Source organism: Dasypus novemcinctus, chromosome 17 (genome assembly GCF_030445035.2).
Source record: "Dasypus novemcinctus isolate mDasNov1 chromosome 17, mDasNov1.1.hap2, whole genome shotgun sequence".
Taxonomy (NCBI): domain Eukaryota; kingdom Metazoa; phylum Chordata; class Mammalia; order Cingulata; family Dasypodidae; genus Dasypus; species Dasypus novemcinctus.
In genome coordinates, this window is record NC_080689.1 from 299,639 (window position 1) to 367,908 (window position 68,270).

The following is a 68,270-nucleotide window of genomic DNA, read 5'->3' on the forward strand; positions in this document are numbered from 1 at the left end:
CAGGCGCCTCATCTCTCCCTGCCATCGCGCCAGCACTTTCCTTGGCCCACTGGGGCCCGAGGGGAAGCCTCCTGCTGTGGGCAGAGTGTCCCCCACACAGCCCCTAGGGGCACCGTCCAGCCTGGAGGCGCCATGCCCTGGCCCGCGCCCAGGAGGCCTCACGCATCTGTCCACCCGTGTGAGCTGGGTCTGCGTGGAACCTCATTTCCTTCCAAAGCGAAAGGAGAAAGGGGAAGAGAGCAGGGAGGGCTGAGGCTGGTGCTTGTGAAGACTGAAGGGTTCCACTGTAAAAGCTCACGGCACAGGTGCCCTGCCCGCCAGCCCGTGGCCAACCTTCGCCGCCGGGCGCCAGCTGTGGCCCAGCCCTGGTGACCCCAGTTCCTGCTCTGTCAAATGCTTGGCTTGGGCTGGGGCGGCTTCGGCGCCCACAGGGGCTCTGCAGCCAGGGGACAGCACGAGGGGCCGCCTCGCTGGCTCAGGCGTGGAGCCCCCCCCACCTTCCCAGGTACTTTTCCACCAGGCAACACCGTGCTTCCGTGTCTGGAGTTGCATCTGTTTGGGGCCTCTGAGCGCCAGACGCAGCTGCGAGGTCGTGGCGCCTTGGTTCGCGGCTCTACCACCGGCCGCATCCGCTGGGCACCTGGCCGGAGAGGTGAGGCCATGAGCCGCGCGGACAAACCGCTCAGAGGGCTGCAGCACGAGGTGGGAAACGCAGACCCAAAAGAGACGCAAATCGAAGGGTCCTTCTCTGGCGCCCCTGTGTGCCCAGCCCTGATGGGGCCCTCTTGCTGGAGGAGGCTGCCCCCTCCCCTCCACCTCATCAAGGCGCCCATCCAGGGTGGCCCCAGAACTGCTCTTTGTTCCCTGGTAGGGAAGGGGAGGGTGCACCGAGCCTCAAAGCTGGGTGCTGCCCCCCCACGCCCTCCTTTCCATCACACGCCAGCCACCGCGGGGGCCAGCGGCTCCCCACCCTCTGGGCGCAGGAGAGCAGCACTCGGGGAGGGGCTGGAGGGCGCCGCTTGGCTGTGGATCCTAGGACAGACCTGGGATGGTGGCGCAGGCTTGGGGACAGGTCTCACCTCCGTGTCCCCTCCCCCACACACTGCCTCAGAGCGCGGGTGGGGGAGGGGCCTCGGGGGCTGGAAAACAATAAGGGGAGGAAAAGAGAGTGGGGTGGGGAGCAGGTGCCTCCCCAGCCGCCAGCCCAGGCACTGGGGGGGCACCCGGCCCGGCCATCTGAGCATGTCGCCCGCGGGGGAGGGGAGGGCGGGAGGTGAATAAATAATAGGAAATAAAACTTCATGAAGCAGAAAATAAAAGGCAGATTATACAGATGTGGCAATTTGAAGGATCATTGCCTCTGTCCTCTCTTTAACTGCTGCATCTGGAGTTCCTGAGCAGCTTATCCTCGCCCTCCCCCCACCAGGACCCCGCCCGGCGGCCCCCCAGGGCCAAGGCGCGCGTGGGTGGCACCTCGAGGCCTGCCGCCGGGTGCCAGGGCCGGTCCGAGAGTGCCCGGGGCGAGGCTGCGTACGGGGTGCAGCGGGCGGGGTGGGAAATGGTTCCGGGATGGGAGGTGCATGCCAGGCACGGAACGGTGCCGAGTAAAAGGGGGTTCGGGTGAGGCTTGGCTGGCTGGTGAGGCCTGCATCCCCGGGTCTCCCTGCCCGCAGCCTCCCGCTCCTCCTTATCAAAATTCAGTTGTTAGGCCTCAGCTTGACACCGTGCCAGGGGTTACCTGCCCTTAAGGAATGTCCAACCTAAGACACATACACTGCCATTTTGTTTATTTTATTTTAAATAGTAATGTATTCCCTAGCTTGTTCCAGAGAGGATTTGAGACCACTCACAGGAAACACAGGCCATAAATTAGTAAAGTATAAATTAAAAATAAAGCCTGGACTGCAGAAAGGAGGCAAGGGTGCAGGCAGGACGCGGGCAGAAGGGCTTGGGCTGGTGGAAGCGGAGCTCGCCATCGGCTCAGGCGTCCCCCTGGCTCTCGCTGGCAGGCTTGACCAGAGTCTTGGCAGGACAGGCCGCTGGCAGCGGGGACCTGGTCGGGTGGTGGAGGAGGGTGCAGGCGATGATGCCGTGTCTCCTCTGTCCACACGTCTCCTCCCTGCCCGTGCCAAGGGGCCGGAAAACCAGTGGCATCTGCCCCGATGCCCAAGACGAGGCCAAAGCCCCCCGAGCTCACACCCCTTTTCTTGTGCCGGTGTTTGTCGTCCAAAGCAGTGTGCAAACATTCACAGAACAGGAGGGGTGAGTCGGGGTGATGACTCGAGGCTCTGTCTTAGGGACGATAAGTTCTGTCTCTACAGGAAGATTTGCTGAGGGGCCAAGTCCCGGTGACAGCTGGTACTTCAGGTCTGAAATCTGGAACAGTCAGGCAGAAGATCTAGACCTGGAGACTGTTCCCAGAAACTTCCTGAAGGCCCTGCACTCGGCAAGATAAGATCCCTGGAAAGGCTGAGTTTAGGGCCGGAAGGCCGAGTAGAGGAAGCAGAAAACACAGAAAAACAAAGTAGAAGAACCAGGAGAACGTGGGTGCCGGTGGCACAGAGAAGGTAAAGTTCCGAGACTTGGGTTCTTTCAAGCCCAGCTATCAGGCCCTACACAACAGGCCTGGGTCTCGTGCAGGCTGCATTCTACCGGGAGCAGACAAACAAAAACAGAAAGACAAAAATGGAAGTAAAATTCAGGAAGTTACAGGTTTTGAAGGTAGAAAGTACGGTGGGGGAGGCCTCTTGGAGAAGGTCCCTGCTCCTGGCAGGGGCTTCCCACCGTCCGTCGCCCTCCACGTCCTAACAGCAGACTTCGCAGCACCGGGTCCCACCCCTGGCCTCTGGGCGTTGACTCCACTCCCACTCCAAAGGGGTCCCTGACCACCATGAGCCCTGGCGTTCGGGGGGCACATGCCAAGGCCCCTGGAGAGCTCTGGGGCGTCTTAGCACTGGCAGGCGAGGGAGAGACGGTGCTGGCAGTGTGGAGTCCTCGATGGAGCCGCACTGGCCTGGACATGGCTTGTCCCGTTACTGGAGCTAACTTCCTTTACCGCTAAAGCACTTTTGAGCTAAGATTTGCTCCTTGCAACTTCCAGGCAGAAGGCCAGCCTCAGGGCAGAGCCTGCTGTTTGAGGGCAAATGGACGCTGGGACCAGGGGGTGCAGGGGCCTTGTGAGGTCAGACAGGCCCCGTGCCCCACCAGGCATTGTTCCGAGATGTGTGTGTGCAAAAGTTCACTTGTCCTCCCAAGGGACCTGTGAGGCAGTGGTGTCATTACTCACATTTTACAAACCAAGCACAAGAGGTTGCGCAACCAGCCCAGGTCATGCGGCGGGGGCTCCAGAGCTCCTCCAGGCAAGCTGACTGCAGGGACTGGCTGCTGGGCCAGGTCACCTGGGCTTGGAGGATACAGACAGGTCATTTGGCCAGAGCCAAAGGGCACTGGGAGGTGAGGGAGGATGAAGGCTGAGAACAGACTCCGAATTTGGTGACTTGGGGTCATCCGTGGCTCTCGGGGACATCAGTACAGGGGTGTGAGGAATAGGCAAGATGCTGAATGCCAGGTGAGGGGACCGGTCAAAGACCACACACATGGGCTCATCACAGGAAGGGCGGAGGGAGGTCTCAGCAACAGGTAGCAGCACAGGCAAATGCAGGTTTTTCCCCCCAGGTCAGTGATAACTGAAGATGTGTGTGAAGCAAGATGATGGAGGGGGGGTGGCTGGGGAGTAGGGTCTAAGATGTTGAATGAGGGCATGATGTAGAAGGGGCAAGCAGAGTGCACCTTCCTCTGGAGAATGGAGGGGCAGGTAGTGCACATCTGTCCTCTGGAGAAGGGAGGGGCAGGCAGGGCAGAGCGTACCTGTCCTCTGGAGAAAGGGCAAGCAGCACGCACCTGTCCCCTGGAGAAGAGAGGGGCAGGCAGGGCAGAGTGCACCTGTCCTCTGGAGAAGGGGCAAGCAGCACACACCTGTCCCCTGGAGAAGAGAGGGGCAGAGCGCACCTGTCCTCTGGAGAAAGGGCAAGCAGCACACACCTGTCCCCTGGAGAAGGGAGGGGCAGGCAGGGCAGAGCGCACCTGTCCTCTGGAGGAGGGAGGGGCAGGCAGAGCGCACCTGTCCCCTGGAGAAGGGGCACACCCTAAATGAGGACCATGAGATCAAGATGAGGTGACGTCAGGTCACAGCAGCCCAAGCCCAGGGGCTGCGTAACCGGGGATGGAGAGGAGCTGAGGACAACCTGAGCTCACCAAGAACATTTGCCTGCCCTCCTCTTGCAGAGGTGGAGCGACCCCAGTGCATAGTGCCAGGTGGAGGCAAGGCCAGAGGGAGCTCCGAGGATTGGGGCTGGGGGCTCCCTCGGCTTTCCCTGGGGGCCACTGGGGCAGTGCTTGGGGAGGTGCAGGCTACCCCCACATGGCTCCTTCCTCTCATCTGTAGGGTGCCAGAGTCCCAGCACTTGGCCTGGGCAGGCTCCCCCAGACTGTGGGACTCCGGCCTGGGCCCCTGGGTCGGGATGTTCTGAGGCTGGGGGGGCTGGCTGGGGTGTGGACACAGAGGCACGCGCTGCCTTCCGGGCAGAGACGAGGAAGGGGCACGGCCGCCCCCCAGTGCCCACACGTCGCACTGCAGCCTTCACCGCCTCCACCCACCCAGACCCCCAGGGGTAGCAACGTGCGTCCAGCCTCGAGCGCAGCACACTCCACCTTTTATTCTGGCTTCAGAACGCGGGTACACGCTCGGTGACGTGGCCCACCCCGGCCATTTGGCTCGTAAGCATCAGTGTCCATCTGATGCCCAGTTTCTCCTCCACGGGAGGAGACGACGGGGCCCACACAGCTCTTAGCTCCCACCACCCACCTGAACCGCCAACACTCCCTCGTGCGTCTGCCTGCCCGTCTTCAGCACAATAAAGGGCGTCTCTATGCTGCGAGCAGGACTGCCCTGCCTAGAGGTCAGTGGCGGGCTGCAGTCATTCTCCAGCTCCCCATTACTGGCTCTTAAAAAGCACTCAACGCATCCGTGACACGAGTGAGTGAGCGCATGAAAGAACGATGGACGAGCAAGGGTTGAGGCCGCTCCACGTCTACCTGCGCTCTCCTGGGTCCTGCATCATGCGGCCTGCACGGCGCAGAGCGGCTCTGCACAGCACAGCCCCAGTGGAGTTCCTGGTCTCAGGGCTCCTCACCCGCTGGAGGGCCCCCTCGGTGGGCTGCTCACCCCTGCAGACCACCCCCCAGCAGATCCAGCTGGGAGGCAGCCAGGGGGCAGGGCAGCACAGCCCATAGGGTGGGCTGGGGGGGGCAGGCCCCCAAGGTGCTGGCGCTTTCAGTAATGAGGTGTGGGGAGGAGAGTATGGTGGCCTGGCTCAGGGGTCCTCATCCCATCAGAGGCTGCCTCCCCACTCTCCACTGAGCCTCGGCCCAGGTGGACCCCTACTCCCTCCCCCCAGGGCTCTGGCCTCTGCCACTCTGGGGGTCCCACTACCCCTGTGGGCACCTAATTCCCAAAGCACGACCACCCTGCCGGCCACCAACCCCCGGCCTGGCTTCCCAGAGGCCTCTGCTGCTCTCAGCTCTCTCCTGGGGCTCGGGCAAGGGCCAGGAAGAGAGGCGGCAGGTGAGACCCGTGGGGTGGAGCCAAGCGCTCCCGGGCCAGGGGCTGGAGCAGCTGAGGGGCTGCCAGGAGCGAAGAGGGCACGGGGGTCTCGAGCCCCTCACGGAATCGGAGACGGGTTTATCTTGCCTACCCAGAGCTGCAGCACCGCGTCACAGCTGATTGCGGCTGCGCCTGGGGATGATCTTCCGGTAGGTTCTGCGCTCTGAGATGTTGCGCTTCACCTTGGCGGTGGTGGGGGCCTCGTCCTGGTGCAGGGAGGGGCTCGAGTGGGACTTCTTCAGGCTGGGCCGGGGCTCCCGGGCACCGCCAGCCTCCTGCCCCAGCTGCTCCTCCCACAGGTCCAGGTCGTCCGAGGGGCAGTGCAGACGCGCCACCAGCAGCTGCGTGTAGGTCTCGTAGCGGGTCTTCTGCAACACAGCAGTCGTCAGCCCTGGCGACCGGGCCATCTGCAGAGGAGCCGCAGGTCCCTGCAAGTGACCGCAGCGCCGCGGCCTCACCGCCCAGACTCCAGGAGACTGTGGGGCCCTGCGGGCACACAGCTCCCAGCCACGCAAGACAGCGCCGCGTCTTAACAGCCGGCATCCGCAGAGAGGAGCGAGCCTCCCGACGGGGCTGTTAGCAGATGCACTTCTCGCCCACGTCCCACTGGGCCTTCCGCCAGCCCCATGGGGTGGCCTGGGGCGGGGGGCGGCACTGTCAGTTCACCAAGAAGGAAAGGGGTAGGGAGGGACGGGCCATCTCAGGGCGCAGCGGCCTGTGCTGGCCCGGCAAGGGGTGCAATCCTGTCAGCAGAGCTGGCGTCCCCCGTCCGGCACGGCGGCCTCTGGATGTCTCGGGCCCCTTTGTCTTCACCTACCCCTCCCCGTGGCCTCCACCCACGGACAGGAACTGAACCCGGGACCCCGGAGCAGCCCCTTAAGCAAAAAGGGCAGAATGCAGAGAGCACACCGAGAGAAGATCAAAGCAGAATTCGGGGATGCTGGGCGGGATAACGCCTGGCACCCCCCCTAGAGCTGGGCTCTGTTCCTTAGTAAAGACCCAAACTGAGGCGCGGGCAGAACCGGAGCTGCAGCTTGCAGAGGCCAGCGCCTGAGAGCACGGCCCCCGCTGGCTCCTTTCCCTGTGCCGGTTTCCTCATCTGCTATTAGATACCCAAATAAGATGACCACCAGTGTGCCCCGCCCACGAGCCCGTCCTCACTACTCTCATTTAGAATGTGGTGGCTGGTAGAAATAATTCAGATTACCGGAGGTTTTTTTTTCTACTTAGAATCAGTAAAAGGTGAAACACTCTTAGAAGAAGGTTAATGCTAAAAATAGCCTCCGCTCTGAGTGCGCCCAGGCCCCAGGTCAAGGTGCGGGGGGCGGCGCACGCAGGGGCTGCGGCGCACAGGCCGGGCCCTCACCTCGTGCTCCAGGTGCTCCTTCCGCAGGCGGTGCTCCTCCAGCTCGCGGCTGCGGCCCCGGCCCTGGGGCAGGTTCCTCTGCAGGTCGAGCAGGTCGTCGGAGGCGGCGTCCAGGGAGTTCTCGTGGGCTCGCTGCTGCTCCTCCTGCCACGGGCGGGGTCAGCCGGGCGAGGGGCTGCGGGGCGGGGCTGGGGGCCGCGGGGCGGGGCGGGGAGCTGCGCTGGGGCGGGGCTGGGGGCTGCGCTGGGGCGGGGGGCTGCGCTGGGGCGGGGGGCTGCGGGCCCGGGGCGCGGCCGGGACGGGGCTGCGGGGCGGGGCCGCGGGGCGGGGCGGGGGGCTGCGCTGGGGCGGGGGGCTGCGGGCCCGGGGCGGGGCCGGGACGGGGCTGCGGGGCGGGGCCGCGGGGCGGGGCGGGGGGCTGCGCTGGGGCGGGGAGCTGCGCTGGGGCGGGGGGCTGCGGGCCCGGGGCGGGGCTGCGGGGCGGGGCCGCGGGGCGGGGCTGGGGGCTGCGCTGGGGCGGGGCCTGCGCTGGGGCGGGGGTCTGGCGGCCTGGCTGGGGTGCTGGCGGTCCGGGGGCGGGGCTGCAGGCGGGGGCTGGGGGGTCGCTGCCCCGCCCCGCCCCCTCGGGCCCGGGGACACCCCGCCCACTCCGGGCCCCACGCGCGGTACCAGGGAGCTCTGGGCCGGGCCCACGGGCAGAATGGGCCGCACGAATCTGCGCTGGGAGCCCACGGCGGCCGGGAAGGGCGGCGCCGAGTGCGTGGCCGCCGCCAGGTTGATGCGCGCGATCCAGGAGGTCATCTCGCGGGCCGTGCTGCGGCCGGGGAGGTCGTGGGTCCGGGGCCGCAGCGGGACTCGGAAGCCCCCGACCTCCCCGCCCGCGACGCGCAGCCACCCAGGCCCCGGGGACCCAGGCCGGCCTGGACGCCTGAGCCGGAGCCCGGCCGCCACTGCGGCCCTTACACCAAGCGCCAAAGCAGCCAAGTGGCTTCCGCGTCCCTGCCCCGAGCTGCGAGGCGGAGTGCCCGCCTCCCCGACCCGCCACCCGCAGGCCCCGGGGTCCTCGGTAAAGCCGGGGCGGAGGGACTTACGGCGCCTGGAACAGGTAGAGGCGCCAGTCGGCCGTTCGCAGCTGGAAGACGTGTGGCTTCTTGGTGTAGTGGGCGGCGGGGGTCGCCAGCGAGTGGTGCACCCCCACGGGCTCGTCCAGCATCTGCCCCACCAGGCGCTCCCCGTCGGGACAGGGGTCCTCTCCCTGCCACGGCGCGCAGGGACCAGGCATGAGGGCCGGGACATCCCGGCCCTGCCCTCACCCTCCGCCCCCCCCCCCCCGTCCCCGTCCCCCTCCCCCTCCCCCCACCGTCCCCTCCCCCTCTCCTTCCCCTCCACTCCCCTCCCCTCCCCCCCCTCCCCCCCACCTTCAGGAAGTAGAGCACCATCCCCCGCAGGACCGTGTGGAACATCTTCCAGCCGCGCTTGCCCCAGGGGGCTGCTCCAGGGCAGAACACAGAGGGTGGGCTGCACACCACACAAGTGCACAACGCGGCCCCCAGCCCCACCTCCAGCCCCTCACCAGGATGCACCCCACACGCAAGCCGGAGACACACAACACGAAACACGTCACACACGTCGGCAGGCAGCGGTGCAAACGGGAAGCTCCACACAGAGCGTCACCCAGACCCGCCCCCGCGCCGGTCCACTCAGGTGCCTCTGGACCTGCTGGACACAGGGCAGGGCCCCTGGCGTCTCTCTGGAGGGGAGGTGCCCTCCCTGGGACCCGGGCCAGAGCAGCAGCCCCTCACTCTCTCCTTCCCAGCTGCTCTGCTCCCGTTCCCAAGCCTGCCCTCCAGCCCGTGGGAAGAAGGAAGCCTGGTTCCGGTGGTGGTGGCTTCGGGAACTGTCTGCTCCTTCCCTGACCGCCAGGCCCACTCCATCTATTCTAGCTGATTCCAGAGGAATCTGCCCGGACCGCTGCTCTGGCGTGGAAGGCGCGGAGCCTTCAGCTCTCTGGGGAACGAGACCCAGACTGACAACCTGGCGACCCCCGCAACGCGTCTCCTGCCGTTCTCTTTACACGGCACGTGTTCTGTGCAAACCGGACTTACTCTTTTCTGTGAAGTTGGTCCTCTGCCCAGCTCCAAATGTCCAGAGCCTCTTGCCCTCCACGGCCAGCCCAGATGCCACCATTTCCCAGAAGCTTTCCCAGCCCGCCCTCAACAGAAGCCCCCTCCCGCCCCCAAGCCCACACTGCCCCAGCCAGCTCTGTGCTGTCATCCAGGCACTGACACGCTGGCCTAATCTCTGCCAGGCACAGGTTCTCTGAGGACGGGCCTATCTTGTCTTTGCCCCCCTCCCCTGGTGCCCTGCACACCAGCCCACGGTCAACACACAGATGTGTTGTGGCACAGCACAGCGACCTGAGCCCTGGACAACAGCCGCCCATGTCTCGAGCAGAGCTGCTCCTGGGTAGGCGCCCTGTCCACTGGCAGACCCCCCCCCCCTGCCAACGGCAGACAGCACACACTCACTCTTCTTGCCATCTGCATCGTGATGCATCTTCCGAGCAAGGGGGCCCTGCTTGTAGGTGGGCACGGTGGGGTCTTGGGCCAGCTGGAGGAAGGGGTTGCTCATCTTACTAGCAGGGGAGGATGGCTTGGCCTTCTCGGGTCTGGCTGTATCTCCTTCATCCCTGGACATCCGAGAATCATGCTGGGAGGCTGAACAAAGACCTCCAGGAGGTGCCCATTACCCCAGGTACTTGCTGGGGTCATACCCCAAGAGCCCCCAAAGGAGTCCTCTCTCAAAGGCAACCCATGAGTTCCCTGGCCCACTGCCATGCCCACCCCCACCCCCTCAGGCTCCTCTAGCTATTACCTGGGCTCCTGCTCCCCAGGAGGAGACTTGACCAGTGCCCTGCCCTTGGCTCCACCCCACTCAGGTCAGAGCACTGGCTAGGGCTCTCAGGTGGGTAGGCAGAGGGAAGACAGGCCCAGAGACAGACCTCTTACCTGGAGGTCAAGAGGGGTTAGGAGGGACAGGGCTGGGGAGAGCACTCACACTGCCCATTCAAGCTTCTCACTTCGGATAGACCAGTAGAGGGCCTGGAAGAGAAGCATGTGAGTGGGCAGGTAAGCCTCAGTTCCCATCTCTCTGTGTGGAGGGTATACCTCTAAGCATGTGTTCAGCCTGCCTTCTTGATTCCTAACACAGATGCCTTTCTCCCTTGAGGCAGGAAAGCAGTTCATCCATCTATCCATTGATCTATCCACCCATCCATCCACCCACCCATTCACACATTCATCTACCCATCCATCCATCTGATCCACCCATCTGCCCATCCATCTACTCATCCATCCATCCATTCACTCACCTGTGTGTCCATCCAATAACCTATCCACTCATCCACTCACCCACACATTTACCTCTCAATCCATCCATCCATTAATCTGCCCATCTACTCATCCATCTATCCACCCATCCAATCCATCCAATCTACCCATTTGATCCACTCATCCACAATTTTTCCATCCATCCATCCATTTACGCATCTACCATCCATCCATCAACTCATCCATCCACCCGCCTTTCTGTTCACCCAATCACCTATCCACCACCCACACATTCATCTATCTATCCATCCACTCATTTGCCCATCCACCCATTTGTCCATCCACCCATCTGATTCATCCATCCATCCATCCATCCATCCATCCATCCATTCATCCATTCACCCTCCCATGCATTCATCCATCCTCCCACCCACCTGATCATTGACTTATCTTCCCATCCACCCATCCATCCATTCATCCAACTATCCGATCCACCCATCCATCCACCCATCTGATCCACCTATCCCATCCATCCATCCATCCGATCCAACTATCCCATCCATCCATTCATCCATCCATCAGATCCATCCACCCATCCACCCTTCTGCCCATCCATCTACCCATCCATTCATCCATCCATCCGTCAATCCACCCTCCATGCAACAAATTATTTGTGGAGCACTTGCACCGTGCTGGGCACTGTGCTGGGTCCTGTAGACATAAAGATGATCAAAGCAACCCTGACCCATGCCTGAGCCTAGTGAGTCCTGAACTAGTTCTCTTGAAAGGACAATGAACCACCCACATACCATCCTGCCCCGAGAGCTGAGGAGATAGTCCTGACTGGTCTGACCCAAGCAGTAAGTGTATGATGAACGGAGGGATGGAGGATGAGCTGTAACTTTGCTAAAGCTGCAACTGCTTTAGTTTCATGTTCCTTGCTCATTTTTGTGGGCCTGCCAGTGCCTAGCACGGTGCCCAGCAAACAGAAGGTGTTCAGTAAATGTTCCCTAAACAGACAAAAGAGCAAACCATCCAATTGCTTATGAAAAGCATGCTTTGTCCCAGGCACTGTGCTAAGCACTTGACAGACTACTTTGTCTTGACAACTCTGTAGTGTGGTTATCACCCCATGAGGAATGCCAGGTAGCCAAGGGGTCAGTTGCCCCGGGACTAGAATTCCAACCTGGGAACATCCAACACAGCCGACCTGAAGCCTCGCCCTTTACTCACTCAGAAATCCACAAGCCAGTGCTTCTCACACTTCAGAAGTCTAAGAATCAGCACTCTGAATCAGCTGGACCACCAGCCTGTGAATTTGCATCGCTAACAGACACTAAAGCAGGGGTTCTTAATCAGGGGTCCACAGACACTTCAGGGGTCCCTAAGCTTGAAAACTCAAAAAAACGTTATTCTTGTGGGGGGGTGTTGCTGCCAGTGTGATATAAAACTACCTGCCACTACCTTCTGAGAAGGGGCCTGTGGATTCACCTGACTGTCACAGGGGTCCGTGGAATGACAAAGGTTAAGAACCCTGCCCTGAAGTGATGCTGCCGCTGGGACCCTGCTTAGCTGCCGGTCCCCCCAGCCTGTTCCCTGAGCTCAGCACTCCCCTTAGAACAAGAAACCCAGCTCCAGGCCGGCCCCCACGAGCAGCCCTCCAGCACCTTCAGCAGCTCCTTGGGGAAGTCCCCTCCATCGTGCAGGCCGTTCAGGTTGGTGATGAATTCCTGGCAGCTCATGCTCTTCCCGATGTTCTGTGGCCGTGGAGATGGGGGGGGGCAGCGGTCACACCCCCAACCACAAAGCCCCAACCAGGGACCCAACGCCACGTCCCGGGGCCGTCTGGCCCCCGTCTCAGGCCTTTGATCTTCACTGCCCCTTGCCCCCAACTCACCTCTTGCAGTGGCCCTGGAAGTTTCCCAGCCCCCTCCCGCCCCCGCTCAGGCCCCCCCATGCTCCCCACACTTACCTGTCCGTGCAGGTCCGTGTTAAGGAGCATGATCGCACAGGTCAAGGTGTGTACAGAATCTGCCCCAGAGAGGACAGTGTGGCACCGGCCAGCTCCAGGGCTGACTCCCAGAATGCCCCCGCCCCCTGCACCCCCACCCCTCCCTTAGCGCTGGCCCCTCCCTACCTACTGAGGAGAAGGCCCCAGGATTGCAGTGGTGGAAGCGCCTGGAGAACTGGTGGAGCACCCGCTCCCGCTCCTGGCTCTCCCCACTGAGCACCAGGGCCTGGAGGAAGCTCCTGGGAAGGGCGATGACGGTCAGCCCAGCTCAGCCGGGCCCCACCCCAGCCCTGGCCCCAGCCTCCCCAGAGGGGGTCCAGAGGAGCTACCGGAGGGCGCGGTCCAGGCTCTGGCCGCCAAACTGGAAGAAGGACAAGTACTCTTGAGCCACAGCCCGGCTGGTGTCGTTGCTGCAGAGGGAAGAGGGTGAGGCAGCCACAGTGGCCAAGGACCATGGCAGGGCAGGGTGGGGCGGGGCCAGGGGGACCCGGGGGACGTGTGGGCCCGGGGGTGGCGGGAGGCAGGGCGCAGTGGCTGTGAGGGGGCCCAGGCTGTGGAGAAGGGGGCCCGGGGCAGGGCAGGAAGAGGCAGGGCGGCAAGCGGGGCGGGCTGAGGCGCAACAGGGGCTGCAGGGGCAGCTGGACGGCCAGCGGAGCTTACTTCTTCTGCAGGTAGGCGGCCACTTCGGACTTCCGGAAGCCGTCCAGGTGGAAGAGGCGCGAGGCCAAGTCCCAGGCCATTTGGTTGGTCCCGACGCCGCTGGCCGGCCCGGCCCCCGCTGCTGGGCTCTGGCCTGCCCCTGGGCCCTGTGCTTGGGGCATGGTGTTCTCGGGGAGCCTGAAAGAGCCCCGGTGTCCTCAGACCCCACAGGCCCCAGTGCCACCTGGGGACAGCAGGGAGGGACCAGGGCACCAGAACCCAGGCCGCAGGCGCGGCGCAGGCCGAGCCGGGCCACAGGCCGAGCAACCGGGGAAGGAGCCGTGCCAGCCATGGCCGGGGCCGGGGCCGGGGGACCCCAGCGAGGGACAAGGGGCAGGAGCAGCACAGGTGCCCAGCACCTGCTAGGTGAGCGTGGGCCGCGCAGCTCGCTCCCCCTCAGGCGCTGCGCCTGCGCCCCGAACCTCAGCCGGCCATTGGAGCAGCTCCCTCGCCTGCCTGCCCGACCCCAGCCCTCGCCACCCCTCCAGCCTCCGACCCAGATCTGGAGCCAAGGGAGAGGCGAGCACAGGAGCTGGACGGGCTGAGGGGTGGGCGCGGGCAGGGAGGGGATTTGACCTCTGCCCCTACCTAGCTGCCCTCTTGCCGCAAGGAGGTTGGACGGTGACCCCCGAAGACCCCAGACACAAACGACCTCAGCGCCCTGCAACCTACCAGCAACCCTAAAACGCGTTTACCAAAGTGGCTTTTCTGACCCCACTGTGAAAACCAAGCAGGACAAACGAATCTTAAACGCGCCATTGCGCTTGTGCCGGAAATTGAAACGCCCTGCGTCTGTTGACCAGTCGATTAAACGAAGGTGCTCCAGTAATACTCAGAGAACTCCACCAAAACGAAGCCCTAAGCAGGCCTGTGCTTGCTGCTTGTGGCGACAGCATGCGCTCCCAGTGGACTTACTCTCCCTTGCTTCGGGTGGCGTTTACTGTGAGGCCCCAGTGCAAAGTGCCCTTCTCTAGGCTCTGGGAGACCCCTGAGCTCCTGGGACCCCTCGTTGTCCAGACACTGACCCACGCGCTCTCACACCACCTCAGGCCTTGAGGCAGTGGGTGGGCTTAGCCTGCCCTGGTCCCTTCGGAGACCCTTATGGCTCCCACCGGAGGCCAGGAGCCTGTCTCGACACAGCAGCTCGGGTGTGCGCCCGGCCGGCCCAGCCCTACCGTACGCCAGTTCTGGGGCCCATTCCCCCGGCCCCCACCAAGCCTCCCCTTAGTGCTCCGGCTCCCTCGGGGCCCCAGCAGCACCCAGGCCTGGACCCTGGTGAATTTCCCCCAGACGCCTCCTCCAGCCCAGGGCACTGCAAAAGCCCCTCCCCTGATCCGCTGCCCCTGGACATCTCCTCCTCACTCCCGCTCTCCTGCTCTCCCCTGACACTTCCTTGACTCCCAGCCTTGCTGGACACCTCCTGCTCTCCCTGGACGCCTCCTTGGCTCCCGCTGTTTCTGGATGCCTCCTCGGCTCCTGCTATTTCTGGACACCTCCTCGGCTCCTGCTCTCCCTGGACACCTCCTTGGCTCCCACTGCCCCTGGACGCCTCCCGCTCTCCTGCTCTCCCCCAACACTTCCTTGACTCCCAGCCTTGCTGGACACCTCCTGCTCTCCCTGGACACCTCCTGCTCTCCCTGGACACCTCCTGCTCTCCCTGGACGCCTCCTGCTCCTGCTCTCCTGCTCCCCTGGACGCCTCCTGCTCTCCTGCTCTCCCTGGACGCCTCCTCCGCTCCTGGGCTCCGCCTCTCGGCGGGCTGCTCTCCTCTTCTGTACTCCTAAGACCTGGTTTTCACTCTGGAGTAAACCTCAGCATCTCGTGCTCCAGCAGACCCGGGGATGCTTACAGAGGTGCGCGGCCTGACACTCACCCTTCTGTGGACGCCGAGCGAGCGTCCAGCTGCACGGCCACAGCCTCCTCGCTCCTGACCGGGCTCTCGCTCCTTTCACTCTGCGCACCGTCCCCTGCCTCCTCTTCCTCCGAGGCGCTCGGCTCTGCTCCGTCTGCCTCCAAGACTAAAGGGTGTGGGGCTTCGAGCATCTGCCCGGGTTCGGGGTGCTGAGGCCGTGGGCTCCCCTCCTGCGGAGACACTGGGCTGGGGCTGGGGCCTCTGCTCTCGGACTCTGGCGACGAAGCTGGGCTCCCCCAGGGGCCTGGGGCCAAGATGCCGGTGGCCGCCTCCTGGGGACGTCCTGAGGAAGAACACGAGGCCAGGGTCAAGGCCCTGGCTGACCAGGGAGCAGCCTGGCCGCCTCCAAAGCCCCCCCCCCCCCGGTCCTCCTCTGGGTTTGGCAGCACGCCCTGTCCCTCCTCAAGGCAGGGGCCTCCCACGTGTGTGGCAGCGGGCGGGGGGACCCCAGGACTTCATCCCCAAGGCAGCCAGGGGTCAGGACTGTTGCCAATAACTGTTGACCAGGCACCAAAGAGGCTACGCCTCCTGGACGTGTGGTCCTTTACCTTGCGGTAAATGTTTTTATGCCCATCCTGCTGACGAACGCCCCAAGGCAGAAGCAGGTACCCCCACTCTGGCTCCAATACGGTACGGCTCCACCCTCAATCCCGGCACCTCCCAGGGCCAGAGCCGATATCCCCTCCCCCAGACCGGGTCTCACCTCTGTCCTGAGAGCCGAGGGGACCCTGGGGCAGGGCAGGCTCCTGCTCTGTCTGCCCACCCTCAGGGCTGGGCAGGGCCTGGTGAGGGGGCCACGGGCAGTCCCAGGAACCCTGGAGACACCAAAGGTGAGTGGGTGAGCAGAGGGGTGAGGGGGCTGTGGGTTGGAGGGGCACAAGGGGGCAGGTGCACGAGGGGGCAGGTGTACGAGGGGACACGCACATGAGGGGGCAGGTGCATGTGGGGTGAGGCACATGAGGGGGCAGGTGCAGAAGGGAGCAGGTGTACAAGGGCACAGGTGCACGAGGAGGCAGGTGTACAAGGGGACACGCACATGAGGGGGCAGGTGCAGAAGGGAGCAGGTGTACGAGGGGGCAGGTGCACAAGGGGCAGGCACACAAAGGGGTAGGTGCACAAGGGGAAAGGCACATGAGGGAGCTGATGTGCAAGGGAGGCAGGTGCAGAAGGGAGCAGGTGTACAAGGGCACAGGTGTATGAGGGGGCAGGTGTACAAGGGGGCAGGCACACAAGGGAGCAGTTGCACAAGAGAGCAGGTGTATGAGGGAGGCAGGTGCACAAGGGGGCAGGTGTTCGAGGGGGCAGGTGCACGAGGGGGCAGGTGCACAAGGGGAGAGGCACGTGAGGGAGCTGATGTACAAGGGAGGCAGGTGCACAAGGGGGCAGGTGTACGAGGGGACAGGTGCATGAGGGAGGCAGGTGCACAAGGGGGCAGGCGCACGAGGGGGCAGGTGCACGCGGGGAGAGACACATGAGGGGGCAGGTGTATGAGGGGGCAGTTGTACGAGGGGGACAGGTGCATGAGGGGGCAGGTGTATGCGAGGGCAGGTGTACAAGGGGACAGGTGCATGTGGGGGCTCTGGGCAGCAAGCGCACGAGGGGACAGGCGCTCAAGGGGGGCAGGTACATAAGGAGCCAGGTGACGAGGGGGCAGGTGTATGAGGGGACAGGTGCATGCGGGGGCTCTAGGAGGCAGGTACATGAGGGGGCAGGTACATGTGGGGGCAGGTGCATGAGGGAGCAGGTGTACAAGGGGACAGGTGCACTTGGGGACTCTGCGTGGCAGGGGCACGAGGGGGCAGGTGCACGCAGGGGCTCTGGGAGGCAGGTACATAGAAGCCCGCCTGCTTTCCCGGCCTCCCATTCAGACAACACAGGTGCCAGGTGGGAACTCAGCTCAGAATAGGGACCCTTCTGGGTGGGAGAAGGCCACATCCTATCAGTTCCAGTGCTGGACCCTGGAAACCACTGTTCTCCCTGCTCCTCTCACAGACACAAGACTGAGGCCCAGAGAGGGAAATGACTTGCCCGAGGCTGCACAGCATGTGCAGATGCGATGGGCCCTGACTCCCAGGTCCGCACGTCGTCCTCACAGGGCACTGCAGGGGGAGCAGGGCCCAGGATGCACCCCAGGGACATCTGGGGGGCGAGAGGGAGAGATGCTTGACCAGGGGAAGCCGCTCCCAGGGCCGTGCTGCACCTGAGAGGCCCCCGCCCGGCTCCCACCTGGCGTCTGCCCACGCGCCCACCTCGAGAGCCTCCCCCACCCGCTCCCTGGCCTCCCTTGAGCGCCAAGGGCCTCGCGCTGCAGGGCCACACTCGGGCCGCCGGGCCCAGCGGGTCAAGGCTCAGGAGCACCCGGCGGGGCGGCTGGTGGCCCTGCTGCTTGTTCCCGGGCTTAGATTAGAAAGCTCGGCCTCGCTCCACCCCCACGGCCTTGTGCTTAGAGAGGCTCCCTGGGAAAGCTGCGCCCGCGTCTCCCAGGACCCGCCCCTGCCTACACGCTGGAGCAGAAGGGAGGCTCCTGAGCGGAAAGTAGCAAACGCGCAGGGACGGGAGCCGCGCTCCTAAGGCGCACCCTCCCAGAGGGTCAGAGGTCACCATCGCAGCCCACCCTGGCCCAGCTGGGACCTCTTGGAGGTGGGGGGGCAGAGACTGAGCTGGCGAGAGGGAAACGCGGGCGCGGAGGCCCCAGTCCAGCGCCCAGTGGAGCCGGAGCCTCACGGGTCCTCGGGTCCTGCCGCCACCCCTGGGCCCCCGGCCGGCTTACCTCGTGCTGCACCTGCGCAGGAGGGGCTGCAGGAGCCTCCCCGCTAGAGCCCACCTTGGCCCAGGAAAGTGGGTGTGGTCTGTAGGTGAGCTCAGGGGGCGGGGGGCTGTTGTGCCCCCCCGCAGCAGGTGTGCAGCCCCCCAAAGCCAGCTCACAGCCCAGCTCCTGTGGAACCCTGGCTCCTGGGGACGGGGGTGCCCAGGCCCGGGGGCTCTTGGGCCCAGCCCCTGCCCCTGCCCAGGTGTCCTGGAGGCCCCAGGAAAAGCGCTCCCCCGAGGCGCTGGTCTCCGAGCGAGGGCTGTCCAGGAAGAGGGGGTTATCGAAAAACAGGCCCTCCTCCTCTGCACCCCACTCTGGCGAGGAGCCCGGCGTCCCCTCCCCCGGCCACGCCGGGCTCTGCCCTGCGGGTCCGCTGCTGTCCTCCCCAGGGTCCTCCTCCACGGGCGGGCGCAGGCCCGAGGCGGGGGGTCCGGCCAGGCTGGGGGAGAAAGCAGGCAGGTCCGCGGGGGCTGGGGGGACACAGGCCCTCAGCGCAGCCCTGAGGCCCTCCGTCTTCTCCAGCTCTTCCTCCAGGTCGAGGACGCACATCTGTGCCTGCAGGATCCCAGCCCAGAAGACGGCCTGCGCGGAAGGGGTGGGGGTCTGCGGGGCACTGCCCCCAGGCGGCCCGGGCGGCCCGGGGGACGAGCAGCTCTCCAGACGCGGGGGCTTTGCACAGCAGCCCCCGGGTGCATCCTGCCTGGCGGAGTCAGGAGGGCCGAAGGCTTCGGGGGAGGCAGGGCGGTGCGCGCCCCCCGGGGGGCTGGACTGCAGGTGGTCTCCCCAACAGGTGCTGAGGAAGTCCACGGACTTGGGGTGATCAGAGAATCCGTCATCACCCATCGTTCCCGGGCGTCTGCCTTCACGAGCGCGTTGTGGGGATGAGGGTGGGCGCTGGCGGGGGGGGTGGCTGGGGACCCATGCCTGCCCTGGAAAAGACCCAGAGGAAATGCAGTTAGGGGGCCATGGGGCGCGGCCGGCAGCCCCTCGCACACGCCTAGACGGTCTGGGGGTGCCCAGCAGAGGCCCCCCATTCCTCAGCCACGCCTCTGCACGCCCTGAGGCTCCTGACTTTGGGGGTGCACACGGCCATCTTGGGGGCTCTGCTCTTGCCAAGACTCGACAGCTGGGCAGCTGGACCGGGGCAGAAGCAGGAAAACACTCTCCAGGAGGTCAGGCTGGCGGCAGGGGGGCGGCAGGGGCACGTCTGCCCCCGTGGCTGGGGCTGCGTCACGGCCCTCAGAGCTGCCCGTGCGGTGACCACAGGGCATGTTGGCCGCAGCCTGCGCGGCTCTCTAGGTTCAAGGCCGGGTGACTCCGTTTCTATCCAATGGGCCTGGTGAAACTCAGCGCACGGGGCTCAGGCCACAGTAAGTCCAGCACCCCACACGGCCCCTCACGGCCCCTTGCAGTCCCTTACAGCCCCTCGGCACGCTTTCAGCGTGTGTCCCACCCGACTTCACTTGCTCCCTCCCCACTGTGTGTTCGCAGCCCTGTCAGCCCCCCACTCGGCTCCAGACCCCAGCAATGCTGCCCGTCCCGCCCCCCGCCCAGCGAACTGTCCCTCGCCACCGCGCAGCACCGGCTCCAGCCTTCTCGAAGGACCCGAATGCCTGAGCAGCCCACGGCTGGCTAGAGAGCAGGGCCCACCGCAGTCACTGTTCTCCCTGCCCCCCGAGGCCCGTTCCCGGGTAGCCCAGACCCCTCTCCTGGTACGGCTCTGGCTCTGAAACGCACAAGGGGGCCGCACGGTGGGCTGCAGGTGTGGGCCGGCCTATTGCCCAGCCAGAGGCCGGTGAGGCAGCGACTGCCCCTCAGGGCGCAGGGCAGCGGGCGGGGGGCCTTGCCTGGCCACAGCTGCGCCGCCCCTCAGGCTGACGAGCCCGCCGCAGAGGGGCTGGGTCTGCTGAGAGGGCACGGGGCCATCCAGCCCTCGGCCGCGTTGACCCTGGCGCTCAGGGCCAGGTCAGCCTCCACCTGTCGTTTAGAAAGCGCCCAGGAAGCCGGGATGCCAGTCTTCGTGCCTCAACGTCCTCCAACCCAGAACCGCCTGCTGGCGCGGCCCTGCCCTCCTACATCCAACACAGCACGGATCTGCGGAGACACTGCCTCGTGCCGCTGAGCTCCTAGCCCCCCGGGAAGTCTGCGACAGCCTTCCGGCACCTTCCGGCGCCGAGCTGGCGTCGGCCTCCCTGGTGGCCTGTGGCCTGCTGACAGCTGGGCCACTTCCCCTTGCAGCTGATGGTCTGGGTCAAGCTGGTGGAGGATCTGGCTTCCCCCCTCCTACTGCTCTCCAGCTGCTCTTGTGCGCCTTCGCCATCATCCTCGGCACCTGCTGCACTGCCACGGCGCCTTCTAGGTGGAGGGTCCTGCTGCGCCCCGTGTCCTCACCACCCGGCCCCTGGAGCTGCCCATTTTCTATGCCGTCTTCTCGGGCTAAGAGCCTGGACAGTCTATTCCAAGGACCAGGGGGGGCGGGGAACCCGTCAGGAGGTGGTACGTCCTGCCTCCTCCAGGCCAGCGCCGGGGACAGGAGTCCATCCAACGGCGGGAAACGCATCTGCTTCAGGGGGCCTGCGCGGCCCCCAGCGGCCTCCTGCCGTCCAGCCCCGAGGCCGACACCCACTGCAGGTCTGCGCTGAGGAGCTGGTCCTGGCCTCAGCCCCCACTCCCCCCCACAGCACTGGGCGGGTGCCCCCAGGAGCGTGTCCCCACCTCGCCAGGATGAAGCTGACGCTCCCACTTAACCTCAGAAAACTCGCTCCACTGGAAGAGTTCCCAGAGGCGGCGTGGTGGGAGGGGTCTCGGCACCGGAACAACCCCAGGCCCCGCTTTGCCAGCGCGTACTTAGAAATAAACGTGCATATACAAACAAAAGACAGGCGAGGGCTGGACTTGCCTTCCAGAAGAAACCAGCCCCACAACTCTCCAGACCAGAGGGGAGGCGGCCGCCGTGGGAGTGGGGCACCGAGGGCAGGGCGGGGAGGGAGGGGCCGTGGTCAGCAGCTGGCCTGGCCAGGCGCTCACCAGTTAAACCCAAGCTGACCGCACCCGTCACCTCACTCCCGCGTCTCGGAGCTCTCACTTCAGCAGCAGTTGTCTTGGGCATTTGCCCTGGTGGGTCTGCTTTGCCCGGCGGCCGGAACCGGAACCGAGGTCCGGGGCCTCCTGCTGCCCGCGCCTGGTCCCTGCGCTGCTGCTCAGCGTGCGTGTAAGAGGCGGTTTTCGCCTTGGTTTTTTGCTGCTTCTCCATCCATGGGGGGTGGGAAGACCCAAAGGGTGAAGTCCCCGGGCCAGGAGGGCAGGTGGCGGCGGCTGCTCCACGGAGGAAAGACGGGGCCACCGGCCGAGACACAGCAGGCCTCAAGTACCTAGGGTCTTCTTGGCCTGCTTTTTCCCCAACCCTGATGTCTAGCAAAGTCTCTTTTGAAATTGCCTGCTTGTCTCAAGCATCCCAACCAGACAAGGGAAAGACTCGGGAACTGGAAATAAAGCATCTGCCACAGGCCCCACAGCTGGGCCGTCTCGGCTCCAAAATAAGGGTCCTTCGTTCTCCCAGCACAGCAAAGCCTCGCAAAGGTTAAGGACACGCTGGGAAAGTGGGCTCCAGGAAAATGATCTGGCGTTCCAGAGCACAGAGCTGGGAGGTGGAAGGTGGGTGGGGGCGCAAGCCAGTGCGAACGGGCCCCACCCCGTCCCCAGCAGGGCAGCCTGCCTTTCAGGGAACTCCGTCCTGGGGCTTCCCACAGAGAACAGCCTGGCCAAGGCTTCCCTCCCCGTGGGAGGGCCCACGGCGCCGCGCCCACCCCAGGCTCCCGGGCAGCTTCCTGCTGCTCTTCAGAGGCTGGCGAGAGCCGGCTGGCCCTGGCTGCGCGTCCTAACCTGTTCTTCCCCTGGGCTTTAGGGCAGGGCCCCTGCACGCCCCCCGGCCCTGGAGGCCACCCTGACCCTCCCCGGTCGGCGCCATCATAACTCCGACGCTGGCAAAGCCGGGGGCGGAGCTAAGCGACCGAGGGTTACGGAACTGAGTTACTGAGTCGGCCCGGCCTGCGTAGCTGGCCGAGAAGCAGGATGTCGTTCTCGGCTTCGCTCCGCTGCTTTGCAGGTTAACTCAGGGAAGCCAAACCAAGAGCAGCCCTCGGCCCGCCCGGGAGCCCGCCGTGCCGGGCCGTCCCCTCCCTCTCTGTGCCTCGCCTCCCTTTTACTCTCGAAAATGAGCCTTCCTGTGGAAAAGGCGCGAGCACCTGCCTGGGGCTGGGGGGCGGCAGGAGCTGGGCTGGGGGGTCGGCCCTGAGGGGGTCGCCCTCCCCCTTCTGCACCTATGCAGAAGCCCCTGCCCGAGCCAGGGTGCCGGGAGCCCCCACATCCTGCCCCCCGGAAGACGCCCTCATGTAGCGTGTGGAGAGGCCACAGGCCGGCCGGCCGGAGGAGGGAGAGCACCGGCAGAGACCACGAGGGGCCCGGCCTCTGTCCTCTGCCAGCCTCTCCCGTGTACGGACCCTTCCTCCCCTCTGGCTGGGGGTCCTTGTCCAGGGCCGGGGGCCCAGGAGGCGGGAGGCCAGCGTTTGGGGCCTGGCTAAGGGGTCTCCACAGTCAGCGTTAGCAGGGGGCTCGAGGCAGCCGCCCGGCCCTTGCCCGCCTCACAGCGCGGCTCTCGAGAGCGAAATGGGGGCTGCGATCACACCAGGAAGGGGCCTCGGCTGCTCTGGGGGCCAGAGGATGGGGAGCTGGAGCCCGAGCCAGCACCTGAGCCCGAGCTGCCCCCCAAGGGCCGCACCCAAATCTGCACCCAGATCTGCTCATGGGGGGCTCACCTTGGCCTCAGGCCCCCAAAGGCCCCGGGCCCTTCCCAGCTGCAGGCCTCTGCCGCGCCAGGGTTCGTGGGGTCAGAGCCGGCACTGGGAAGGGGCCCGATGGGGTAGAGTGGAGGGGTGCCGGGAAGCAACGGGAGGGGCGTTTCCCACACAAGGCTCAGGCCCGCGCCCCCAGCGCCCCCAGCCCGCCTCACCTCTGGAGGGCCCGCGGAGGCGGCTCGGTGCTGCAGCAGTCCTTCAGCCGCGAGCGCGCGGGAGCCTCTGACTTCCGCTCCCACCACCACGACACCCCTCCCTTCTGCTCTGCACCTCACACTTCCTGCCCACAAGACAGTCTCTGTCACCTTCCCCCCGCCGCTCCCTGGGGACCCTCCTCCGCACACGGCCGGGCAAGGGCCTGGGAGAGAAGGCCCTGAACCCCACGCTCCCCCCGAACTCAGCAGGCCCTGCTCCCCCAGCCCCCACCTCAGCAGACCCTGCTCCCCCCAGCCCCCCACCTCAGCAGGCCCTGCTCCCCCGTCCCACCTCAGCAGGCCCTGCTCCCCCCCACGTCAACCAGGCCCTGCTCCCCCATCCCACCTTGGCAGGCTCTGCTCCCCCCTCCACCTCAGCAGGCCTTGCTCTCCCCCCACACCTCTGCAGGCCCTGCTACCCCCCACTTCAACCAGGCCTAGCTCCCCTCCCACCTCGGCAGGCTCTGCTCCCCCCAGCCCCCCCACCTCAGCAGGCCCTGCCCCCCGTCCCACCTCGGCAGGCTCTGCTCCCCGCCCCGCCTCAGCAGTCCCTGCTCTCCCCCCACACCTCTGCAGGTCCAGCCACTTCAACCAGGCCTAGCTCCCCTCCCACCTCGGCAGGCTCTGCTCCCCCCAGGCCCCCCACTTTCGCAGGCCCTGCTCCCCCCAGGCACCCAGCGAGGGTGAGGCCGCAGGCAGCGCCTGTCCTGCTTCTGAGTTTCGCGTGGTTGCGTCCAGTCAGCCATCACAGACTCATTCCATGGCGGGGTGGGGGCTGTGAAGTCAGGGGCGAGGTTGGGGGCCCTGCCCCAGCCCACAGCCCACCTGCCCGGGGCACCAGTCCATGTAAATGCACCACGTGCGGGTCTGGCCAAGGTGGCGCCTCCACACGCAGAGGGCCCCGCGGCTCCTGCCCTCATCCAGCTGCTCCCCTCCCCGTGCACACCCGCTGTCCAGACCACACTGCAGGGGTCCAGGAACCCGTCTACACAGGGCCTGCCTCTGCCCTGCCTCAGCGCAGCGCTCGGCCTGGGGGGCCGGGCCCCTGCAGCAGGTGGGGCTGGACCCAGGCGGGGAGCAGGGAAGGTGAGCGGGTGCGTGCCAGCGTCTCCTGGCTGCTGTGCCGAGTGTGAGCAGAAGGGGAAGGCTCAGGAGAGCAGCAAGGGTGGTCCACGGTGCGTGCCGGAGGCTGCGGGGGGGTGGGCAGCAGCGGGCGAGGCCAGATGCAGGGCTCGGGACACGTCCCGAGATCCGTGTGCGAGGGGCTCTGGACCGGAGGGGCTGTGAAGACGAGAGGGCGTGGGCCACTGGTGGGTGGGGGAGACTGGGGGAAAACGGAGACTTTGATTTTTAAAGGTATTAGGCTTGAGGTGCCTGTGAGATACTCCAGGAAACAACTGAAAGCGACCTGGAGCTCAGGGCCGGGACTGGGCTGGAGGAGGGAGACGGGCGAGTGCTGCCGCGTTTGCGTCTGTGTTCCCCCTGCCCGTGGGCCTCTCGGGGCGCCTTCATCCCCTGGGGTCGCTGGTCCACACTTGCTGGATGAATGAGTTGAGGAGAGGCGAGTAAAAGCTTCTCATCTCCATCTTCCTTGAGCACCTCCAGACAAGACAGTGGAAACGGACCCTGCCTCCCCCGTCCCTGCGGCAGCGGTTGGGGTGGGGGGTGGGGTGGAGCTTACCCCCACCTCCAAGAGGAGCCTCCAGGCCAGGGAGCTGCCAGCTCGGGTCCACCCTGAACTTCACCCCCTTCCCCAGACTGCAAAGAGGTCGGGGGGTCCCTGGGTGCAGGCAAGAAGGACCCCTGCTCGGGTGGGGATGGGGACACTGGCTCTGCCCTCGGAGCCCGCAGCAGCAAGCTTGGCCCCGCTGCCACCCACGCTGCCATGTCCCTCCTTGGGGCACACAGCCGCCTGGTCCAATCATGCCCGCGGCACGCGCACTGCGGCCTTGCCAGAGAAGGGCTCCTTCCAGTTTGCAGCACAGGAGGCCACTCCCCTGGGGTGCAGGGAGGAGAGCCCACCTCCCAGGAGATGGGCCCTGGGCACTGAGCCAAACTCAGCCCCTCCCGAGAGGCAAAGGGCAGGGCAGGAAAGAGGCTTCTATTTATAACGACCCCCAGGTACTGACACTCACCAGGCCCCTTGCAAACATTATCTGGGGTGGGTGGGCACTATTATCCCATTCTACAGATGAAAAGACTGAGCGTCAGAGCAGTTATTTGGACCACACAGACAGCAAATGATAAAGTTGGGATTTGAACTCAGGACTGTTAGAGCCCAGGAGCATGTTCCACTACTGCAGCTATGAAAACTGAGGCCCCGGGCAGGCCTTTCCAAGCAACAGTGGCCCTGACAAGGGGGCCTGATCTCAATTCTCCCAACCGAGAGTTTATAATTACTCTTGAGCTGGATGAAGCTCACTTCCCCCTTCCGGGGCACCAGCAGCCAGGCCGTGCGAGCACCCACGGGTCCTCTGCCCTGCCTCGTCGTGCCCCTTCCTCCCTCAGGGGGAGCAGGCCCCTAACTGTCCTCCGCTGGTCAGTGCGTGCGGCCTGGCCGGCCAGCCTGGCCATGGGCTCCCAATGACGGAGCAAAGGCAGAGGCCAAAGCAGCCGCCGCACCCCTGAGGTCGGGAATACGGTACAAGTCCCTGGAGGCAGGGCAAGGAGAAAAGAGAGCAGCGTCCAGCGGCGCCCTCGGCACCGACCGCCAAGGCACACGTGCGCACGCGCAGGGCCGCCCATGGGTCTTGGAGAAGGGCAGGAAGTGATTACAACAGCCAGCGGCCGGGTCTGCCTCTTGAACGTGGTTGTGCAACCCCGCGGAGGGCCCAGTGAGCGCTGGAGCTGAGGTCGGAGGGAAACACCTGCCATGTCCAGGGGAAAAGGCTGGGGGACACCCAGCCCCGGCCTTGCTCTCCAGGCCCCCTTGCGCGCCAGCACTTTCCGGGCATCCAGGGGCTGGGTCTGCACCTCTCAAGGGGGCAGCGAGGAAGGCACCCTCCACCCTCGACCCTTTCGCCCCCAGAAGGTACCAGCACAGGTGCACGCACGAATGGCTAATGGCAAAACGCTCCCAACCTCCCGGTCACAACAGACAGCTGGACGGAGGGACGCCGGGGCGGCCGCAGAGGCACGTGCGCTCCACAGCACTTCGAGAGCCAGTCCTGAGGAGGATTCAAGGATGTGGTAAGATGCTCCAGGCGTCTTAGGAAGAAAACTGGCTATAAAATACCTATGTATTTAGACAATAAAATGCCCAAACACAGTACGATCTGTGTGTGCCAACAGTACTCATAATTTTAATTTCCTTAAGCGTTTTTTGAAATGTACCTAATTTTATAAAGTAATATATGTTATATTTATCACCAGCAAGACCAGCAAAGCGAGTCTGATGGATTAAATCTGATTGAATCTCTCCTCACTCTAAAGACAGGGAGGCCCTTGGCTGACCTCCCTCTACGTCCACGATCGCCGTGGAGGCGGGCGTTCTGGAAGCGTCTATGCACCACTGCCGAAGGATGGCCTAAAGACGTCCTGCACAAATCCACAAACGAGTCCGCGGCTGCCCAGCCCAAGGGGGCCCAGGGCACACACGCGGGGCATTGCTAACCGCGTTAGAAAACGTACAGCTGGCAGAGCACTCCTGAGCGCAGAGGTGTCCGCTAAGGACCACGCTGAAGTAGAGAAGGCCAAACTTTGGTTGTTTCTGTTATTTACCTTTTTTCAGTGTGTGCATTCAAGGAGAAATATTTTTAAAATTTGTAATAGTATAGGTGAAAATTCTTATGTCAAAACTCAAGACAGGGATATGCAAATGAGCAGGAACTTCCTGCAGCAGAATCTGATTTTCCAGCATTTACGAAAGTCTTCCTTAAAACGCTCACTAGCCATGGTGCAAGCATGACCAGGGATCTGGAATCCCACTTCCAAAAAGCGATAAAACAGAGACCAGGCGTGCTCTGTGAAGGAGCAGCAGGAAGAAACACGGGGGCAGGGCTTTCCCTGGGATCCTCCCAAGGGTCACAGGTGCCCTGGGGATGCCCTTGCTTCACCCCCAGCCTGCAGCACGCAGCGCAGGGCTGCAGCGCACAGCACGGGGCCTGCTGGGTCCACCTAGCCTCCATCAGGAAGTGCAGGGCAGGACCTGCAGCGCACAGCGCAGGGCCTGCAACACACAGCGCAAGGCCTGCAGCACACAGAGCAGGGCCTGCAGCGCACAGCGCAGGGCCTGCAGCGCACAGGGCAGGGCCTGCAGCGCACAGGGCAGGGCCTGTAGCGCACAGCGCAGGGCCTGCAGCGCATAGCGCAGGGCCTGCAGCGCACAGGGCAGGGCCTGCAGCACGCAGCGCAGGGCTGCAGCGCACAGCACGGGGCCTGCTGGGTCCACCTAGCCTCCATCAGGAAGTGCAGGGCAGGACCTGCAGCGCACAGCGCAGGGCCTGCAGCGCATAGCGCAAGGCCTGCAGCACACAGAGCAGGGCCTGCAGCGCACAGCGCAGGGCCTGCAGCGCACAGGGCAGGGCCTGCAGCGCACAGGGCAGGGCCTGCAGCGCACAGTGCAGGGCCTGCAGCGCACAGGGCAGGGCCTGCAGCGCACAGCGCAGGGCTGCAGCGCACAGCACGGGGCCTGCTGGGTCCACCTAGCCTCCATCAGGAAGTGCAGGACAGGACCTGCAGCGCACAGCGCAGGGCCTGCAGCGCATAGCGCAAGGCCTGCAGCACACAGAGCAGGGCCTGCAGCGCACAGCGCAGGGCCTGCAGCGCACAGGGCAGGGCCTGCAGCGCACAGGGCAGGGCCTGCAGCGCACAGCGCAGGGCCTGCAGCGCATAGCGCAGGGCCTGCAGTGCACAGGGCAGGGCCTGCAGCGCACAGGGCAGGGCCTGCAGCACACAAGGAAGGGCCTGCAGGGCCCACCTACCCTCCATCAGGAAGCACAGGGCAAGACCTACAGTGGAAAGCACCAGGCCTGCTTACATGGCACAGGGCTGCAGTGCATAGGGCAGGGCCTGCAACACACAGCACAGGGCCTGCAGCACACAGTGCAAGGCCTGCAGCGCACAAGGAAGGGCATGCAATGCACAGCACAGGGCCTGCAACACAGCACAAGGCCTGCAGCAAATAGCACAGGACCTGCAGCACACAAGGAAGGGCCCGCAGTGCACAGCACGGGGCCTGCAGGGCCCACCTACCCTCCATCAGGCAGCACAGGGCTGGCCTCTGAGCTTGTCTGGGGGAAGAGCCAGCTGTTTCCCTCGTCTCGGCCCCAGCACTTCCCTCCGTCCCCCAAGGCTGCATTCTGAGCCCAGGAGGGCAGGGACCCTCCTTGGCCTTTTCAGCGTAACGCCACCCACCGTGCTCCTGCCTGGGTCCTGTGCTGACGGGGCGCTGCCCTGACGGCGCGCTGCCAAGCGCCAAGGTCAGACATGCACCATGCACTGCCCCTCCTGTGCGCCTCCTCCCTGGGGGCTCCCCTGGGCGCGCTCTGGGGGCTTCTCTCGCCTTCCTCTCACCCCACCCGTCCAACGCCCCCTCCAGCCCTGAGCCCCACTGCCGGAGGCAGCTGCTCCCTGATATCCAGAAGGACTTCCGGCTCAGCCGCCAGGAGCGCCCTCTGCGCCCCCTTCCTCCCCCAGGACCCTCCCCCACACCCTTCGCACAATGCAGAGTCAGAAGCAAGGAGCCAAGTGCACGGCAGCTGGGCGGCTGCCTTTAAAACATGGCGCTGGGCTTAAGAGAAAACGACCACGACTTAAGGCACAATACAGTCGTCTAAGTTTAAAATACATGCATACGTATGTCTATTTCTCTAAAGTATGTACAGACCCAAGGATGCTACATGTCAGCATGGCCGGGGGAGGTGGCAGATGTGGCTGGGGCTGTGGCAAAGAGGAAATCATGAGATCCCTTATAATTCAATAGAAACCAAGACCAAAACTGAACTTAAAACATAGGCCAAGGCAGAGCAGATATGGCTCGAGCAATTGGGCGCCTGCCTCCTACATGGGAGGCCCTGGGTTTAGTGTCTCATGGTGCCTAAAGAAGATGAGCAGACGCTGCAACCAGCAGACACCGCAACCACTGCAGCCAGCAGATGCTGCAACCGGCAGATGCTGCAATTGCCACAACCAGCAGACACCGCAGCCACTGCAGCCAGCAGATGCTGCAACCAGCAGATGCTGCAATTGCCACAACCAGCAGACACCGCAACCGCTACAGCCAGCAGATGCTGCAACCAGCAGATGCTGCAATTGCCACAACCAGCAGACACTGCAGCCACTGCAGCCAGCAGATGCTGCAACCGGCAGATGCTGCAATTGCCACAACCAGCAGACACCGCAGCCACTGCAGCCAGCAGATGCTGCAATTGCCGCAATCAGCAGACACTGCAGCCACTGCAGCCAGCAGATGCTACAACCAGCAGATGCTGCAATCGCCACAACCAGCAGGGAGTGTAAGTGGCTTAAGCAGTTGGGCACTTGCCTCCCACATGGGAAGTCCCAGGTTCGGTTTCTGGTGCCTCTTAAACAAGACAGATAGACAGATGAGCCATTGCTGGGAGGGGCAAAAAAATTAAAAAATAAAAATAAAAAACAAAACATAGGCCAAGTATATGACAGTCCACAGGAAAAGACAAATCAACTAAAACGTATATAAGACTCATAAAGTCACTCCCTATAAAGAAATACCCATTAAAGCTGCAAAGTGATGACATTTCTTACCTGCCAAATTGGCAAGTTGATAACGAACCGAGTTAGTGGAGCCCTGAGGAAATAAGCGTGTTCCTAAGTAAAAAGTCATAGTGCATCTTTGGAAAGGAGGCTGGCAACCTCAATAAAAATCTAAAAGACACAAGTTGTGAACCAGCAATTCTAGGCCTGTGAATTTATCCTGCTGAAATAGTCATGAAGTGAGCGACTATACATAGGTACAAGTACCGTTAATGCAGAGTTGCCTGCCATAGCAAAGTAGCAAAGATCAGGACGACCACCTGCAAGTCCAAAGAAGACGGGCTCGCTAAGCACAGCGATGGGCTAAGGACAGAGAAGCACGTACAAAGAAAGGAGGTCTGATGTCCTGAATCAGACTGCTTGGTCAGAACGTTTTCTTTAAAAAATGGTAAAGCTCTGAGTGTTATCTATTGCACTTACATGTGTTAAGAAATAGAGTATGTCTCTTTAGACATATTCACAAGAAGCTGCCTCTTGTGAATTTGGGACCACAGGAAGGGCGGGAGGCAGATTTTCACCTACAAGTGTTACCTTTAAAAACATGTTTTACTGGGGGAGGAGGGAGAAGGAAGGGAGGGTGTTTGTTTGAAAAATGTTTTAAAAGAATTTTTAACATGTGCAAGTGTTACCTTAAAAGAGTCCTTAACCGGGACGTGGAATGCGCTCTCCCCACGTCCCCAGGACAAGCTGCCCTCCGTAACTGCCATGACAAAGCCACCTGCTCCTTTGGCAGGAGTCTGAATGGACTGCGTGGCTGCTACTGTTTTGTAGAGGCCAACTTCTTTGGCCGGTCTCTGTACTCCACAAAGCTGGGCAGCACCCCGCCCCAGTCTGCAGGGGAGCTGGAGCTGACTGCACCCGTTCAGCCTCGGCTCCGGGACCAGACCTCCGGGCTGCGCATCGGGTCTTAGTCAAGCTCCACCTTGAGTGATCTTCTCAACTTTGGGGCCCATCTTTGCGTGGGAGCAGTGGGGGCACCCACGGACCCGCTGTGCCGCTGCGCAGCGGTGCTCAGGGAGGCGGACGCGCTCCTGCATTCTAAGCCAGCACTCAAGGATGCTGGAGCAACAGGGGTGGCGTTTTCTTAGGTGGCGACGGTTTTCCTTCCCCATTGCCAGTTTCTGAGCCTCTCGGGGTCTGCTGTGCATGGCCCCAAGTGTGGGTGGATGCTGCTGTGTGAAGCTCCTGCCAAGAGGCCGGCTCCCGCCCTGGCTAGCAGCACCTGTCCCTCGTGCCGCAGGCCTGCACCTCCTCCCTGTCCGTCCTGCCTCGGGCCTCTACTCGACTTCTTCCCTCAGCAGGGCCCATCCTGACTGCTCCGGTGGGCTCGGCCCATCACCTCCGAACCCCCAGCTGCTTTGTTTTCTTCCCAGCAGGTTTTACCACCTGACGTGACATTAAATTGTGTCGTGACATTAAATTGTGTCGCCTGCTCTCCGTGTCCTCCCACTGGAGAAAAAGCTCCTGAGGGGAGGGACGGCCTTGCCCGCGGCCAGAACTGCACCTTCAAGGGCCTGCCGAGGACGAGCGAGGGGTCGTGGCGACCCTGCTGTGCAGAGCTCCTTGGGGTAAGCCTACAGGAAGACTCTCAGGACGCAGGGCAGTGGCTGTCCCCCTCTGCCGCCCTCACTGACCAGGCCTCCTGCCTCCTCCGTAACAGGGAAGCCCGTTCTGTGGCCCATATCGTCAGGCCTGAAGACGCAACAGGTCCCACTGCACCGAGAAGCCTGCCCCAGCCCTCCGGCCAAGGCCCGGCTTCTCTTGCATGTATCACCCACACACTCAGCACCCTCTTTCCTTTCACAGCACGCATCATGCTCTGAAGGCGTGCTACCGGCCTGCCCATGTGTTTAGCAGCAGCCACATGCCTGTTCCATAGTTAGCACTCAGTAAACTTCAGGAGAGCGTGCCTGGAATAGAAGAACGATCCCGGGCAGTACCGTCTGGCCCAGCCGGAGGGTCTCTCCCCGACCTGTTTCTGGGAAGAGGGGCTCGCAGACATTCAATTAGTTGCTAATTAGGTTCAGTCTGCTCTGCGGCTGGGGAGGGCCGGGCAGGGGCCCTCGCGTCCCTGGCTGCGACTCCAGAAAAATGGCAAGGAAGCTAGGGCTGGAGCTCAGGCAGCCTGGAGGGTTGGGGCTGCTCACCCTGCTCACCTGGCCGGCCCTCACCTTCCCTGGGACCTCCCCCGAGTTTCTGGGTAAGGCAGAGACAGCTAGGGCTGAGCCTTCCGTGCGGTGCCTTCGGCCTTCGGTGGGGTGCCTGCTCCCCAGTTGGGCTTGGAAGCCGCTTCCGCAGACCCGCCCCCAGGCCTGCAGGCCCCCCGCCCAGGCACTCTCCCGGCCGGCCGCCAGGTCTGGGGCGGCTTCCTGAGAGCCTGTGCTCTTCCCGCTCAAGTCCCTCCAGACCCCGCCCTGCAGGTGCTCACCAGCTCAGCCGAGGTCCAGGGCGGTGGCGCCCCCAGCCCAGCACTCCCCGTGTGCCCGTGCCCCACTCCCGCCGGCCCGGGCACCCCATGGCTCAAGCCCAGGCGCGGGGGGCGCTGGGGGCCTGCGGGGGCCAGGCCGGGTCAGGGGCGCACAGGGGCGACTTGGTTCCGTGGGGCCGAGCAGCGTGGGGCGGGCCTGGGAGCGGGGGGCAAAGCCGTCGGACTGGTCTGACCTGACATGACGGCGCTGGGCTGGGCCGGCAGGCCCTGGCGCCTCCTGCGCATCCCGGCCTGCCCTGCCCCGAGCGGCTGGCACTCTCCAGCCCCCTGGTTTGTTCTGCCAGCACATAAACCGGAAACTGGCCCAGGGGTGTGGTAATAATTTGAAGCCCCCGCAAACCCCTTCTTTATTTACTAGTTATTTCCTGGAGACAAGAGAAATCGCATTATCCGGAATTTCAGCTGCTGTATGTTGACTTGCACTGAACTTTGGTACTGGTGGCAAAGAGGCAAACAGTTGTGTTTTGGGATTTCAACATGTTTTAGCAAATCACCTTCTGACACAGGTTAGCATTTGCAAGAGCTTTGTATATTTTGTTTCAACTTCCCTCTTGAGGGCACTATCCAGTTTCTATTTCAGTAACTATGTAAGGTACCATGTGTAAAAAAAATTGTGATTCCACATTTCCAGTATCTCCAGGGATATCTTATCTCGGGTTGATAACCTGAAGCTGCATATCCCTGTGCCGACCGGCCAGCTGCAAACAGCAGCCGCAGCCCCTCACTAGTATTCCCTGAATGCCACATCTGTGCCAGGCCGTTCTCCCTGTCTTAGCACGTTTAACCCTCGCAGCCCCCATGAAAGTAGGAGACTTTCTCTTCCACTTTGCACTTTCCACTGCAATCCAGACGACCCCCCCCCCCCCTTAAGGAGTAAAGGCTACATCTTAAGATTTAGGATATATTCTAGGATTAGGGGGGAAAAAAAAAGAAATCCATCCCAAGATAAAACCAAGCCTCCACCAAGCCAAGGTAATCTTCCAATTATTTACCTTCCTGCTAGAACAAAACCTGACATTCTTCCAAGGAAGAAACAGAATTCAGAGCATCTACAATGTATCATTCACAATGTCCACCATACAACAAAAATTATTAGATGTGAAAAGAAACAAAAAAATGTGAGCCATAATTGAGAGAAAAAATCAGTCAATTGAAGCAGACCCACCGACAACACGGAAGTTAGAATCAAGGGAAAGGGGTTTCATCACTATATTCCATTTTACTATTAATGGAAACTGGCAACATACTGGCCTTCATTTTCAGGGAGGTTTTGGACCACAGAGGGGTTCGATGGTAGCGGGGGAGGAATACTGGTATGGGGTGTTGTTGGTGGGGGGCACATGGTTGGGAGGGAGTTCTCCAGGGCATATGTGCAGGGTGCATAAAAATGTGTGGATATTTTCACAGCAGTTAGAGTTGGGAATGACAGCTAGGGGAGTGCTGAGTTCCTGGCCAGGGGAGCTGTGTCTCATTCCCTAGTGGAAGAGCAACAATCCCCCAAGTGCAACGGCAAAGACCAATAAGGAAGGATGGCCCAACAATGAGCCCTTGATGCTAATGACTATGCTTGTGAACCTGTGCACCTGAAATAAGAACTAGGCCTAGAGCTGCAGGGTGCCTAAGAGTTACCTCCTAGGAACCTCCATGTTGCTCAAATGTGGCCAGTCTCGAAGCCAAACTCAGCATGTAGATGCATTGCCTTCCCCCCAGTGTTAGACATGACTCCTGGGGATGAGCCTCCCTGGCACCGAGGGATTACTACCAAGTTCCAGCTGATGATGTGGCTGGAGAACAACCTTGAATAATAGGGTCAACTCAGACCAGCAGAATATCTCAGCCTACATGTAATATCAGGAGTTAAAAATGCTTTTTGACCTTGAATAAAAGGGGGAAATGGAAAGGACAAATGAGTTTATATGGCCATGAATCTCCAAAAAAGAGCCAGTAGGTCATCAGAGGGGTTGCTCTTATGCACCCCTCAGCAGAGTCCCAGAGACAGCTAAAGTAGATACTACCCAAGGTATTGGTTCTTCTGAGGGCTACAGAGACCCACAGGTTCTATGGTCATGGCAGATGGACTTCAGTGCCATGTCAGTTGGCCCTACTTTGGAGTTTGTGTTCCTGAGTGTGATGGAGTTGGACTCAGATGTGATCTTTGTTCACAAGCCTCTCCTGTGGTTGGTGCTGGGGTTTAGTGTATACTCAGGGGACCTAAATCTCTGAATAGTCCATGTGATAGGCAGGCCCTAAGCCTCAAAAGACTTGCAACTCCTACTCTCTGGTTTATTGGACTTACCCCAGCCAGCTAACAGGGAGGTGAAGAAGGTCAACCACCACACCAGGGAGCCAAGAGTGCCTACAACTACAAACAGGAGAATTGTATCCATCATCCAAGTGGAATCTAAGCAGCCTCTCGATACAAAGGTGGAGTGGACATAACCATCCCAGGGTCCACAGAATGGAGGAATAGACTACGGATTAGAGTGGACTTACTGATACTCTATTCTAGAACAGTTGTGATTAGTAATGGAAGTAAAGGTAGCATTGAGATGGAGAAAGTGTCCATGGTAGCTGCTGAGGGTGGGAGTGGGAAGAAGAGATGTGATGTGGGGGCATTTTCAGGACTTGGCGTTATCCTGGGTGGTACTTCAGGGATAGTTCCTGGACATTGCATGTCCTCCCATGGCCCACTGGGTGGACTGGGGGAGAGTGTAAACTATAATGTGGACCATTGACCATGTGGTGCAGCGGTGCTCAGAGATGTATTCACCAAGTGCAATGAATGTCCCATGATGTTGGAGGAGGTTGTTGTTATCAGAGGAGTGGGGTGAGGGAGGTGGGGTGAGGGGAGTGGGGTAGTATATGGGGACCTCATATTTTTTTAATGTAACATTAAAAAATAAAGACAAAGAAATTTTAAAAATAATATTAAAAAAAAAAAGGTAAAGGCGTTTAACCACAAACACTATGATAAAGAAGTTAAAGAACCCACAGCAAAGAGATGGATTTAATAGGTTAAGGGATTATAAATTTCAGTAGAAATATGATCATTTTTAAAAAATAAAGAACCAAATGGAATATAAGTAAACCGTGCCCCAGGAGAGAGGCGTCTCTATCTTAATTACCCTGGAATGAAGCGACACCCCAATCTTTCCCTTACAGTTGGGAAGATGGGCAGGTTTGCCAACAGCCCCTACATAAGATCAGGGCCTTTCAATATTGGGGTACAAGCCACAGAGGGCCTCATCACCACACTCGAGGGGACCCAGGGCTCAGGGAGCCTACCACACTGCTGCTCTGCTCGTAACTCTTCTATGAAACTGTGGCAGGCTCTTTAGCGTGCAAGCAGGAGGAGGTCTCAGTCCCTTTCACAGAGAAGAAGAGAAAAATCTTAAAAGCAACCAGAGACAAAAAATACGCATTGCATCCTGGAATGCTGTCTAACTTCACATTGGAAACAGTGTAGGCCAGAAGACAGCAGGGCACCAAGTGCTGAAGGAAAAAATGAAAATCAACCAACTTGTAGTTCTTTATCCCATATAATTATTTTAAATAAAAACGCAAAGTATAGGCATTTTCAAATAAATAAAGTCACAGGGTATTTGTCACCAGCACCCCATACTGCAAGAAAAGTAAAGAAATCCATCAAGATGAAGGGATGATACAAGATAAAAATTAGAACCTATACAAAGGAGTGCCAGCACAAGGAACAATAATATATATGGGTAAGTAGAAAAGAGTTTTAATTTTTTGAATTACATTTTTAAAAAGTCAATTGAGCCCACCCGCCTGCACCTGGCGGTGACCCCGACAGCCCCACAGCAGCAGCAGTGCCAGCGGCATGGCTGCTGCGCAGCCCGTGTGTGGAGCGGCGCTGGGACCGAGCCGGGCTCGTGCGGGCCACAGCATGTGCACATGGGGAGCGGCTGCTGAGTGGGCAGACAGCGAAAACCACTGGCCCCATTGGAGCACCACCCAGGCAGCCCCGGAGATGGGAGAACAGCCCATCGTCCCCACCCAAGCCCACGTCTTCCAGATCGACCCGAGCACCAAGAACAGGGTGCCTGCCGGCAAGCACGTGGCCACCGTTTCCTGCTTCTATGATGTCACGAGGCACAGCTCCTGCATCTTCAGTGTGGGCAGAGCCGAGGTGATCAGCAGCAGCACAATCACACCAAATACGACCTTCACCAGGACGCCGCAGAAGCTGGGGCAGTGGGCCGACAGCAGGGCCGACGTGGTGTTCGGTTTGGGGTTCTCCTCCCAGCAGCAGCTGATGAAATTTGCAGAGAAATTCCAGGAAGTGAAAGAAGTTGCCAGAATAGTGAGAGACAAGTCCCAGGACAAAACCGAGACCTCAAGTAACCATTCCCAAGCGCTCAGCGCCGACGAGGCCTCCCACGCGGGCCTGACGACGCGCACCTAAAGTCTGAGAACGACAAGCTCTAGCTCACCTTGAGACAGAGTGCTGCCAGCGTGAAGAAACGGGAGACGGAGCTGGAGACCCTCCGGGAGAGCAGCGCCCACTTGACCACGCGCTGCAGGAGCCGGCGGCCGGCGGCCAGCACGGAGCAGCGGAAGAGACCGTTCTCCATCTGCAGAGACGCACACAACTGGCGCCGGAACAAGACTGACCAACTGGAAGAGCAGTGCAGCGAGACAGACCGCGAGAAGGAGAACAACAGCCCGCTGAGGAAGAGGGTTGGGGAACTGGAGTTGGAACTCCGGGAAACGGAGACGGAGTTGAAAGATCTCCGAAAGCAAAGCAAGCTCATACCTCAGCTCTTGTCGGAGTGTGACTACGTCTCTGAAAAGTTAGAGGCGGCGGAGAGAGAGTATCGAAACTTGGAAGACCAAGTGCAGTCCCTGAAGGTGGACACTGAGAAGAGCAAGGGCCGACGGCGCCCCTGAAGGTGGAGCTCAAGAGCTGCCTGGAAGTGCTCGACGGCAAGACGGACGACCTCCACAACGGACGACCTCCACGACGTCCGCTGCGGCCTGACCACCTGGGCGCCAACAACAGGGCGGCGCGGCCGAGGCCTGGGGCGTCCACTGATTGTGTTGCTCCTGTAAATGCAGGCGCAGTCTGTCGTGTTTCCAAACCAGTTGTGCTGTCCACACAGTCCTCCTCGGAATAGAAATCTCCGGCTCCTCTGGCCTTGTGAGGTTGTGGACAACTGGAAGATTCTGACTCAGGAATCCAGAACAAGGTCTACCTTAAACGCTTATGCAGTCAGAGCGGGGACATTTATATCTTTCTTAAGAGCCATTACAACCGTACAAACAGGGTATTTTCTAATCCAAACATGAACACCCTTTACACCAGGCCATTTTGCTCTTTTTATTGAGTAGCGTTCAGAGTATTTGAGTGTCCACCAGGCACCCGTCGTGGGAGCTGGAAGGTCACAACTCGTTCTCGGTGAGTATTGAGATGCTATGGAACAGCTGCTTTTAGAGACTTGTGCAGAGAAAGAAGACTGGTTTCTGGTGGGTGCATTTTCTGGCATGGGGATTGCTTGTATCCACGACACCCCAGTTTGTATGGTTGCAACAATGTTCCTTTTCTTGGTTTTAATTTCTGAACAGGTGACTGTGCTATGGGAACAGCACACAGTGAGGGCACCTAGCACAGTGTCTGGCACAGAGTAGGTGCTTAATAAATATTTGTTCAATTACAAAAAAAAGTCAATTGACTATGTTAGGCAAGATAATGACATATTGGGGGGTTATAACATGTCAAAGCAAAGCATATGGCAAGAAGAGCACAAAGCACAAGAGGAAATGCAACTTCACATTATATGTGAAGTTTTATAATAATAATTCAGAGTAAAATCCAGTAACAGTTATAAAAACAATTACTAAAAAATAACTAACTCAAAAGAGGTCAGGGAAGTAAAAAAAAAATTTAAAGAACAGAATTACATATATAAAACAAGTAGCATGGTAGTAAACTTATCAATAATCACATTAAATATTCCAATTAAGAGTCAAAGTTTGCCAAACTGGCTAAGAAAACAAGACCCATCTATATTATATTTATTAAAGACACACTTTAAAGATCAAGGTACAGACATTGAAAATAAAATAATGAAAAACAAAATACTATGTAATATTAATTTGAGACAAAGTAGATTTTAATATAAGGAGTCTCAGAAATCAAAAGGATCATTTAATAATGATAAAAGACTAAGTTTATCAAGAAGAGATAATAATCCTAAATATATATGAACCAAACAACAGAACTCCCAAATCCATCAAGCAAAAATTGAGACAACCAAAGTGAGAAACAGAAAATCCACAATCATAGTTGAGCCCTTTAACACACAACAAGGATAGAGATGATCTGAAAACACACTCACTGAACTTGACCAAACTGACATTATAGAATACCAACCCAAACAGCAGAGTACTCATTCTTTTTAAGTGCACATGGACCATTCACAAGACTGACCATACACTGGACTATAAAACAATCTCTAAATTTCAGTAGATTGAGATCATACAGATGATGTTTTCAAGTCACAATGGGTTTAAATAAAAAATCAACAATATTCTATCTAGAAAACACCTAAATATTTGGAAATAAAGCAGCATACTTCTAAATAGCCCACAGGATGAAGAAATCACAGGGAAAATTAGAAAATAGTTCAAATTGAAATGTGTAAAGATGGACAAACAGATCAGTGCAAAAGAATTAGAATAAACACATGGTCAAGTTGCATCATTTCTGGAAGTGGTACTGGGAGCAACTAGAAATGATTTTTATAAATCAACCTTGGGACTTATATCTTGACTATATAAATAACTCCTAAAACTCAATAATAAAAAAGATAAACTACCCTATTAATAAATGGACAAAGACTTGAATGGACATTTCTCCAAAGAAAATACACAGATAGCCAAAAAGCACATGAAAATAAGCTCAACATCATTAACTACTAGGGAAATGCAAATCAAAGACACAATGAGATGCCATCTCACACCCACTGGAATGACTGCTATTGAAAAAAGAAAAAACAATAGAAATAACAAGTGTTGGAGAGGATATAGGTAAATAGGAACACTCATTCACTGTTGGTGGGAATGTGAAATGGTGCAGCCAATGTGGAAGACAGCTTGGTGGTTCCTCAGAAAGTTAAGTACAGAATTACTGTATGACCCAGCAGTCCCGCTTCTCGGTATAGACCCCAAAGAACTGAGAGCAGGGACTCTAGCAGATACTTGCACACCAATGTTTATAGTGGCATTATTCACAATTGCCAAAAGATGAAAGCAAGTCAAGTGTCACGATCAACAGATAAATGGGTAAACAAAATGTGGCATATACATACAAGGGAATATTTTTCAGACATAAAAGGGAACAAAGCTCTAATATATATGACACATGGATGAATCTTGAAGACATCATGTTGAGTGAGATAAACCAGACAATAAAGCCAAATAGCATATGATCTCCCTTATCGAAATTATTGGAATGTGCAAGTACAGAGTGAGAAACTAGAGTACGGTTTCCAGGGGCTGAGGAAGGGGTTGGAGTGGAAGTTCATGCCTGAGTTGGTAAGAGCTTCTTCGTGGGGTGATGGGACAGTTTTGGTAGTGGATGTTGGTGGTGGTAGCACAACCTGGTGAATGGAATTAACAGCACTGAAATATCTATTTGAATGCGGTTAAAATGGGAAATGTACAACCCAATGAACTTTCATGTAAATCTGGACAGTAGTTAATAGTATAATTTTTCTGTAAACCTACAACTTCTCTTAAAAAAAAAAAAAAGCTCAGGACTACGTGTTAGCAGGCTTGGGTGTGTCATCCAGTTGGAAAAATTAAATAAAATCAACAACAACCACGAAAGACCCTGGAAGTGGACATCTGGTGACCTGCAATGATTTTACGTGTCAAACCAGCAAATGTCAGGCAGGGCTGCTCTAGGACACTCCGCAAATGTGTGTGAAGACCAGTCCTATGTAGCTTGCCGTCTGAACTTCACTTCCCTGGGATTCACCCCTACAATTCAAAACTTTGTAAATTCTTTTGGGGTTTGCATTATCCCTTTAAATAATAATACTTGGGGAGGTTTTAGGGCCAGTGACACTTTGCTCAGCTCACTTTCCGCCCGAGGCCTGGGTGAGCGGGACAGCAGGGCTCTGGGGCCCAGGATGGAGAACTCCGAAGTCCTGCCCCATCACACTTGCTTTCCAGTTTTTCCTTGCTGGTAAAACCAAGTCTAGGCTGCACTACCACACCACACCCCACCTGGGAAATGCCTCGCTTCCCGTGCAAGGCTGGCAGAGCTCCGCGCAGGTGGGAGGGGCCTCTCGGGGACAGGAGGGCCTCAGCAGGAGGCAGGTGCTCTTCAAGGCAGGTGCAGGACCCACAGTTCTCAGGCCTCCCCCTCGGACAGTTGGCACCTGCAGGGTGGGGGGAGAGGCCCCCAGGGCTCGAGGAGGTGAACCACCCGAGTCAGGGCACTACAGCTTGATGGGGGCAGAAAGCCGCTTTCCCCCAGGGGGTCTTCACCAGCTGGGACCCAGAACTGGGCCCCGAGGCGGGTTGCCTTCCCACCCAGCAGAGCCGGGCTGGAGGGTCATTTCCAGCCCAACGCTGACCCCTGGTGGATGTTTCTTGAACCACCGCTTTGGCCCACAGAGCTGAGGGCCAGAGGCCAGCGCAGGCCTGTCCCTCCACTTGAGCCATGCTGGGTTTGAGGGTGCACAGTTTGAGGGCTGGCGTGACCGCGAGCAAGCTGCGCTGTGCCCCGTGGTCGGGAGGTTTGTCACCGAAGAGAAAACACGAAATTGTTTGCAATGACGTTATCCCAACTTAATACCTACCACTCAGCACAATTTATGCCAAGAAAAGTAAAACTGGAAATGTTTCTTAATCGGCCTTATGACCAAGAAAGTAGAAAACTACTGTCAACCAAATTAAAAAATCAGAAATGGAGGCTCGAGAGTAACTTGTCCTTGAGCGTCCTCGAAGTGGGAGCGACAGGGCAAGTCCAGAGCTCAAGCTGCTGGTCCCGGGACTAGCCATGCCTGGCCGGCCCCGCAGCTCCCTCCCCGGGAGCGGGGCGCAAAGCCTGCACCACCTCCTGCGACATGACTGCGCCCTCTTGCGCTCCCAGCACTTCCCCTCAGGCGGCGCCTTCCGAGGAAGGGCAGGCCGGAGCTGGCGGCAGCCGCGCCCCCCAGCGCAGGACGGACACCTGGAGAGGCGCGGGGACTCTCGTCTGATGCCTTTCACTCTGTTTACTTCGTGTCCAGCAATGACCCTCTTCGTCGGATGAATTCAACAGGAAGTCCTGCTTGGGGACGAGCCCAGCCGGCACCGCCTCTTCCTGGGTGCCACCTGCAGGACCCTCTGGAAAGCGGAGCTGGAAGACCCCAAGCCCTGACTCCTGACGAAAGCAGCCCCAGCGTCCTCCCAGCATGTGCGCCCCAGCCCTCACCGCCCTGCCCTGGGGAGAGGGCTCCAGGTACCCCGCCCACCCACATTCAAACCAGCAGCCGCATCCCCCGGGAACCCCCCACCTTCCCGTGCTCACAGACCCCCACCCCCACCCCAGCTGCCCACGCCGGTGACCCTACTCCAAGTCCAGACCCCGCAGGCGGCAGCATGTGGCCAGGCTCGACCACCGAGGCGTGCGGCACACACGCGTCCCGGCCCCGCTCTTCAGCCATTTTATGTTTCACGTTGGGAGACGGAGCAGAGCACAGCCGCCCCCCAAGCTCAGCGTCCTGGGCCCAAAGGCCCCGGCTGAACCACTGTGTCCCACAGTGCCTGCCCACGCGCCGGCCGCAGCGCAGACCACCGCCTGCCCGGACACTGCAGAGCAACGCTGCCCCAGCCACGCCGGAGGCCCCTGACCTGCTGTGCCTGCCGGCCGCCTCCTGGACAGCCTCCTGCGGGTGGGCACGTGGGCCGTCTCAGGTGGTGCGGCAGCTGCTGCGCGCAGTCTGGGCAGGGAACGACTGCGGCCCGGGAGGGAGAGGGCCGGCTCCCCAGCCCCAGCCTGGCACCCGGACACAGCCGGCGGAGTGGGCGGGCTTTCTCGGTTTTATTGTAAAAAGCTTCGGTGCGGGAGCAGGACAGCGTCCCCTGAGCGCGCAGCACCGCCTTAGCTGGGCCAACGGGCTGGCCCTGCTCCAGGAGCTGGCGGTGGGGAGGGCAGACCCAGGCCCGTCGCAGGATCACGAGTGCTGAGAGGGTGGGGGGCCCCTCGGCCTTCTGGGGAGGCCGGGCCTCGGGGGCCACAGCTGCGCTGGCCTGGGGGGCCTCTCGCCGGACAGGAGGCAGCCGCCACAGCCTGGAGAGGTGGCGCCCGGGCCCAGACTTGCAGGGACACTTCAGAAAGGAAACTTAGGGAACCATGTAGCGGGTTTACATACTAGGACTTTACAAAAATAAGAGTTTAGAGAGGAAACGGCCAGCTACTTTCACCATCACTTCACAAACACAAGAACAGTTCAATCCTCCACCCAGAAAGGACATGATCTCCAAATAAAGGACTCTCATTCACATTGCTTTGATGTAATTTTTTTAAAAAGCACCAGTAAATTTTTAATCTCCACTTGCCACAGGCCCTTGAAGATTTCCTCCTGGACCAGCGTCCACTGCGTGAGCTGTTTGGTGGAGGGGACAGGGCAGAGGGTGGGGGGCGGGTGCGGGCGGCTAGGGGTGCAGCTGGCCGCGGGGTGGGCGGCCGCGGGGTCAGACCCCACTGTGGTTCGGGAGCACCCTGGGAGGCAGCAGTGGCCGAGGAGCTGGAGACAGTCCGGTTTCCAGGCCCGCGGAGGCTGCTCCTCGCGCCACGGCGGCCAGAGCTGGGGCAGCAGGGCTAGGGGTCCTGCTGGAAGTAGAACCTGGTGATGGTGACGGGCTCCGCGGGCCTGTTGGTGAGGCTGACGGGCTGGTCTGCTTCCGAGGCCGTGCACAGGAACCAGCCGGGGCAGGCGGCCGACTCGAAGCGGGTGGTGGAGCCGCTGCTGGAGCGGATGAAGGCAAAGCGCTTGGCCTGCTCCTTGCTCTTGGCCACGTCGGTGATGTTGACGGCCTGCAGGCGAGAGGGGGCAGGTGAGGGCAGTGGAGGGCGCCGCCCCCCTCCCGCGGCTCGGCTTCCGCGGACCAGAGCAGGCGCAGCGGGCACCGTGCAGGGTTCTCATGGCCCAGCAGGAGGCCCAGTGCCACCCGGAGGCCCACAGAGGAGGTGCTGGGCCAGGCCTGGCCCCTGGGTGGTGGGAGGGGTCCTCGGCTGGCTTCACAGCATGCCCTGGCCTCCCCACCCACGAAGAGCAGGCAGGTGTTCCAGGAAAGCCCCCCGCCGCTGGGGGAGGGAAGGGGCAGCGCCACAGGTGCGCTGCATTAGCATCCGGAGCTTGCGGACAAGCCCGGAGACAAAGCCACCTTCTCCCAGAGCGGGGCAGCCCGCTGACGCTGCATGGGGCCTGCGCTGGGCCCCAAGTGGCCAACTAACCACTGACCAACTGACCAACTAGCCAACTAGCCACTAGCCTACTAACCAACGGGAGCAGAGACGAAGGGGAAGGCCCTGGGGCCGCCGGCCGGGCCCGGCCTGCCAAGCCCACGCCCACGCTCTCCTACACAGGCCAGCGGCTCTGCTGGGCACCTCGCGGTGGGATGCGGCAGAGGTTCACGCAAGGCTTGCGGGTTGAGGCTCACCCAGCTGCCACGCTGGCTGGGAGCTCAGCTGGCTTCCGAGTGATGGGAGGGGACACCGGGAGGGACGCCCAGCTCCGTCGGACGCAACCGCGGAGGGGCCAGGGCTGCTCGCAGCCCAGAGGCCTCACCTGCAGCTGAAGCTTGACCTTATCCCCAGACTTGACGCAGGCCAGGCACAGCTGCCCCCCGTGAATCCCCAGGATCACAGCATGCGACTCGACGGGCAGCACGTCCACCTTCTCTGGAGGGAACAGAGGGATGGTCAGCGTACAGAGCACCTGGCAGCCACCCCGCAGGGCGGCCGGCCCCCATGGCCCCGCCTGGCACGTCCGGCTCTGCAAGGAGACCCACAGGCGCCTTTCGAGGCGAGGCCGGTGTGGGTGAGCACCCGGGCATGGGGAGCAGTGCCCCAGGGTCAGCCACTGCCCCCACGTCACTCAAGGGCCAGCAGCGGTGTGGAGGGTGACGCTTGTCCAGGACCACCCAGCTTGTTCAGGGCCAGATCGCGTCTGAACGCGGCCCACAACCTGCCTTTCCAGGTGCGTGCACTTGAACTCAGGAACACGGGGAGGGGGAGCTCATCTCTGGCCCCTGGTCCCTCCCTGCTGTGGCCCCAGGACCTCCCTGCCTGGGGGTGGCAGCTCCTGCTCCAGACCTGCCCCTCCCTGCCCCCTTGAGGCTGTGCTGCCGGCGGTCAGCGCGGGCGCAAAGACCCAGCAGGACCAGGACGGGCAGGGGAGGTCTGCGGGGCAGCCCAGGTTTGGGTGCAGGGGCAGGGGAGGAATGAGGGGGCAGCCGAGGTCTGGGGGGACAGCCCAGGTCTGGGGGCAGCCCTCGAGGCCGCAGAGCCTGGGCAAGCGCCCCCAGGACACCAGCTCCGCGGCTGCCGCTCACCTTCCAGCCGAGTGTTTGCTCCTTGCAGGTACCCCGCCACCAGCTGGTTGTTCCTCAGGTAGAAGGTCTTCTGGTTCACGTCCCAGATTCTGAAACGCAGGGCCCAGCTGAGGCGCGGCCGCCGGCGCCCGCCTCCCCCAGAGCCCTGACCCCCCGGCCGGCTGAGGGGCCTGACCAAGGCTGGCCAAGGTCCTGCCCCGGCCGGGACGTGGCGCCGGTTGGTGGTGAGCCCTGGGCTGCGAGGCGTCTGCGCTGTCCTGCTCTGTTTTAGGGGCTCACTACGTTTCCACGCCCTTGCTTTGGAGGCACTGCACTTTGCCGCTGCGTGCTCGGCCCCTTCTGCGCCGCCAGGCTCTGCTTCCTGACCCCGCCCTCCCGGCCAGGGCGCGCCCAGCGAGGCGGGGCTGGTGGACAGGACGCCTCCCAGGACGCCCCAGCGGCCAGAACGCCCCCCGCCGGCCCTCGGCCTGGGGTGGCTGCGCCCGACCCTCCGGGGACTACTTTTTGCAGGGCCGATTCTTGTCTCAAGGATCAAACGCCCAGTACAGGTGTCCAGGGAGGCGCCTCGGGCTCCGGCCGCGGAAACCTCCGGAAGCAGGAGATTACCCACTGAAGTGAGTCTGGGGAGGAAGGGCCTGCGCTGGGAAGCACGCGCACCCCACATGCACACGCCCATACATGCACGCCCGCATGCACACACACGCCCGCACACACACGCCCGCACACGCACATGCCTGCACACACCCGCCCGCACACGCACACCCGCACACACACACCCTCACATGCACACACACACATGCACGCCTGCATGCACACGCACACGCCCGCGCACACATGCCCGCACACCCGCTCATGCACGCCCGCATGCACACACACGCCAGCACACACACCCCCGCATACATACACACACGCCCACACACGCACTCCCGCACATGCGCGCACGCCCGCTGTCAGGGACACACCGGCACACACCCTCGTGGAGGCAGAGCCCTGCGGGGAGCGCGGCACCGCTCCTGACACGCTTCCCTCCGGTTACTGCAGGACGCGGCTATCAGCACCGCACCGTCACCTTTACGACGGGTGACGTCTGACAAAGCCCTGGCCGGCTGAAAGGCACACTAGTTCCCCAGCACTCAGCCCACAGAGCTTCATTCCATGGTTGTCTGCATTCCGGTGAAACCCGTTTCACAGATGGGGAAACTGAGGCCACCCACCTGCCAACATCAGACGACCACTGCCTCACAGGCAGCCGCGCCCCTCCCTCCGCACCTCCCGGTCTGTGGGACCACCACCCGGACAGTCCCTTGTCACTGCCTCTTCCTCTCAGAGTTGCCAGAGTCTCTGGGAAAGGAGAGCGGGCCTCTGGCCAAGCCTTCCACACTGGCCATCTTGAAGACGCTTCAGGAGGCAGCCCCAGGCCCTGCCCTGCCCCTGCCCCAACCCCAGCCCCTGCCTCAGCCCCTGCCTCAACCCCAGCCCAGCCCCTGCCCCTGCCCCAACCCTAGCCCAACCCCAGCCCCTGCCCCTGGCCCCTCCCCTAGCCCCTGCTCCTGCCCCTGGCCCCAGCCCCAGCCCTTCACCCTGGCCTCTGCTCCAGCCCCTGCCCCCGACCCCTGCCCCTGCCCCTGCCCCTGCCCTGCCCCAGCCCAGCCCCTGCCCCAGCCCCAGCCCCTGCCCAGCTCCTGCCCCTGCCCCAGCCCAGCCCCTACCCCTGCCTCTGGCCCCTGCCCTAGCCCAGCCCCAGCCCCTGCCCAGCTCCTGCCCCTTCCTCTGTCCCAGCCCAGCCCCCACCCCTGCCCCTGCCCCTGCCCCCGCCCCAGCCCAGCCCCAGCCCCTGCCCAGCTCCTGCCCCTTCCTCTGTCCCAGCCCAGCCCCTACCCCTGCCTCTGCCCCAGCCCCAGCCCCAGCCCCTGCCCCAGCCCCTACCCCTGCCCCTGCCCCAGCCCCAGCCCCTGTCTCAGCCCCTGCCCCAGTCCTAGCCCAGCCCAGCCCTAGCCCCTGCCCAGCTCCTGCCCCTTCCTCTGTCCCAGCCCAGCCCCTACCCCTGCCTCTCCCCCAGCCCCAGCCCCAGCCCCTGCCCTGCCCCTGCCCCTTCCTCTGTCCCAGCCCAGCCCCTACCCCTGTCCTTGCCCCTGCCCCAGCCCCTGCCCCAGCCCAGCCCAGCCCCTGCCCCAGCCTCAGCCCAGCCCAGCCCCTACCCCTGTCCTTGCCCCTGCCCTAGCCCCAGCCCAGACCCTGCCCCAGCCTCAGCCCAGCCCAGCCCCTGCCCCAGCCTCAGCCCAGCCCAGCCCCTACCCCTGTCCTTGCCCCTGCCCCAGCCCCAGCCCAGACCCTGCCCCAGCCTCAGCCCAGCCCAGCCCCTGCCCCTGCCCCAGCCCAGCCCTGCCCCTGCCCCAGCCTCAGCCCAGCCCAGCCCCTGCCCCTGCCCCAGCCCAGCCCCTGCCCCAGCCTCAGCCCAGCCCAGCCCCCACCCCTGCCCCTGCCCCTGCCCCCGCCCCAGCCCAGCCCCAGCCCCTGCTCCAGCCCCAGGACCAGGCCCCTTGGCAGCCGTAGCAAGGCCTGTCTACCCAGCTCCTCGGCACCAGCCTTACCTGAAGACTTGCATCTTGCAGGGTCTTTTCCCGGAGGGGCGGCAGGCTGCCTCTGAATGGAAGAGGAAGAGGAGGAGGGAGATTAGGTGACGGCGGGGGCACCTGCAGACGGGCATCCTGCAGCCTCGGGCTGGCGGAGGAGACTGCCATGTCGGTGCTGGGGCGCTGCTTATAAGGAAAGTACCCGCTCACCCGCTGCTGCTGCCCTGTCCCGCGCTGAGAAGCGGAAATGCCTTCGCATTTCCAAAAAGAGAAATCCACACTCTTGTCACTTTCGGCCCTGCCGAGTGTCGCAATGGGGTGTTGTAACTGAGTCCCTCCCCCGTCCCTGTGCAATTTCCCCAAGTTGAGATTCCTGTTTCCCCGTCGCCGGGTTCCTGGGAAGAAGAGTGCGCCGAAGCCAGTCCCCTCGGCCAGATGGAGGGATCCCAAGACTGCTAAGTTATTAGAAAATCGATTTGCACCTAAATGACCCCTTTAGGATAAAGCTAAGCGATGAGATTCCCCAGGCCCGGACACTCGCACGACTCTTCGAATGGAAAGCACACTTGCTGGACGCCAGACCAGGCTGAGGAGAACTTGCTGTAAAGGACCAGATTTCAAACAGTTTGACTGTTTTACGATTCAACTCTGCTGCTGACAATACGCAAACAAACAAGTGTAACTGTGTTCCAATAAAACTTTATTTACAAAAACAGGTGGTGAAACCAGTGATGCATTTGGAAAAAGACGAAACCAAAAGACGAAAACACTAAATGCAACAGAGTTTTTGCAGCTAAGAGATTTCAAGTGAGTTGGGGTCTTAGGGCCCCAAGCTTGGGGCTCCTGGGGGCTCTAGAGCCATCTGGACTCTATAGGCAGGGCAGACACTCCTGGAAATCAGCACCCCATCGATGGGTCTTGCCTTGGAATACATGACAACGGATCTCCCCAGTGTAATGGCATTAGACTCATTTGTAGTTTCCCTACATATGGTTCTTCTGCCCCTTTTATTTGAACCTATAATTAGCACTATGCCCATTAAATACATGTCTCAGAAACTTCAGTCTTGGGCTTGTTCACCTGCCAGTTGAGCCCTGAATCTCAACAGAGGTGTGGTCAACACCTCCTCTCAGGTTCATCAAACTCACCCAAGACAACAAACGAAATCACGATGATGGACAACGCCCATCCCAAAAAGCAAGGAGTGTCTACAACTGCAAGCAGAACAGTTCCTTCCCTCAGCCCCCTGAGAGCGAAGCCCCCTCTCAGTCTGAAGCAGAGTGGGCATCACCATCCCCAAATCCTTAAAGTTGAAGATTGAGTAAACGTTAAGGGAGAATGTAACTATAGACTAAAGCAGACTTATTATTATTGCAGTAATGAAAGAACTTGTTACGCTGATACAGAGACAGTGGTCACCTGAGGTTCTGCGGGGGTGGAGAATAGGTGTAACATGGGGACATTTTTAGGGCATTGGAAATAAGTGTAAACCACAATGTAAACTATAAACTCTGATTAGAAGCAGTGCTTCACCATTTATTCATCAATTGTCACAAATGTACCACACTAACGTAAGAAGTCATTAGTAGGTGGCTGGGGGTGGGATATATATGGGAATCCCTCATCCTTTTTTTAATTTTATTTTAAATGTTGCATTCAAAAAATATGAGGTCCTCATATACCCCCACCCTACCCACCCCACCCCTCCCACATCAACAACCTCTTCCATCATTGTGGCACATCCTCTACACCTGGCAAATACTTTCTGGAGCACTGCTGCACCACATGGACAGTGGTCCACACTCTAGTCCACACTATCCCCCAATCCACCCAGTGGGCCACAGCAGGACACACAACATCCAGCATCCATCCCTGCAGCAGCACCAAGGACAACTCCAAATCCTGAAAATGCCCCCACACCATATCTCTTCTGCCCTCTCCCGACCATCAGCAGCCACCGTGGCCACCCTCTCCACATCACTACTACAATTTCTTCCCTTACTAATCACAATAGTTCCCCAGCAGAACACCAGTAAGTCCACTCTAATCCATACTCTATTCCTCCATCCTGTGGACCTGGGATGGTTATGTCCAGTCCCCCTCTACATCAAGAGGGGGCTTAGATTCCACATGGATGATGGATGCAATTCTCCTGCTTGCAGCTGTAAGCACTCTTGGTTCCCTGGTGTGGTGGTTGACCCTCTTCACCTCCCTGTCAGCTGGCCAGGGTAAGTTCAACAAACCAGAGGGTAGGAGTTGCAAGTCTGCTGAGGCCCAGGCCTAGCCGTCACATGAACAGTCCAGAGATTCAGGTCTCCTGAGTATACACCAACCCAAACGCCAACCACAGGTCCAGTAAAAGTAACAGAAGAGGCATGTGTAGAAAGGTCATATCTGAGTCCAATTCCATCACACTGAGGAACACAAACTCCAAAGTAGGGCCAACTGACATGGCCCTGAACTCCAGAGCCATCTGCCATGACCATAGAACCTGTGGGTCTCTGCAGCCCTCAGCAGAACCAGCACCTGGGTTTCCATCTACCTTGGCTGTCTCTGGTACCCTGCGGAGGCGTGCATAAGCACGCCTTATGTGTCTGATGACCTCCCAACTCTTTTTTGGAGACTCATAGCCATATAAACTCACTTGTCCTTTCCATTTCCCCCTTTAATCCAAAGTCAAAAAGCAGTTTTTAACACCGGATATTACATGTAGGCTGAGATATGCTGCTGGTTTGATTATGCTTTTGATATAACTTTTCAGTGACCAAGTTCATTATGTGGGGGGAAAAAAGAAAAAGCCAGCAGGTGGTGAGCCAGCTCTGTGTGGCCAGCTTGCGCAGGCCTGCTCTAGAGGAAAGAGGGACTGCCCGCGGGGCCTGAGACGCCGTCTTCCCGCTGCTCACAGGGGAGCAGGAGCCGGGCTCTTTCCCCCTGGGCCCCGCGGGTGCCCGGGGCAGGCAGGTGGCCCGCGTTTGCTCCGTCCTGCCTTTTGGGAGCCGGGCCCCTAGGCACAGGGCAGTGCTCTTGTCTCAGGTTCACTATTGGCAAGATGGGGCTGAGCGTAGATGCCGCTCACGGGCGCTGGGCCTGACCTGGACGTGGAGACCTTGGAGGGCGGCTGCGCTCCTTTCCCGCGCTCTCCCGGCCTTGGGCCCAGCAGCGTCCTTCCCCAGCCCGGCTTCCTGAGGGAGGCTCCTCTCCAGGGTTCCCTGTGCCCCCCCCATGATTTCTGCCCACGGGAGTCTCTGACTAAACGTGTCCTCGAATCTGGCGCTCGGTGCCCTGCTCTGCTTCCTGAATCAGATGCCATGAGCACAGCACGCGCAGCTGGGCCTTCCCAGGCACCATCAGCACCCCGGGAGCCTCCGCGGGGCACAGGGGCGACCCCCACTCCAAGGGGGCAGGGCCATGGGTCAGCGGGAGCTGGGCGCTCCAGCAAAAGTCAGCCTGCTTCGCAAGCGGGAGCCACTCAGCCCAGGGAAGCCGTGCCTCGGGTTCTCCTCATTGCACTCTCAGTTCTAGGGTTTCCTTGTGGTTCCTTCTCGAATTGTTTCTAGTTCTCTGCCAGATTTTTCAACATTGTCCTTTAAATCTTTGAACACTGCAGCATGGCTCTTTTAAAGCTGTCTGACAACTCCAACTGGATCCCCCTGGGCCTCCTGTTTTCTGTTTTCCTTAGTCACAGCTTATCTTCCACGTGCTTGACCCCTTCCTGTGGGTGCTGGGGTCTCCACTCCTGCCTGCAGCATAGCAGGAGGCCTGGGCCCAGGAGATTCTCATTCAGACAAGGTGGCTCAGAGCTCCGAGGAGCAAAAAGCCCTGACCTGTAGCACCTGCCAGTTACTGTGGGAAACACACTCACCATGATGATTTCCATCTGCCAAGACGCTGCTGCCCAGCACAGCAGGGCGTGGGATGCAGGGAGGCCCCTCCCAGCTCCAACCTCCCTCAGCCTGGCCCTTCCCAGCTCCTCTCCCCTCCAGCCTGGCCTCTCCCCCCCAGCCTGGCCCCTCCCAGCTCCTCTCCCGGCCTGCCCGGCCTCTCCCCCCCCCCAGCCTGGCCCCTCCCAGCTCCTCTCCCCCCCAGCCTGGCCCCTCCCAGCTCCTCTCCCCCCCAGCCTGGCCCCTCCCAGCTCCTCTTCCCATCAGCCTGGCCCCTCCCAGCTCCTCTCACCCCCAGCCTGGCCTCTCCCAAGACACACTGGTTGTGCAGGCTTTGCTTGAGCGGCTGGACATGGCCCCCGGACAGCAGGAGCCGCCTTGAGTCGCGATGGCAGGTTCTTGGTGAATCTCTTCAGCGTCTCTGGCCGCCTCTCGAACGCCTGAGTGTTGCAGAATGCACACCTTGGAGACGGTATTGGCGTGCGAGCTTTGTTCATTGTTAAAATAATGGTACAGAGACTCTGATTGCTTTTTCTGAAAGAACATATATAAATGTGATGAGGAAAAATGACAAGAAGTACAAAAGAGTCTGATTTCTTTTTCAGCTCCTCCCACCCAGCCCTGCCCAGTTGCTGAGTTAATGTTTAACCAGGTCCAGGGGCTTCGTAGAAGCTCCGGGCCGCAGCAGCAGGGGAGCCTTGGAGGCAGGTGTTCTCCTCCGGCTCACGGCCCCTGCGAGCTCGTCCGCCTCCTGGTTGCTGGCGGGAGGGCGGGGACGGCGCCGGGCGCTCTCGGTCACCCTGTAGGCCTCCCCAGCAGCCGGCCTATGTGGGAAACTCACCGCCCCCTTTCTGAGTCCTAGGCTCCCAACGTGGCTTTGCCCCGCTATTCCAGGTTTGCTGTGGGTCTGTGCTGAGAGCCATTTATCTAGTTATCTTGCGTTTTCAGAGGCAGATGTTTTCTGTTGCCTTTGAAAACCAGCTTCTGCGGGGACCTGGGAGGTGAGGGGCAGCGGCCACGCCTCCCAAGCTCCATGCTCTGCGTCAGCCCTTCACACGACGTGCTCAGTCCTCACAGCCTACGTCGAGGTGGGGTGGCAGGTCACCTTCAAGACGGGAATAGACTCGTCCCCCTTTGAGGAAGAAGAACTCGAGGCACGAATCCAACCAGCCCGCGTTTCCCACGCTGAGTCCCGCCTAGGAGCGGCCGGCCTTTGCCTCGCTGCCTCGTCACACGGTGAGCAGAAGCAGGGGTTCCGCCCGCCCGCACGGTGTCTTTCGGCTTGAACTCACAGAGCAACTCCATAGCCCATAACTGCTTGTAAATTTTAGGAGGCGTTTTAGTAGTAATGAAAGGATGATTCTAAAACTTTATGTAGGTTAAAGAAAAGCTCGTTACATGATTATGGACTGGGGTAGTCCATTGTTCTAGTTTTTCTTGGGCTTTCTCAGTTTTAACACGGAAAGTCCCTCATCCGGGAAACCCCTCAGACCCTGGAAAACTGGGATGACTGGTCACCAGATATGAACCTGAAAAGGCACTAACACCATCTGGTGGCTGATGCCACAAATTACAGGCATAATTGACTGTCCAAACATTTATTGTTGCCCTTTTAGACTGTTTCTAGTAGCAGAGGCATGGCCCATTTCATTATATAAGTAGATAGAAAGATAGATAGATAGATAGATAGATAGATAGATAGATAGATAGATAGATAGATAGATAGATAGATATAGATAGAATACAGAGGAGTGTCCAAAATCCTCAGTGACAATAGCAGATACAATATTGATCACTCTTATTCTGGCCAAATTGATTTTTAATTAAGCCATTTATCTTTAATTTCTTCCAAATATGTGATCAACATAATGTCTTAATCCAGCTTCTCAAAAATTGTTTCCACTCCTGGAAATGCCATTGTCTTCACCTGCTCCTTCGTCTCCTTCATGCACATTCGCTGTGAGGTGAGTGGTGGGACGCACTGGGTGGAGAGGAAGCACTGACCAGGTGGTCAGCCCAACGGCATGGGATGACCCCGTCTTCAGCTGTACCCCTTTGCCCTCCTCTCCCTGCTCCTCTGTCCAAACCATGCATCCTTCTGGGCTCTGTCTTCCTGGAGCCCTGGTCTCTGCTCGTGGGCTCATATGGGGGACACCGCCCATCGTCCCGGAGAGCCAGAGGTCTTCACCACGTCGACATGCACTTGTCTCCTGAATTCAATCCAATTCAAGTTCACATGTATTTATTTAGCACCTACTGTGCACCAGTTTAAAATACTTGGGAAGGAGCCGTTTTCCAGCACGGTGATTTCTTCACATCATGTCGCTCTCTGGTTCTGGGAGTGGTTGCAGCATCCTCCTTGCTCATCTGAAAATGCATAAGCTGCTGGACAACTTGTGAGCACAGCCACGGGAGCCCACCACACCCACTGGGAGGCAGTGCCTGCTGCCAGGGCCTGCTCGCCTGGAACGGCCGCCGGTGGTTCCAAGAGCAACTCCCACCGTTGTCTCGCTCAGTCTCCCCTTACCAGGCACAGACTGCTCTGTCCACCGTCAACCCGTCTGGCCTTGCACAAGCTACTTTACTTGTCTGTACCCCAGTTTCCTCTTTTGAAAATGTGAAAATAGCAACCCTTCCTCACGTGGTTGTCTTGAGGTGCGCCATGGAAAAAGCCCGGCAGTGCGCCTGGTCTGTAGCAAGCGCCATGGAAGAGTGACAGCTGCTGGCCTCTTGCCACGGAATAAAAGTGAAACCAGGAAGAAGAGATGAGCTGCCGCTAGGTGCTGGCCTGGGCTGGAAACTGGTCTTCAGGCCCCAGCCCTTAAGATCTTTCCGCTGCTCCACCCACACTTCAACCCAAGGCAGCTCTGGAACCTGAAACTGGAAGCTCATAAGCTGAATAATCTTATATTGGCTCACATTATTTTGTAAAATTATTTACACAACACCTGAAAAACCAGAATATCTGGCTTTTCTTGAAAAATGACAAGATCTGACAACCTGGGCCTCCATTCACGTTTCATCCGTCTGCTGGAACTGCTCCTGGCAGTCTGTAATTTACACAGTGCCCACCCCTCGCCGCCAGCCTCAGGCCCCCGAGCCCCGCGCCAGACCCTCTTAGTGGCTTACGTTGCGCTCACTGCTCTTTCCCTCCTTTTCGAGAACGCTTTCTCTCATTTCCACGTGACTGTGTAAACATGACTACCAGAACCCAGGCTGCCGTGCTTTTTCTCGCCGCAGGCAGGCTCCGAGGCTGCCGCTGCTGTCAGCCGGCGCAGGGCGTCTGCCAGGCTCTCCAAGGAGGCCTCCGGGCATGTGGCTTCCCCAGACAGCTGATCTGTGGACTCCGAGAGCAATTTGTAAGCAGTAATGGCAGGTATTTTCCTCCTCATCTTTCAGATGGAAACTAGGAGCGGAAGGGACTTACCTAGCGCCATGGGAGGCAGGCGTGACGCCAGCCGTCGGAGGCCTCGTGGCTTCTGGCGCAGCCTGAGCTCCCCAGGTGGAGCTGCCCCTGCCGACTACCTGGGCAGGGAGGGGACCGCGCTGTCCCCTCCCTGCAGCCCATGCGGGGCTGGCCTCCAGGGACAGGGCAGGCCAACTTCCGTAGGAGTGAGTCAGGACAGCAGAAGCCAAGCTGGCTCTCGGCTAGTGAGGACGGGAGGCTCGCCCGCACCCGGCCGCCCCCGCCCGCTCCTCACCAGGCGCGACGCGCTGGTCTAACCCGTGTGCCGGCCTCGGGTTCAAGCGGACAAATCCTCGAGATTGTCACGGGGGAAGGAGACGAGGAACAGGAGCCCGGCGTGTCGTGAGGTGCCTGAACGCGGAGCGTCTGCCGAGGGACCCGGGGGATCCTGGGGAAAGCGGTCGGAGCGGGTGGCGTTTCTGTCCAGCTCGGACGGCCGCCACCCGGTACAGCAGTGTCCACCCCGTCCAGGGGCCCTCGCACTGCCGCTGGGGGAGCAGCCCCCCCGGAACCTGCCAGAACCTGCCAGAACCTACCGCACCCTCACGCCGTGCGTGGCCCCCCAGAGATGCAAGCCCCGGTCTTTGCCCCATGGGCAGCGCTCACTCAATGGCTGCAGACTGCCCCACAGAGGACACACAAACCGCTTCCCTCGTCGCACACACGCGGCCTCGACAGCACGAGGGGCTCGGTGGCTCTGAGCCCACAGGCCTGACGTCGTCCCAGGCCCGGGCTCGTTCCCAAGTCCCTGCCTCGGCCCACGGGCCTGACCTCCTTGCCGGCCTGGGCTCATTCCCAGGTCCCTGCCTTGGCCCACAGGCCTGACCTCCTTGCCGGCCTGGGCTCATTCCCAGGTCCCTGCCTCAGCCCACGGGCCTGAAACCGGGGTGGGAGGTGCAGGGAGCGGGACAGGAAGCGCTCGCAGCCGCGGGCGCCCCGACCGCAGGGGCTTCCTGGGGCCTCCGCTTCCTGCCGCTGGCCGAGGCGCAGCAGCAGGCGAGGCCCAGGCCCGGCTGCCTGCGAGGCTCTGAGGCCGTGTGGGGAAACCCTGCCTGCTGAAGAATCGGGAACTGCGTGTTGAAAACCTGGAAGCGCCGTGACAGCGGGGGCGGGCTGGGCTGCAGCTGCGGGCTCGTCGGGACGTCTGCGGAGGGACGGTGAAGCCGGCCTCCGGCTGGCCGCACACAGCGCCCGATGCGGCCGTTACGCAACCACGAGTCGGGGTTTCGGTCGGGCCTGGCCGGGGCTTCCAGGCAGGCCGAGGATCACGTGCTGCGCACGAGGCCGGGATATCCTCTGGCCACGCAGCCCCAAGCCCCTCCGGGGATGGACCATCGTGGGCAGCCGAGCCCAGTGGCTCCTCTCCAGGCCCATTTAGCGCCCCCAAATCCCACAGATTCGCACCGAAGGAGGCTGGGATTGCTGCTGCGCGGCCTGGCCCGCCCCTCCTGCCCTCGGCCTCTCGTGGTCCCTGTGGTCTTGGTCTCGTGGCCACAGCCTGCTGGACCGGCGGCAGCCACGTCACGCTGACCGCTCGTCTTTGCTCAGCCAGGAAAAAGGAACTAGAACCCAGAGAGGCCGAGCAGCCGGACCTGCCCTCAACCCGGTTCCCCGGCCCCGTGAGCTGTGGGGACGGTCCTCAGCAGGTGCACAGAGCACGGAGGACACAGGCACGCGGCGAGGCAGTGGCCCCCCGTGGTCCCTCGCGGACGCCCCTTCTCTATTTAGGGTCCCTCATGAGGTCGGGGAGTCTCCCGGGAAGCTCAAGTGGGCCCCTATCTCCCAACCCAGCCTGAAATGATGCCCTAAAGGCAAGTCAGCAGCACACGGGGAGCTGAGGAGCCAAGAAAAACGGAAACCAGGAAGGACAGACTCCAGGAGGCGCAGGCTGGCCCACTCAGGACCCCGTGCCCACGTCTGCGCGGAGCACGCACTTGCACAGCACCCAGGCGCGAGGCAGGCTCTGCTGCTCCTCTCACCTGCCCGGTGGGGGCAGCCACGGTGCCACCCCTGCCACGCTCACCAGGCCACGGCCGCCGGGAGCCTCCACGGCACGTTCAAGCTGCCCGGAAGGAGGGGGCTGGCAGGGGTTCAGGTGAGCTCTGCCACCTGCAGCACAGCAACGAGAGCCCTTCCTGGACACACCCACCCACCATGTCCCCGCGCTGCTGCTGGGTGAACACGGCAGGCATCTGTCCTCTCCAGACTCTAAGTCTTCAGACCTCCAGCCCCCTGCGTCCCGGGGAGAGAAGTGGGTGGATGACGGCATCACTGAGCAGGCACACAAGGGTGGGGGGCTGGGGGAGGGCCTCGCGCAGCCAAGGACGAGGCAGGTCGGGGAGGGCGGGGCAGGGGCTGCAGGGCCCAAAGCGAGAGAAAGCAAGGGGCGGGGTCCAGGCACCTGCTCGTCCTGGCAGCTGGGTGGGACATTCCAGGGAAAGCAGCCGGAGGCACCTGCAAGGGGAAGGCCACCGGCTTAGCCTCAGCCGCTGCACAGCCGCCGCGAGGCTCAGAGGCTGGAGGGCTTCCTCCAGGGGCAGTCGCACCCTGGCCGGCCATCCTTGGGTCCTTTGGCTTTCTCCCCCAGAACGGTGGCTCCCTGCTCCCCAACCCTGCTGCGGCCGGGCCGTGGCCTTCTCCAGTAAGAGGGTCAAGCCCCCCTCAGCCGGCCACGTTACCCGAAAATTAGGTCTTCACAAGTCGAATTACAATGGGCTAGCACCCACAGGAACAGGTGAAGAGTAAGAACATATTTTGGGGGTGCACATTTGCCCCCTACAGGCCCCATGAGGAGAGAGGCCCCTCCAGGGCCCTGGGACTGGGGCAGAGTCTGGGCCCCAGAACTTGCAGCAGGAGGGGCTCAGGTGGCAGCCCAGGGAGGGGGAGGACGAGCAGCTCCTGGACGTGCATTTCCCCACGCGCTGCATGATCGAGCCACTTATGGGACCCCACCCCACTCGCAAAAGGCTGAGGCCCAGGTACCCTCGCTGGCCGCCGCCCGCCGTCCCCTCGGCTAAATGCAGCCATTTCAAACAGTTGGTTTTGAAGACTCGTAGTGCACGTTAAACACCCGTGGCTCACTGTTGGTTCATCCACGCAGCCGGGGCTCGGGTGGCTCTCCAAGGGTTCCAGCTTGGGGGGGGGGGCGCAGAGTTCCCCCCACTTTCAAAGCCCTGTGAGCGGATGTGGTGCTCCAGGACGGGAAGGCCGCTGCGTCTGGATGTCGACGGAACGCCTGCAGCTGCGTGTCCGGAGTTTACGTCCTGATCAGCAAATCCCACCACAAAGTCACCCTTAACGAGCGGGTTCTTAAGGAACAGCGAGTGGGTGCTGCGCGGGTCGGTAAGCAGATCTAACGGGCGTCTGGAGAGCTCAGGAGAGACCCTTTCACAGCCTCATGCCACAACCCGGCGTCGCGGTCACGGCCGACGCTCCCCAAACCCACCCAGCCTCCTGCTCTCCCCCTCCCTGGCCAGAAACTCCTGCCCTGGAGCCCAGTGCTGACCACGTGCTCCGAGACACCTGCCCGCGCCCACCCCTGCCAGCCACAGCGCTTCCTGCCAGCGTGCGTTTGCTCTTATTTTTATTTCCACACCGCTGCGCTGTGTATGCAAAGCTGTGATTCCGTCTGTTTCCCCACTGGGAACCAGGAGCTTTTTAAAATCGGAACTATGTTTAATCCATGGCAATATGGATTTGGAGTTAGATGAACCTGGTTTTAAATTTCAGCCCCACTGCTCGCTGGCTGTGTGACCCTGGGCAAGTTGCTCACCCTCTCTGAGCATCAGTTTCTTTATCACTACAATAGGTGCCAAAGAGCACCTTCTTCAGGTTATGGGCACATGCTCCATGTCCAAAAAAACATTGACCATTTTTTAGGATAATAATGCTTCTCAGAGCTTTGTGGACTAAACAGGCTTTTCTAGTTTTCGTCCAGATGCCTGGGATTCAGACAGCCCAGGGTGTTTGGTGGAAATGGAACTGGGAGTGGGTTTGCAGCAGGACGTGAATTCTCAGGAGAGGAAAGACAAACAGTTACGCTGGCCGGGCACTGCAGGGGTGGGGTTTGGCTCACCTCCCGCGTTCGTCCCTGCTCCATCTAATTCCTAAAGGAGCAGGGCTCCACAGATTCCATAAGACATTCCCATAGGGAATCAGCTCCAGAGACTTGGGGCCTCCACGCAGGGAGGGCCCTGGGGCACCTCCGCTCAGGTCAGGGGTGGAGGGGCAGGGGTGGGCGATCGTCCTAGGGCAGAGGAACGTCGCGAGGCGTGTGGAACGGGGCTGCCCACCGCCCTCCGGCTGGAGTGCCCAGCACTACGTGACAGTGGGGTGAGGCAGCCGTTAGGGTGGACGACAGAGATCCTTCACATTTACCTGCGCCTGAGGGTTCTGGCCACACCACCGCAGCGCTGCGTCCAGAGAGGGACACGGACTGCAGTGCCTTCATGCCTGCTGCCGAAGCAAGCGCCACACGAGAGCCCGCTGGGCAAGAGCAGGTACCCGCTCGCGCTTCCAGGGGCTGGGGACTTAACAAGGTGCAAAGAGGCCGTGGTAGCCACGCTTAGCTGAGCATCAGCTCAAGGGCCACTGGTGCGCAGCGGCAGAAGAGGCGAGGCAGTGCGGCCGGTGTGACTGTGCTGGGCTCAGGGCCCTGTCTGGTCGACACAGCCCTGCTGTGCCATGGAAGCAAATAAACTTAAAGTCTCCGCGTCTCTCCCACGTAGCCCGAACAGCCCTGGGCGCTCCTCGTCCTGCAGGCTCCTGGCACAGGGGCTTCCGCCTCGCAGAGCCCCCCTCGTGCTGTCCCTTCCCAGCACGGCAGCACGAGCAGCTGCCTCAGGCACATCCCTCCCTTCTCTCTGTCGGCCAGGAAGCCGGTCCAGGGAGCACATGGAACGCCTGGCCAGGCCCCTGCTTCCGGGTACTGAGGAGGAGAGTCTAGGGAGGGCTCCCCAGGAACCCACAGGCTCCAGGCCCCCCGGAGAGGCTGCTCCAGGCAGGTCTGGGTTGACACAGGAAGCTGGTGTTTTTCAGAAGTTGAAGCGGTGGCCATGACACACACCCAGGCTTGTGACCCATGGAGGAGACTCAGACCAAAGTCTCTGGGATCCCAGCTCACGCTACACCACAAGGGCTGGTAGTGCACACGCGTGTGGTGTGCATGTGTGGACATGGGTGTGTGTGCGCATGTGTGCATGGGTGCTTGTGTGCTTGTGCATGGTGGGTGCATGTGTTTGTGTATGTGTGTGTGCATGGGTGCATATGTGTGTGCTAGTGTGCGTGTGTGCGCATGGGTGCATGTGTTTGTGAGTATTAGTGCACGTGTGTGTGCGTGGGTGCTTGTGTACATGCTTGTGTGTTTGTGTGCATGGGTGCTTGTGTGCATGTGTATGCGTGGGTGCGTGCATGGGTGCGTGGGTGCATGGGTGCTCGTGTTGCAAGGAGCCAGGGCTGCCCAGCGTGGGCATCTGGCTAGGTCTGGGAAGCAGCAGTCGTGTCTCCTGCCCTCAGGAGGCGTCAGACATGGGGATCCCCCTCCCACACCCCTCCCGCCCCCACAGAGAGCCCCCGCCCAGCCCACTGCCCCCCTGGCTGGGCCACCAGACAGTGAGTCACTGCCGGCCTCACCCGCGGTGGCCTCAGGACGTGGAGAGACTCCTGGGAAGCCGCTTCTCCAGGTTTGCAAAGCCTCGCCTCCTTCTCTGCCCCCACCTCCCACCCCTGCCAAGGCGCCACCTCCCCCTGCCAACGGCACGCTCGATCCTCTCCGCCCGTGTCCCGTGGCCCTGGCAGCCGACGACCCGGTCACTTAAAAGCACAGGTCGACCGTCTCCCGCCCTGTGGTCAGGTCCACACCCCGAGGTCTCAGGGGCCTTGGCTGGCGTCGGCCCGGCCAGTTCGCTCTGGACGCCCAGGAGAAAGCCCCCTCCCCGCCTCTCAGCTCCCAGGCTGTGGCCGCCTGACCGTGGCATCCCTATCGCCCTCTCTGCCTCACGCCAGGGCCACCGTCTCCTACACCCAAGCTGGAATGTCAGGGTCACTGTCCTCCTTTTGCACTCAGAGTCGCCACCGCAAGGAGGCCTCAGGCCCCAGGCCCGTCCGGTCCACAGGGGTGGCTGCCGGTGCCGAGAAGGGCTGTGATGACCTGTCCCCCTGGAGAGGAGGGGGTGGTGGGCCGGTCCCCTGGCGTGGAGGGGGTGGTGGGCCATCCCCCGTGAGGGCAGAGTTCAGGCCTTGCCCTGCGTCCCACCAGCCCCCAAGCCACAGCCCTCCCTCCCCGACAGACCCAGCCCCGTCTTCCTGCACCTCTTCCGAGCAGGGCTGCTCCGTGCTGTCCTAGAGCCACAGGACCCGAGGGCGTGAGGGAAGTGGGAGCCCGGACCTGTGGGTGCTCGGCCCGCCCTCTCTTCAGCGGTCGTCTCTCTTTGTGGGGAGGGGGCAGGGGTGATAGTAGATGTAACTTATTTTTATTAATGTCCTCGTCAAAATGAAATGATGGTTTGTGGATCTTTTAGAAATGCCTTGAGATGCTCTTTAAAAGTGCTGAGACACTGGAAAGCCTGCGAGCGCGCCGGTGGCTTCTCCTCCCCACGGCGCCAGGTCTTCTCCCCCGGGCCCCGCAGTAGCACCTCCTGCTTTTCCACTGTCCTGTCTCTTTCCCTTCAAGTTCCTGTGGCTTGTTTTGTCCTCTGCTAACCCACCAAGCCCGTGTGGAATGCTGCTTCCTCCAGGAAGCCTCCGTGGTGCCAGCCGTTTGCGTTCTCTTTCCCGCGCAGTTCGGCTCGTGCACGGCGTTTGCATCTGGCCTTGCTTGAACTTGTTTGGTGCCATCTGCTACAAAGGAAGACGATGTGACCATCACGGATACGGGCTAGAAAGCTCAGAGCCTGAGTCCTGGCTGCACCACTGGCTCGCTACGCCCGGTGCTTGGGCTGGCGGTACCTGCTCCTGGCTCGCAGGTGGCGGCTCGGGCGGCCAAGCAGGCTCCAGGCCACACCCGCCCCTTCCTGGGCCCGCCCCGGCCTCCCGGCCTTCTCGGTGCCCTGGACTGGCCTGCCAAGCGCGTGGGTGTGAATACGGACGCATCCAACCTCTAAACACCCAGTGCCATCGTCTCGGCTGACCACTGACACCTTTCCCACCGCACCGCCGTTCCCCTGGAGGGCGCAGGATGTGACAATAGATCCCTCCACTGCCACGGCCCCTCTAACGCGCACCCTTCACGCTCCAGCTCACAGCCGCCTCACTGTCCGAAATCAAGCTGGGTGTGCACTGGCTCAGGGGTTCTCCAGCTCGGGCTCCTGGAAGGTGAGAACCTTGCTGCGACTGGTTCACAGCTGCACGCCGAAGCGCCAAACAGTGCTGCACACGGCGGGTTTTTCACTTTTTATTTTACTTATCACGCATAGCATTTTTCACTTTTTATTTTACTTATCACACGTAGCATGTTTTTTGCTTTTTTACTTATCTTGCATAGTGTGTTTTACTTTTTATTTTACTTATCGTGCATAGCGTTTTTCACTTTTTATTTCGCTTCTCACGCAGAGCGCGCTTTTTCATTTTTACTTTCACCTGTTACACCGAGTGTGTTATGTTGCCCTCTCCCTCCGCCGCGCTCAGGCCTGGCCGTCCCGCTTGCTCATTCCGCTCAAGATCGTCACCTTTCTAAGTTCGTCACTTTGTCCAGGACCCGAGCCCGGGCCCTGCCGTGCCCACCCCGGTGTCCGCTCGACCCGCCCAGGGCCCCACGCAGCGGCTTCACCTCCAGCACGCACGCCGCTGCGGCCGCTCGGGCCCATACCCCGCTGCTCACGCTCCCAGCCCGGCGCGCCTGACCTTGACCCTGCCTGGCTCCGCCGCCTTCGCCCTCTGCCCGGCCGTCCTTACCTAAGTCAGGGCCACAGCGCCGCACTGGGAGCGGCCCCCCGGGAGCCCCTGCCCCCCCTTGCTCAGCGCAGCCCCACGCTGAGCCTCTGAGCTTCCGCGATGGAGGCTGACCTCTGCCCACGGCCTTGTGGCCGAGCGATCTTCCGCTTTCCCGGAACAGCTGGCCGGGCTCTCCTCGGAATACGCGTCAGTGCGTCCTGGCGTCCGCTCACCTCCCTGTCCTCGCGTCCAGCAAAGCTGCAGAAGCAGGTGGAGGCCGTCCTCAGCTCCCACGCCGCAGCAGCACCGCTGGACGCTTTCTCAGCCCTTCCCCGCCGTCCTTCCCGTCCCTCGCTCCCGCCGCCCGCCTCTCCCCGCCCCGCCCCCCCCCCCAGGCTCACACACACGCAGTCACTTCTGACCGTTTAGTGAGAAGCGGGGACTGCCCGTGCCAGCTTTCCAGAGTCCCGGGGGCCGAGCTGTGCTCCACGCAGTGCTCCACGCCGTGCTCCACGCCGTGCTCCACGCCGTGCTCCACGCCGTGCTCGCTGGTGTCCCCTCTACCGCCCAAGGCCACACAGCAGGAAGGAAACGCCCATGTTCCTTATCCCGCCCTTACAAAACAAAACCCTGTTTAGTCCCTTTTTACATTTCTGCTGGAAAAATTAAGCCCAAAAGCCTTCTCTTAGCTTATACTACAAACAGTATTGCCTGTACCGCTAGACTTCATAACTAAGAAAAAGCAAAAGGCTTAACGATGTCCGCTCACAGCTTCCCAGGGGCAGAGCTGTCTCTGCACCACACACTAGTTCAGAGAATCCGTTTTGAGGGGCATTAAGTTGAGAACGGCCACAGGACTACCGCTTTCCCCTGTGCGTTGAGACAGGCCTGTGAGAATATCCATTGGTATCACCAAAATTTCTGCTCTTGATTAAAACAAGTATGCCTTGCAAGTGTTATTTGAACAGAAGTGTTTTGCAAAACACCACATACTTCAGAAACTAGTATGTCCTGAAAATATAACCCTGAAAACCACTCCTGTAATTTTACTATTGTCTTCACAGTAATGTGTATAGCATGTATAGCATGCATAATGTGTAATGTATGTAATGTGTATAATGTATAACATATAAAGTGTATAACATGCAACATGTGTACTGCGTATGTGCATACTATGTATAATGTATAATGTATGCAATGTGTATAATGTATAACATATAAAATGTATGATATGTAACATGTGTACACGTGTGTGTGCTATGTGTAACGTGTATAATGTATATAGCATGCATAATGTGAATCGTGTCTAATGTATAACGTGCATGACATGCATGTGTAGAGCATATAAGTATAACGTATCACATAAGCGTGTTTAACATGTATGTGTAACATGCATAACATGTACGCCATGTATAACATATATTACATATAAGGTGTATGCGGTGTGTAACATGTATAGTGTAACATGTACAACGTGTATAACATATAATGTTTATAAAGTGTATATAGTGTATAACATTTAGCATATAATGTATATAGCATGGTAATGTATAACATATAACGTATAATGTGTAGGGTGTATAAAGTATAACATGTGTAACTTGTATAACATACAGCATTATAACAGGTATAATGTGTATAATGCATAGTGTATAATGTGTATAACATACATAAAATGTAACAGGTATAATGTGTATAACATACATGTGTATAATGTATAACGTGTATAATGTATCACTTGTATAACATGCATAACATATATAATGTATAATATATAGTATGTATAACATAACATGTATAACATATAACATGTATAATGTGTATAACGCGTAGAATGTGTAACATGTATAACATAATGTATAACATATGATATGTATAGCATTATAAATATAATGTCTGTAACATACAATGTGTATAACATATAACGTGTATAAGGTATATAATGTGTATAATGTGTAACACAGAATGTGTATGACATGTATAACATATAATGTATAATATATATAACGTGTATGGAATGCAATGTATAGCATATATAACATGCCATGTGTAACATCTAACATATAATGTAGAACATCTAATGGGTATAACATGTATATCATATGATGTGTGTAACACATAACATGTATGTATAGCATATAATGTATATAATGTGTGTAGCGTATATAATGTATAATGTGTATAACATGTATAATGTAAAGTGTGTAATATGTGTAACATAACACGTAAATGTGCATAATGTATTTGTATAACATATAAAGTGTATAACATATAACGTATAATGTGTATAACGTAACGTGTGATGTGTGTAACGTATAATGTATAGCATGTATAACATGTTGTGTATACTGCATGTGCCATACATAACATGCATAGCATGTGTAACAAGGCCACGGGCTCCTCGAGGCTCTTCTCAGCAGGTGCTGGCGAGCCCCCCTGCATGCGAGGTTGGGGTCAGAGGCCCTTCCCAGCACAGGAGGCTGAGGTGAGGCTGTGGGGCTCTCGAGGTTCGGTGGTCAGAGCTTGTACTGCCTGGCGTCTCCCTGGGACATGGTGTGGCGGCAGGCGGCAGGGAGAGGCCACGGGAAGGAGTACTGGCCAACTGCCCGCCAGTGCCCGTGAGCCAGAACCAGCCCCCAGACCTGCGAGGGAGCGCGCTGTCAGCCATCCCAGCCCCGGCCTGGACGCGCCTGCTGGCGCCGAGTGAACGGGCACAGGCCCTCTCAGCGCTGTCCACTGTAGAACAAATACTGACGTCTCTTTTAAGCTGCTAAGTTTGGGGGTGGTTTCTTACATAGCAATAGGTAAATGCCCTGGAGATAATGTGGAAAAAAGCTTTCCAAACTCTTTAATGGCAGGAACGCTTGCAAGAGTTCTCATTAAATCACAGGACACCGGAGACGTAGAGGCACGTGGCCCCCCGGTCTTCTGTTAGATTTCAAGGCACTCTCCAGACAAGGTCACACGATCTGCGTCAGCCTTTGACAGCCCCTCTTCTCTGGAGTTCATGACTCCACGGTGCCTGGTTTCCGTCTATTCCAGAAGGAATCTCCTTCCAGTGCTCTAGCCCGGCGTGGCATCCTCCACCTGCCTCCCGAGCAGCGCTTTCCACCTACTCTTTCCTGGGTAATTTCCTTGCCCAATGTGTTCAGTTATCTTCTCCACGCGAAACCTCCAATGCTGGTGTCTCCACTCCAAGTCTCTCTCCTGAACTCCAGAGCTGCCTGTGGCACCTTCACCCGCAGATTTAAACACCCCGAAGCTCAACCCTCGAAGGCAGACCTCAGTGCCTGCCACCCTCCCCTTACTCCTTACGCCAGTGAATGGAGTCACCATTCACCCACTGGCCCAGACTGGAGACCCGGCCACCACCACCTCTCCTCCCCTTGCACGTAGTAAATCACAGAACTCCATCAGCTCCTCCTCCTTTGCTGCTGTAAATCCCCTCGAGTCTCGACTCCCCGCACACTCCTTGGACGCCCACCACCTCTCGGCGGGGCTGGGCTGAGCACCCCTGGAGCCAGAAGCGACCTCGGGGGCTGCGTCGTGTCAACAGCCAGAGCAGCTATTTCAGGAGGCAGACCTGATGCTCCCTCCCGGCTCGGAACCCTCCGGAGTGGCTCCACATGGCCCTCCAGCGAGGAAACGCGCTTCTGGCAGGCCTGGCCGCGAGGCTCGTGGCCCCCGCTCTGTTTGCAGCGGCACATCTTGACTCACCCTCTCCTCGAACGCGTCACTCCAGCCACCTAGAAGCACTCTTGTCCTCCCTGCAGGGCTTCTGCACGTGACACTGCCCTCCCTCACCCCCCGAGCTTCCTTCCAACTGAACGGCTCCTGCCCCTCGTCCCAGCCTCACCTTGGTGTCTTCCTCTTGGAAGCCTCTGTCCCCGCGGGCTGTCATATGTGCCCACCTGCCTGCCCAGCAGCCCGAGCTCACTGCCCCGTGGTGGCTCTCAAGCACGGGTGCCCGGCCTACTCGGGCCCTGCTTTGCGCAGAGGGAGATGCCATGGCTTCCTCACCAAGCGGGGGCTTCCTGGGGTGAATTAGCAAAGGCTTCCTTTCCTGAAGACACTTTCCTCCCCTCACCTGGAAAGTCATTAGAAATACCGGCTTTCTTTCAGTACAATGCATTTTACTGCCAAATGCCATAACCCTGCCCTAGGAACTGCTGGCGATTAGGGTGCCAGGCGGGTCCCCGAGTCGTGCAGTAGAGGACCCGCGCGTCCATGAGGTCGCTGGCAGCGTCGCGCTCCTTCATGGGCAGGCACAGAAGGCGCCCGCGTGCCAGCCCTGCGGAGCTCGGCCCGGGCCAGCAGGGGTTGGAGTGGGCGGGACTGGACCGCGTCTCAGTTCTCTTGTCGGGTCTCTTCAGAGCCAGGTCTCCCGGCCGCGCTCAGGTGACGGCCAGGCCTGGAGAGTGTCCACTGCAGGGCAGAGCAAAGCTGCCCCCGAGGATCGCTGCCGTGAGGAGGGGCGCCTCCAAGGACAGGGCAGCGGTGGCCGTGGACACATCCAGGAAGCCGTGAGCCCACCCCCCAGGCAGCTGCCCAGCGAGATTCTATGTCTTAAGAACCACCCCACTTCTGGCACCCAAGCTGGATTAGTAAGGGTTTTCTAGGGAAATAGAACCAACAGAAAATATCTATAAATATTATGGATGTCTGTAAGAATTGGTTCACACAGCTGTGGAGATCAGCAAATCCAAACTCTGTAGGGGACCTCTGGGAAGATGGAGGATGGCAAGGCAAGGACTCACCTCTCTCCCAGAAGAACAGTACAGGACAGGTAGAAACTGTCTGGAAAACTGTTCTAAGGGCTTAGGAACCAGGGGAAGCCTGGGCACCACCCAAAAGAGAGAAGGGCAAGGAAAAGGAGATTTGGTTGAGAAGATCCATGAGTAATGCTGCAGCTGCACCTGCTGGCACCCAAGCCCCCACTCTTGGAACACACAGCTGTGGGCCCCCTGGCCACTGACTGTGACTATGGACTGAGGGGGCCACAAGGGTCCACTTCCTTAGGGAGCCCAAGCCCGGCTGTCCAGCTCCCCCCGCAGGTCCAAGCCCGCTGTCCAGCTCCCCCCGCAGGTCCAAACCCGGCTGTCCAGCTCACCCCGCAGGTCCAAGCCCGCTGTCCAGCTCCCCCCACAGGCCCAAGCCCGGCTGTCCAGCTCCCCCCGCAGGCCCAAGCCCGGCTGTCCAGCTCCCCCTGGCGGGTCCAAGCCCGCTGTCCAGCTCCCCCCGCAGGTCCAAACCCGGCTGTCCAGCTCCCCCCGCAGGTCCAAGCCCGCTGTCCAGCTTCCCCCACAGGCCCAAGCCCGGCTGTCCAGCTCCCCCTGCAGGCCCAAGCCCGGCTGTCCAGCTCCCCCCACAGGTCCAAGCCCAGGCTGTCCAGCTCCCCCCGCAGGTCCAAGCCCGCTGTCCAGCTCCCCCCACAGGCCCAAGCCCAGCTGTCCAGCTCCCCCTGGCGGGTCCAAGCCCAGCTGTCCAGCTTCCCCCACAGGTCCAAGCCCAGGCTGTCCAGCTCCCCCCGCAGGAACCAGCCCGGCTGTCCAGCTCCCCCTGGCGGGTCCAAGCCCGGCTGTCCAGCTTCCCCCACAGGTCCAAGCCCAGGCTGTCCAGCTCCCCCCGCAGGAACCAGCCCGGCTGTCCAGCTCCCCCTGGCGGGTCCAAGCCCAGCTGTTCACCTCCCCCCGGAGGTCCAAGCCTGGCTGTCCAGCTCCCCCCAGAGGGTCCAAGCCCGGCTGTCCAGCTCCCCCCGCAGGCCCAAGCCCTGCTGTCCAGCTCCCCCCGGCAGATCCAAGCCCGGGCAGTCCAGCTCCCCATGGCGGGTCCAAGCCCAGCTGTTCACCTCCC

The 68,270-nt window shown here is 60.1% G+C and overlaps 2 protein-coding genes and 1 pseudogene across 13 annotated transcripts; 1 reads left to right on the plus strand and 2 right to left on the minus strand.

Moving 5' to 3' along the window:
- Nucleotides 1-1,775: 1,775 nt before the first annotated feature.
- PSD4 (pleckstrin and Sec7 domain containing 4) lies at nt 1,776-32,308 on the minus strand. Of its 9 annotated transcripts, none has more exons than XR_011646055.1 (19): nt 22,797-22,872; nt 17,750-18,717; nt 17,008-17,118; nt 15,683-15,794; nt 14,941-15,262; nt 13,029-13,205; nt 12,698-12,778; nt 12,495-12,607; nt 12,330-12,388; nt 12,025-12,114; nt 10,086-10,129; nt 9,557-9,717; nt 8,447-8,517; nt 8,120-8,283; nt 7,698-7,842; nt 7,029-7,172; nt 5,754-6,090; nt 3,287-3,982; nt 1,776-2,648 (listed from the first exon to the last, which is right to left on the minus strand). XR_011646055.1 is itself a non-coding variant. In XM_058278047.2 (18 exons), exons 2-17 carry the CDS (start codon nt 18,629-18,631, stop codon nt 5,773-5,775), a joined length of 2,994 nt encoding a protein of 997 aa, XP_058134030.1. In that variant the 5' UTR covers nt 18,632-18,717; nt 31,996-32,308; the 3' UTR covers nt 1,776-3,982; nt 5,754-5,772. The 9 variants fall into 9 exon arrangements, 7 of the variants coding, with proteins under 7 accessions (XP_058134030.1, XP_071064794.1, XP_071064793.1 ...); XR_011646056.1 differs by having other exon boundaries at nt 1,776-2,053; nt 2,200-3,982; XM_058278047.2 differs by lacking the exon at nt 22,797-22,872 and adding an exon at nt 31,996-32,308 and having other exon boundaries at nt 1,776-3,982.
- A 3,738-nt stretch (nt 32,309-36,046) lies between these two features.
- On the plus strand, nt 36,047-37,193 carry LOC101411694 (homer protein homolog 2 pseudogene; annotated as a pseudogene).
- Nucleotides 37,194-42,579: 5,386 nt separating this feature from the next.
- Nucleotides 42,580-56,607, minus strand: LOC101446165 (interleukin-1 receptor antagonist protein). Of its 4 annotated transcripts, none has more exons than XM_071208694.1 (5): nt 56,528-56,607; nt 47,220-47,271; nt 44,629-44,717; nt 43,863-43,975; nt 42,580-43,108 (listed from the first exon to the last, which is right to left on the minus strand). In XM_071208694.1, the coding sequence occupies exons 2-5, from the start codon at nt 47,231-47,233 to the stop codon at nt 42,893-42,895; spliced, it is 432 nt and encodes a 143-aa protein (XP_071064795.1). In that variant the 5' UTR covers nt 47,234-47,271; nt 56,528-56,607; the 3' UTR covers nt 42,580-42,892. The 4 variants fall into 4 exon arrangements, with proteins under 4 accessions (XP_071064795.1, XP_023442725.1, XP_004452065.1 ...); XM_023586957.3 differs by lacking the exon at nt 56,528-56,607 and adding an exon at nt 54,510-54,704; XM_004452008.5 differs by lacking the exon at nt 56,528-56,607 and adding an exon at nt 47,412-47,508.
- Between the last annotated feature and the right edge of the window lie 11,663 nt (nt 56,608-68,270).

Coding starts and splice junctions, on each gene's coding strand:
- PSD4 (XM_058278047.2), bottom strand. CDS start 18,631: ATGGGTGATGACGGATTCTCTGATCACCCCAAGTCCGTGGACTTCCTC. Junction 12,389..12,494: donor TGGGGCCTTCTCCTCAGTAG/GTAGGGAGGGGC, acceptor TCTCTGGGGCAG/ATTCTGTACACACCTTGACC. Junction 8,518..9,556: donor CGATGCAGATGGCAAGAAGA/GTGAGTGTGTGC, acceptor GCCCTGGAGCAG/CCCCCTGGGGCAAGCGCGGC.
- LOC101446165 (XM_004452007.4), bottom strand. CDS start 47,335: ATGCCCGTCTGCAGGTGCCCCCGCCGTCACCTAATCTCCCTCCTCCTC. Junction 44,718..47,219: donor TGCAAGATGCAAGTCTTCAG/GTAAGGCTGGTG, acceptor CCTGCGTTTCAG/AATCTGGGACGTGAACCAGA. Junction 43,976..44,628: donor AGCAAACACTCGGCTGGAAG/GTGAGCGGCAGC, acceptor TGTTCCCTCCAG/AGAAGGTGGACGTGCTGCCC.